General features: G+C 33.0%; 4 protein-coding genes across 5 annotated transcripts; 1 reads left to right on the top strand and 3 right to left on the bottom strand.

Moving 5' to 3' along the window:
* Window positions 1–13,012: 13,012 nt before the first annotated feature.
* LOC132749512 (uncharacterized) lies at window positions 13,013–18,390 on the bottom strand. The gene is made up of 2 exons (XM_060739309.1): window positions 18,248–18,390; window positions 13,013–16,199 (listed from the first exon to the last, which is right to left on the bottom strand). The coding sequence occupies exon 2, from the start codon at window positions 16,166–16,168 to the stop codon at window positions 14,042–14,044; it is 2,127 nt and encodes a 708-aa protein (XP_060595292.1). The 5' UTR covers window positions 16,169–16,199; window positions 18,248–18,390; the 3' UTR covers window positions 13,013–14,041.
* A 3,408-nt stretch (window positions 18,391–21,798) lies between these two features.
* Window positions 21,799–29,170, bottom strand: LOC132749520 (phospholipid scramblase 2-like). Its single transcript, XM_060739320.1, has 10 exons — window positions 28,795–29,170; window positions 27,925–28,038; window positions 27,438–27,578; window positions 26,857–26,934; window positions 26,168–26,244; window positions 25,222–25,352; window positions 24,701–24,815; window positions 23,698–23,800; window positions 23,459–23,517; window positions 21,799–22,651 (listed from the first exon to the last, which is right to left on the bottom strand). The coding sequence occupies exons 1-10, from the start codon at window positions 28,880–28,882 to the stop codon at window positions 22,589–22,591; spliced, it is 969 nt and encodes a 322-aa protein (XP_060595303.1). The 5' UTR covers window positions 28,883–29,170; the 3' UTR covers window positions 21,799–22,588.
* Window positions 29,171–37,224: 8,054 nt separating this feature from the next.
* LOC132749499 (uncharacterized) lies at window positions 37,225–69,563 on the bottom strand. Of its 2 annotated transcripts, none has more exons than XM_060739297.1 (2): window positions 69,430–69,563; window positions 37,225–39,777 (listed from the first exon to the last, which is right to left on the bottom strand). In XM_060739297.1, the coding sequence occupies exon 2, from the start codon at window positions 39,734–39,736 to the stop codon at window positions 37,595–37,597; it is 2,142 nt and encodes a 713-aa protein (XP_060595280.1). In that variant the 5' UTR covers window positions 39,737–39,777; window positions 69,430–69,563; the 3' UTR covers window positions 37,225–37,594. The 2 variants fall into 2 exon arrangements, with proteins under 2 accessions (XP_060595280.1, XP_060595272.1); XM_060739289.1 differs by lacking the exon at window positions 69,430–69,563 and adding an exon at window positions 41,147–41,363.
* LOC132749498 (uncharacterized) lies at window positions 53,340–65,177 on the top strand. Its single transcript, XM_060739273.1, has 6 exons — window positions 53,340–53,531; window positions 54,128–54,254; window positions 57,147–57,619; window positions 58,599–58,810; window positions 64,390–64,553; window positions 65,087–65,177. Coding segments are annotated over exons 1-6 (990 nt in total). The 5' UTR covers window positions 53,340–53,518; the 3' UTR covers window positions 65,088–65,177.
* Window positions 69,564–72,089: the final 2,526 nt, after the last annotated feature.

Genomic DNA, 72,089 nt, shown 5'->3' with positions numbered 1-72,089 from the left:
GGATATCACGATAACAAGATAGATGTGTTTTACAACATTAAAACACCTGATCTCACTATGTCCACCAGCGGAATCAGTTGGTTATAGTAGAATATGCTGACCAGTTAAACTTATAGTAGAATCTGCTGTTTAGTTAAACTTATGGTGAAAATTGCTGACCACTTATGTTAGATATATAGTAAACATTATGTATTGACGTAAATTTCTCCTTATATTTTTACAATATTAATAATATAATAAATGTTATATCTTACAAAACAATAAACCCACTGATGACCAATTACATTTTAATAGATATTACTAAAGTAATTTTAGCAGTATGTTTATTGTGACCAGTGCTGACCAGTTTGATTTATTAATCATAAACTTTATGTTTTACCGACTGATTAAATATAAGGAATATTTTTATTTTGTATTTTATACACTCGTCAGACTGTTCAAATCTTCATTAGTATCATTATTATTTTGTCATAACATAATTTTACTTTTGTACATATTTTTGTAATATGATCTATGAATATAATTTGTTTGTCTTTTTTATAAGTAATACACAATAATATTTTTATTTTATTTTTATTTCTTTTTTCATCTTTTAAAGGTCAGCATAACATCAGTTTCATTAGAAATACATGTTCTACTGTATTTAAGTTTCACACAATTTATTACATTTTCTGTATATGTATAACTCTTAAAGTATTTTTCCTATCTTTGGAAATAAAATGTTACTTATTTTTAATTTATAATTCCATTTAGACGTTTATTATATATAGAAAAGAAACAAACAAAAAATGATAACAAAAGGGAAAAGAAAAAAAAGTCAAGAAGAAAAAAAAGTTATTGACAAATGTATTTTTTCCCCATATTCTATACCGTCAGCTTATTCGTCAGCAGTGTAGAACCGCCCACTGGAAGGCGATAGTCGACAATGCGATATCGCGATGGCGACAGTGCGATAATGCAATAGTACGACAGGGCGGTGACGACAATACGATAGTGCGATGCGAAATGTGATGGTGACAGTGCGACAATATTATCGCATTGTCGCCTTTGCACTGTCGCGTTTTCGCCATCGCACTATCGCATTGTCGCCTTCTATATTTTAACGTATAACCCCGATGGCCCTTACGGTATTCTGTAATAACCTACCCGTCGTACTCAGTACTTTTATAATCTTTGTTATCACTTGGTCATCTGTCATAACTGGAGCCGGTAAGACGGTGTGCACCGCTTTTGTTAAAGCTATGGCCAGAGTCAAATTTGAATAATTTAATACTTTTGTATCTCGATCATGACTTATTTAACCTCGAATGAATATTAGATCATTGCGTTTAATATATCGTTGTGCATAAAGTTAACGCGGCATTGAAATTAAATAAAAACATAATTATTGATTTATCCCCATCAATAGGTTTCGAATTAAAAAAAAGATATAAGAAATAAATAAAAATGAATAATAATTGTACAAAACTTACCTCTATCTTTAACACGAAACTTTTTTCCTTTTAGCATAGTGTTTTCCTTTGTTGATGAGGTGAATTATTTTACATATTGCAAAAAAGCAAATAACTATATGGTGTCAGAATGGATGTATTTACCACTAGTATCTCATTTTAGTTTATAAACTCTATGTGTGTATAAAAAAACTTTCTTATTGGTTAAACAACTTTCGAACGAACAATATGCACACTTTACAGTGATGAAGCTTTAAAAATATGTGAGTCAAAGCGGATTGGTAAATTTCGCGCAGGACATATTTACTATCATTTGATCTACATTTTCAACTCTTCATATTTAGTGTTCAACATCATATGCCAACCAATGAAATAGCTTAAATTTTCAAACATTGCATTACTTATTCGTCTAGACAGGCAAATTTTGTCACGAACATTTAATTATTAAGAGTTTGGAACGAAGTGCGCATGTGTTAGCTGAATGTTATGACCCCGCCTTATCATTAGGACGACGTTACATTGGTAGCATATTTTAAACATTCTTTTACTACCGTTTTTGTATGTCATGAAGAAAAATTAGAAGAAGAACACATTTTGTCATTTTGAAATAACTTGTATAGATGATTGTCTTTTAAAATGCATACAGGCACTTGCTCAAAGCACAGGAACCAGAAATTTAATCCAAAATAAAAAATAACGATTTAGAAATAATCTCATAAATATTGTACAGTATATATATATGGATAGAGTTTCGGGTTCCTGTGCTCAAAGGGCAAAGTTTCACTTCTCTTCGCACATTGTTTCGGGGTTATTTCAGTATTTTTTTACTTCGTATGGAAGTGTCCTCAAACTCTCAGCGACAAAATTACACAGAGAAGGTCTAAGGTTGATGTCACGAATATCATTCACATCCAATATTTTTCAGAAAATAGAAACATTGAAGAAATTTAGCGGTACACGATGCAAAGATGTGCACTCTGTCTCCAGACATACCTTTGTTATTTATATATAGAATGACGTAAATGATAGATTAAACATGATCCTTAAACTCCACACAGAACGACTTTCTACAGGCTGGAGGCGTTCAAGTGGGGTCAAATGAGGTTAAACACTTAATAAGTTAGCATTTAAGAACCCACGGTCGCTCCCCACGGTCGCTTCCTTTCGGGTTCTTAATTGTTAAAATGTCAGTTTATAAACATTAACATAAACATACAGCGTGATATAAATTACAAAAGGTGCTTATGTTAGCAAAAATTGAATGAGTACATGTGATAACATTAGTTTTACATAGCAAATCCGCAAAACATAGCATAAATCAAGGGTCAAAAATGGAATTGAAAGATTTTCTAATCTTTTTGTTAATATCCATGTCAGTAAAAGTGTACTAGTGTCCCACTGGTGCATATCAATACTTAATCCACACATATCAATACTTAATCCACATTTCACACATACTGTATATAAATATTTATTTTCAGAATAATATATGTATCATTTATATTAATCTTAGGAAAATCTCAGTTTGAGAAGGTAAGAGAGATTACAAATGAGATAAAATTTCTAAAATTTAGGCCAATTATAAACATATTAATTCTTTAATGTATCAAAGGCTATTAATGCTTAAAATCATTACCTTTAAAAAAAACAATAAGTTAAGATCAAAAATAACTAATTGGTATAATTTGACACCCCCCCCCCCCCCCCCAAAAAAAAAAGATGACTGAATGCTGTTTAATTAGCAGTTCAATGTTTCATATTTCATAACCAGATTATAATAAGGTTGAATCATATTAAATATCAATTAATTTTGTTTAATTATGCACTTATTTACATTAAAGTTATAATTATCTATATTTATATTTCCTTATTCTTACAATTTTTTTAAAGTTTGAACCCTTTACCTCATAATAATATTACATACGCAAAACAACGTTCTTTCGACCCCCCCCCCCCCTTTTAGGCCTCAAATAGTGAAAAAAATATCCTATTTTGACCCCAACACATGTTTTCGTTTGAGAAATGTTGCTAAAAAGTGAGCACTTTTTCGGCGCTGCCCCACATCCAAAAGATACATCAGGGGGTTGCCAGAAGGGGGATGTGTCCCCTTCTGTTTGGAGGGTTTGAAGGTGGCGGTAGTCCCCCGTCATCGCAAAGACAATTTTGGACTTGTGAGAGGCTAAAAATGACCCCAGGTCGATCATTAGGTAAAGTGTAACCAAAGCTGAAAAGCCTTTGACTCTATCTCAATCCATTAAGAAGTTGCAGCATTTTGAAATCAATTTTGATGGAAAAAATCAAGGCAAAATAGTGATTTTTGGCATCAATGAGATGTCCCCTCGTTGCCATGGTAACTGGAAATTTAAGACTGAGCATGTCGTTACAAAGGCAATGGTCCAGTCAACATTTGTGCCAAGTTTGATTAGTATTGAAGCATTTTTCATAGTTTCATAGCAGTTTGAACTTGTAACAGGAGGCTTTTAAATGAAAACGGGCATTTTTCACATAATCTAATGAGGGAAAGGGTTAAAGTACAAAATCAGTAAAATTAAGGACTTTGAAAAATTATTGTTCTAATATTTTACGAAATCCAATATTCACAACTTCAAATTTATTATGAAACACTATTAAACAGATATCTATATTTATCTTTCTTTTTGTAAAAGTCAAATTGCTATTCATGGAAATAAAAGGTAAATGCTTAATACATATAATAGGTCTGGTGCACTACAAAGTGCACTAATGAAGTGTACTACTAGTGCACTTTGTGTTACCTTTAGTGTGAACTCAACTGTATTCTAAACTAATTACTTTCTTTTCAATACTTGCAAGGGATTTCCCCTTTTTCTTATTCCAGGACTAAGTTTATATTCATATCGGACTTATTTCATGTTGATATCGAACTTAGTTTATTGTGATATCAGACTTTTTATGTTGATCTCGAACTTAGTTTATGTTGATTTAAGACTTAATTTATATTGAAACTGAACTAAGTTGTGTTGATATCGAACTAAGTTTATGTTGATATCGGACTAAGTTTATGGTGATATCGAACTTAGTTTAATATGTTGATATTAGACTTATTTTTATTGAAACTGAATATATTTTTGTTAATATCGAACTTAGTTTTTGTTGCTATCGGACTTAGTTTATGTTGATATTGGACTGAGTTTATGTTGATATCGGAGTTAGTTTATTTTGATATATATCGGGGCTATTTGACTTAGTTGATATCGGATTAAGTTAATGTTGACATCAGACTAATTTTATGTTGATATCGGACTTGTAAATGTTGATGTCGGACTTAGTATATTTTGATATCGGCTCGATTGGACTTAGTTCATGTTGATATCGGACTAAGTTTATGTTGATTTTGGACTTAGTTTCTGTTGATATTGAACTTAGTTTATGTTGATATCGAACTTATTTTATGTTGATATCGGACTTAGTTTTTGTTACTATCGTACTTAGTTTATGTTGAATTCTGACTAAGTTTATGTCAATATTTGGCTTAATTAACGTTCATATCAAGCTAAATCATGTTGATACCGGGCTCAGTTTAAATAATTACATGTATGTTGAATTTCGGCTCAGTTCATGTTGATATCAGGCTTCGTGTAGGTTGATATTTGGCTTAGATTCTTTTGATATCGAGCCGCAAAATAGACAACACCTGTCATCAATTATAACATCTTCTGCTGTTGAATTATCCTCCAAATAAGCTTTTTGTTATGTTTCAGATGCATTGTGTCAAATTAAATGTAAAAAAAACATTCGATGCGAAGTTTTCGAGATCGGGAATTATGGTCAGAAAGAACAAACCGTCATTCTTACATAAGAAACAAGTCACATTAACATACTTTGGAAACATTTATTTTATAAAAAATCTCAAACTTATGATTCAGCTGAATGCAAATGAAAAAAGGATAAAATTGTCGATAATTATCTGACATATTTTGAAGGAGTGGTGAATTGAATCTTCTTTACAACTTAAACCAAGAATAGCTTCATCTATACTGTTATCATGCCATTACATTGATTTCTGTTGATAAAGTGCATGCCTGATAAACCTAGCTTTATCAGTCACCCCAAGCTTTATCAGACACCTCATCAAAAATATGCAAAATTTGCGAAATGAAATAAAAAAGAATGGAATATATTTTCCTGCTACTGGGTTGGAAATATTTAACTGATAAACTTTGAATCGAATAGAAATTTTGAATATGAACGCGTCACTTACAATTAACTAAAACATTCGGGACTATTTCTTTTTGATTTGGCATTTCACATATTATTGCGCGCCGTCTGAACACGAGAGGTTCTGGATAGGGTTTTGCTTCAATTAAAATAAAAAAATCAAACAACAATTGAAATTGAAAACATGATAAATAGAATACCAAACAAGTGTCTAATATTATAAAATTTATCAGGCTCGGCACGAAAAAAAATGAAGAACTCGGCACAGCCTCGCCCTTCATTTTTTTTTCTTAGCCTTGCCTGATAAATTTTATGATATCAGACACTAGCATGGTATTCTCTATTTATCAGTTCATTATTGCTTTGCCGAATCATAACATATCATTATTAAATAGATGACTTAATTCATGGAATATATGTGATTTAAGACGGTTCTAGCATCGTACGGCATGTTGCACTTGTCCAGTTTTCCTCATGAACAAACTCAACCAGACTGCATCTGCATTTTTTCATGTAATTTTGTTGTTTAATTACTTCCTATGCATTATTCCTTTGCCTGATTTTTCCCGTATTTTTTACAAATGACAACCGCTAAATGTTCCTCAGCATTATTAAGACATTACCTTCCGTCGCTTCCTGACCGTTCAATGGCTCAGTGGGCCGTCACAAAATGGCGTTCTGGTCAGCATTCTATGACGTTTGAGGAAACGTTGGTAGTCGCCCATGGTTGCTGGGATAGCGTCAGAAGAACGTTGTGTGAACGTCAGTGAACGTCATTGAACGTCGGTAATCGGCGGAGAACGCTGGTCCGGAAAAAGGTTTTGACTAGCGTTCTTCAACGTTTAAATTTCAAACGCAGAAGAACGTTAAAAGAACGTTCATGGAACGTTTTATTAACTTTCGCAGAGCGTTGCGCACGTTCGGCTATCGTTAGTCAGCTTTTACTCAATCGCTACTTGGTTGTTGATACTCGTTTGCTTTTCAGTGAACGACTCACTGGTGATCTGTCAACGACCGTTGAACGGTCCTCTAGCGCACTAAAGTGTAACGAACGTCCTTTTGGCGTCCATTTACTATCATTTGAGCGTCATGAGACCGTCTCACGAACATCTATGTATGTAATAAGCAAGGTTCATTTGTTTTATGAGGGTACCAAAAACTGTGCGTTAAATAAGTTTTCAACTATGTCATGTAATTATATTTGATATATTTATTTAGAGAGAATATTCGTCTTGCTAATATTTATCTATTTATTTATTGCAATTATGTAAAAAACAGCAGGGGTCACGCTTGATTTTTTTCTTATTTCTAAAGTAAAATACATCGAAGGAAGATTATTATAGTAAAGACTTCTCCTAAATAACATCATTATTTTTGTAACAAATAAATTTCATTTTTTTGCCTTGACGGTCAAGGTCAATTAAAAAATATCAGAATAACATATTCATATCAGAATAATTCAACATGTTGGTTTTGTCATGTGTTCTTTAGTCGAAGTATGAATCTAATAATTATGTGAGTAAATAACAAAGTTAGGACAATCAATAACTTGACCCCGACAGTCAAGGCCACTTCAAGGCCATGGTCATATAAATGTTCCTACAGCAATAAAGACAGTTATTACCGGCAGTCAAATACAGGAATCGTATTTGAGCCTGCTGCGATAAATACAGGAACTATATCCTGCAGGCAGATACAGGAAACAAAATTTATCTTGCAACGTTTAATAAGATTTTGTATTGGATACAGGAAATATATGTCTTCATGTTGCATTAATTACTGGAAATGTTTGTTATCTTGCAGCGTTCAATACAGTAATTTTATTAAAACCCTGCAGTCAGATACTGGAAATATTTGTGATCTTGCAGCCTTATCTACTGGAATTATATTAGATATTACAGTCAGATATAGGAAATGTTTGTGATTTTGCAGCGTTCAATACAAGAATTATATTGTCTCCTGCAGACAGATACTAAAAATGTTTGCGACCGATCAGTAAGATACAGGACACGTATTGGATCCTGCTGCGATTAATAAAGGAATTGTATTGTATCCTGCAACTCAGATACAAGGAAACGTATTAGATACTGCTGCGTCAAACAGGAGTATCAATAATTACCAGAGAATGATGAAAAATATAACGCATATATTCTATAGATTTATCGTATATATAACTTATGTTTTAAAATGATTGTACATAGCATAAACTAGGCTATGTTTAGAAATATGGAGGCAAACTATAAGCTGATCAACATGAAAGTATGATTGAAAACATATCCGGTTACAATTATTCAGACATTTTAATTATCATTTTATGAATCATAGATGTTTCAGTTCGTGACACTTATCAAACAATGTAATGAGGATAATAGTTTTTCCGGTCCCCGCCTTTATCTAGCTGAACATAATGAAACTATTGAAGTATATATATCTTTGATCATATATACACAGATAGTGACTGTTTCGGTCGCATTTTATCTGAGTAAATATCATATCTTTCTAGGTATAACAAAAACAATAGAGTTTGAAGGAAGAAAATACTTAACTAACATCCTGATCGCCATTTAACTGAAGATAAAAGTTTCAATTTTAAAGTAATTTATAATCATCAGAGTGTTTTCATTTATATACACATGTACATATTATATATATATCGTGTATACTAGTATGTAGTGACTAAAGCAACTTAACATGTATGTATCCAGATGAGCCAAAATATTTCAAGAAAATCAAACTTGAGAGAAATATACTAAACTTCGAATTTCGAGTTTCAAGTAATAATTAACATTTTATGTGCTATAGATGACTGAAATTGCAGAATCTAATACGATTTTTCTACTGCGTGACTAACGGAGTAAGGGCTGTTTTGTATATGTTTGACCTCTTGTTGGCAGTTTACATGAATTGTAAGTGCCGCATAAAATATTTAATTAACTGTCTTTGTTTGTTTCACAGAATTTGACTTTTATATACATTTTAAAAATTGTCATGAAAATAGCATAAATCTGGAGGCATGCTGCTTTAAAGGACGAAATTAGAACCTTATTCCCCGCAATAAGCACAATGACAGAGTTTATGTATAATGCAGCTAAATTGATTTATAACCCTCTTTAATGCTTAAATTATATAACCGCATGTATTAAACAATGAATTATGACAACTACAATTCTTAGAAATGCTCAAACTTAAAATATTTGCGTCTAGTGTTGTGATCTTTATGCGATATTTTTATTTAAAGCCATACTCTAAGCAACAATGGAAATTAAGCTAGTATATTTTCAGCATTAACAGACAGACTAAACAACAATCTGTTTCGGATATTCACAAAAGAAGCGGTTGTTAAGGGGGGGGGGGGGTAGACAGTAGTTTCTGTCCATAAACAGACTCAATCAAACCGAGCCTGGACCATTAATAATTTGTTCCGCTATAATAGCGTCAACGCACGTTTATTTCGTGCTATAAAGTCTGCAGAGTCCCTCGGAACTGTTGGAGCCCTCGCCCTATCGGGCTCGGGCACCAACCGTTCCTCGGGACTCTGCAGACGTTATAACACGGAAAAACGTGCGTTAACCCTATAGTTAAATTATATTTTTCTGCATTAAAATTGATTCTTTACCCTATATCCCGAACCTGTAAGTCGTATAATTCATATAATGATCGGTCATAAGTAGTAGATGACTCTTATTGATTTGGGGGTCACTAGACCAAAGGTCAAGGTCACGGGGGTCTTAAATGTCAGAATCGTTTCCGCTTATTATCTTGAAAACTATTTATTACAAAGTCCTTATATTTGACATATTTATTTGTCATAACTAGTAAATACCCCCTAATGAGTTTGGGGTAACTATTTCAAAGGTCAATGTCACAAGGGCCTTAAATGTCAGAATGGTTTCTCTCATTATCATGAAAACTATCTATCACAAAGTCTTCATATTTCACATATTGAATAGCCTATGTATTGGCTATATCCCAATTGATTTTGGGATCACTAGTGCAAAGGTCAAGGTCATAGGGGCATTTAATGTACATATAAATTCCGCTTATTACCTTGAAAACTTTTTTATCACATAGCCTTCATTTTTTCATTGCTATTTTTATTTTTTGTTACATTTTCGCTGTTCTGTTGCAACTTCCACAAAAAATTGGTCATTTTCATGAGTTTCTGTTGTATTACTGTCTGCAATTCGTACACTTATTGTGTTTTTAGTTTACGCTTATTGATTATTAACTAAATTCCTTCAGGCAAAGACGCTATATGTACAGTTACTTAAATTTGAGCAATGTTTTATTTTATTTATACAGGTCTTATCTTTTCAATGATGCGAAATAATTTTATCCAGATTATGATTTTACAGGTTAAGAATCTACTGCTATTCAGTCTAATTTTTATGGTTTTAAGGGTTTTCACTGTAAAGCAATTTTACCAGAAATTCTTTAAGTCTTTTAGAACTAGATTAGCAATTGTTTCTTATTTTAGCAATATTAAGTTGTAATATGCATATGAATATGGAATGAGAAGAGAGGTAACTCTGTAAGTTATATTTGAAATTTTTGCAGAGTTGCCTCCCTTCCATTGTCTCTTGCAAATGGCCGTACATAACCAACTTTTATTCTGTAAAATTGTGTTATTGAATTGTTTTATGTTGTTATTTATGGATGAGACTCAAATAAACCAATTTTGAGATCCACCCATGCAGAACATTTTGATAAATATCGTATGTGTCATTATATTGTAGGTTGCATTATTTTGAAAACACAGAATCACTATCGTCACATGGTAATTTAAGATTTATATATATAACACTTTATCAAAGTATGCTATATTAATCAGCTATCAAAGTAAGTAATTATTGTTATTTTAATACAGAATAATTGTTGCCATGACCGTGTCACATTGAAGGTATCATTATAACTGCCGCGAATGTTTCTAAATTCAAAAGTTCATCATTTTCGTGTTTAAATGTCGAATTCGCTTAAGCCAATTCTAGGGGGCGTGGACGGTACCATGATCTTCCCGGTAACGTTCATGAATAGGCCGAATCAAAACGAGTCCTCTACATTTTCAATTTAGTCGTTGTGGCGTTCTTCAGGGGATTTTATCTGTTTTCCCTGTTTAAACCTTTACAGCGTTTTAGTATAAATAAGTGAGCTTATAGGTGATTTAATATGAGGAAACATAAATTAGAACGGATTTACATTCTTTAAAGTTTAATAGAAGATTTTTAAAAATCCGTTATAGAAAAGAATGGATATATTCTGGCGTAAAAATTTATTAAACAACAAAAAATATTAAATAACATCAGGCACAAAAACTAATACATTACCATGTGATAAAATGAGAAGACAGAAGTACTTGTTACAGCGTCCTCGACTTTTCACAGTGCTTGATAGTTACAATTGCCAGAATAATGTGAAAATAAATTACAAAGATAATAAGTGAAATTTCTCACAAATACAGTTAACCGTATACAAGTGAAATCAAACAAAGATTTTAAAATAGTTCTTTTACATAAATACCCTAATTTAATTTACAATGAATGAGAAATTTGGTACTTGATTCAAAATTAAGATTTTTTATAATGATACCTAGTAGAATAAGACGTCTTGTTTTGTATTGCGAATGCGCAAGCGAGGTAACTCGTGAAGGCTTATTTGTACGGTTTGGTTCGGACGACAGACTTTAGTCATAAGATTCTTACAGAGTTGTCGCTCTTTCAACTTTATGCCATACGATATGAAAATGAAAAGAAAATCAAGTCTTATAAAATGCTATTCATACACCCTTGTTATCTGAACAATATGAAATCATTAGATTATTTTGTGTAATAAAAGTGTATATAACTGATAGTGTCATAGTCAGTCTCTTGTTCCTCACGCTTCTTTCTTCCTCCATCAAACAGTTAAAAAAAGGATTCATGCTCGTGACAAATTCTGCAAATGCTCTTTTTGTTACAATGGGTGTGTGTTTTATTCTGTTTTGATTTGGTCTTTTAACGTCATTTATTCCTTCTTTATATCTTTTATTCTGGTTATCTTTTATTCTAAATGAGTTACGTCTTTTAACGTATATTTTTTAGTTTAACATTTAAAAAAATGTTATCTTTCCTTAGCGCCTTTCCAGTTTTCCTGGTAGCGGAAGACATCGGATGCTCCTTTGTGCATTATTGCATGCACTGCAATTACATGACTGATTTTATTAATGCACGTTTGTAAAATCGACGTGGGTGTGTCGGGGGCTGCATCCTTTAAACGTTGCCTTGCCTTGTTGCTCTTCATTCTTGTTTTTTTATCGAGAACTGTGATGTTTATATAAATAATAATACAATTTATATACACGACTGCTGTACATTTAAGAAGTATAGAATTATATATTTGTTTTCCTCAAATAAAGAAATACATGTATTCATGTTACGTAAAAGGTGGAATAAAATGTCCAAAAAAAAGCATTATAAATGATAAATTAATACAATTTCCGATACAAATCAAAGCTCGTGTGATTAATTGTACTCTATTTTCAAGATCAATATTTCGATATTGACTATAATTCAATTAAAATGAAAATTGACACAGGGAGACAGTCGTGTTATTTTTTATTTTGCGCCTTTTTTTCATAGGCTAGTTCTGCTAAAAATATACATTGTACAAAATTTCTTGCCGTAATTTTTACTACTGAAAATTAAGTACAGCTTTTTGATGAAGTTTTTAAAGTAACCGAAATATAGACAGAGTAATTGAAGAAAAATCATGCCCAGCACTTTTTCAGAATATCACTTTTTAAAAGTCCCAAATTTTAAAAAACCCCTTTTTGTGATAAAATCATCTTTGTTTTAAAAATAACAAAAAACAGGTTTTTTTAGTATTTATTCATAAATATTTAAATTTAATTTATTGATACAAAGAAAAAAACAACCCAAAATCGTTTTTCCAAAAAAAAAATCAATCAGCTAAATTTTAAAAATTTTAATTATTTATTTATTTTTAAAATTATAAAATTTGGCATGCATATCATATATCGTAGCAAAATTCAAAACAGTCTTAATTTTGGAAGTCGGCACTAACGGTTTGGGGTGATCTTTCAATAAAATAATTCGAAGGGGAAGGAAGGCGGGTTGTTCAATGAACGCAACCCCCACACGACCCAGCAACAAGTACCAGCTTCCAGGAGCCCAGGAAGACCCCAAAAACATACGTTTTGATATATCAAAAAATAATTAAACAAACGAATTTAAAACAGCTTGTACAAAAGGTAAATAAATTTAATCAATATAATATCTAACCTAAAAGTACTGCGTTTGACATTTTTCTCATGTTCTGTCGTAATTTTGCCGAATGATAAACCTGTCCTATATTATTCTTTAAATACAAAAAAATATAAGCATAATTATATTATAAAATTTCAATTAAAGAAAGTATAATTTACTCAAAATTTACTATCAATAGTGCTGCATGAATCTGTTATCTGTTCTAAATTTATACAATAACAATGGTGCATTTTAGGTTAATGTGAAAACTTCATAAAAATGAAAGATACAAGTAATTTCAATATATAATCATTTTTAAAAGAAAACATGTCAAAAGTAAAGGTTTTACTTACATATCATTATAATTATAAACAAAAGCAAGGTCCATGTGCCAGAAAAGTATGTAATACTGTATATCTAACAAGTTTGTTGATTGCTATACCTAATTTTATGATAAAATCATTCATTTATTATTTTGATAAAATATGTATAAAATAGACAAATATAACTAAATATAATAACATATAAATAATGATAAAATAATACTTGGTTAAATTAATTACTAGAAACAAACACATTTAACATGAAATATTTGTACAAACTACAAAAACTAGGCCTATTACAAAACGTCCATACAGGCTTTCTTCAGTAAAATGTAATAACTTCCTAACAATGTTTCCAATAAGGTTTCTTCAACAGAAAAGGCATTTCAGAAATAACATTCTGACAATATGTCCAATAAGGTTCCTTCAAGAGAGAAGGCATTTCAGAAATAACATTCTAACAATATGTCCAATAAGGTTCCTTCAAGAGAGAAGGCATTCATCAGAAATAACATTCTAACAATGAGTCCAATAAGGTTCCATCAAGAGAGAAGGCATTTCAGAAATAACATTCTTACAATTTGTCGAATAAGGTTCCTTCAAAAAATGAGACATTCAATAATTAATTTCCTGACAATGCTTTCAATTAGGTTCCTTCAAGAGATGTGATATACCAGAAATAACTTTCTGACATTTTTAAAGAGGTTTCTACATATATGTGACATTCCAGTAATACAACTCTGATTAGGTTATGACGATGCTTCCAATGAGGTTTTGATAATGTTTCTAATGGTGTTTCCAAGAGATGTGTCATTCCAGATATAAAGCTCTATTTACTTTTTTTCCTCTTGTGACCTTCTTGTTTATGTACTTCACCAGCATTCATTTCTTGTGGTCTTTTTAATACCTTAAACTTATCAGTTAATGAACTTTGCCGTATTGCTTTGATCCTGGTATCCTTCTTTACTTCTCCTTCATCTTTTTGTTCGTGAGTAAGAGATCCATATTTAGGTTCATTTGCGCCTTCATCTATTTCCGTTACCAATAACGGAGTGGCTCCATTGATGTTTGTATTTATATTGCAGAATGCGCCTTTCTGTCGTTTCAAATGTTTTTCGTTCACTATTTCCTTGTCTAAGCCTCTTTTATTTCCATTTCCTTTGTTCTCCTTTGTCTTTTTAACTTCCTTTTCAATTGTATATTCTTGTTCCTCTGTCCGTGTGCTTGATGGCATGTCAGTTTTATTTTGGTTTTTCTTTGTTGATTTCTTTTTACTTTCTTTCACTTCCTTTATCAAATTTTGAACGCCAACATCAGGACCATCAGCCGATTCACTTCTGTATTCCTCGTCAGCAAACGAAATATACCAAATTAGTGCTTGCTTAGTTTTTATGTCTCGATCAGGGAACTTACCCGTTATTCTTTGAGGTATTTTCAAATTGTTCACTGCTGTTGTTATCTTTTTTCTCGACCTTTGCAGTATATTCAATGGACATTTTCTGAATACGTAGTTTGTATCTAATAAAACATAATCGTTGATGTCGCTAATTGGTACACGCTCCTTTCCTCTAAATTGACTATAAATCATCTCTGCAACTTTTTCGTTGTCATCCATATTTACAAAATTTAGGGATTGTCCCTTACATATCACATCATAATCAGACATAACCATTTTGCCTTCTTTCTGGCTACATCTGTTCATGGATTCCTTCATTGCCTCTATACCTTTTCTATGATTTGTTACATGAACCATGTGAAAAAGTGTTGTGTTTCTTTTATCCTTGAGTTCGAATGTTAATGAAAACTTACATTGGGTTTTCCTTTTCAGAAAAGCTTCATAATTGCTAGTGCATTTTTGTATCTTATTACTAAATTCGAATTCTCTCTCCGGCTGGCAGAAGTGAATTACAAACTTCACAAATTCGACAAGTTCATCTTTGCTATCTTCTAAATCAGACGGATCAATGCCGTAATATTTTGCAACATCAAGGGATATTCCGTACAACTGAGTAACATGTTCAGGACACTTTGATACAAAACGGTTCACGAAACTACTCATAAAGTTGATCAATATTTCATTTCCAGAACCTGGAACAAACTGTTGCACATGAGCCATTGGTGTATCTTTGAAACCATAAGGATCGAGAAATGTTAGACTTCTAACAGATGAATCTCGAAGCATCGGTGGTGCTGTTGTCTTTGCAAACTCTTGATGGAAAACTTTGACTGTTAAATAGAAAGAGCCTCTACATATTTTGAACAATACATTTCCCTCCATTTGGCGAAAACCATATGTGTATTCTGGATAATGTCTCTCTAGAAATTTCATTATCAAAAGTTCTACATTTGCCGCAAGTTTTCTGTACTTTTCTATATCACTCTCAATAAAGTGTAAGGTAATGTTGGCATTTTCTCCAAATACTTTACTTCTTTTATTCCGTTTCTCAAGTTCAATAGGAAGTTCGTCTTCTGGTTCCAATTCTGAAGTTGACCAACCCCATATACTGTCCTCTTTTCTCTGTGTGTTTGTTGGCTGTCCATGTCTTTCATCTTCTCCTGATGTTTCTGTAGATTTGTTGCCAGCTTTTACAGATGTTTTGCTTCTGACTGTTTCCTGATTACTATTTTCCAACAAATCAGTCTCATGTGTATTTGGCATTTTTGGTTTGTCTTTTTTATCTTCCTTCTGTTTTAACATATCATGTCTATAATAAAAACCTAAGGATACCATTAAAGCAATAAGGGGTGATCCATATTTTTCTATTTCACTCGGCCATTCATTGCCATACCGGCCTACGCCGGCAAACCCATCTATATACACAGTTTTTAAATTAAATTTTTCGTTTTGTGTCTTTTCAATATAAGCTTGGAAGTATTTCTTAAACATCAGCCTTTTAACCAAACCATGAGGAGTATCTTCATCGAAAAAGACCTGTTTTCTGTTCTTTTTACCCATTGCTACAATTTCTTACAGTTCTTTGTAAGACCTGAAATAAGAAATATATTATGTTTAGTAATAATAATTGTAAACTTCAGTTAGAAACAGGATAATAATTGTTGGCAAATAATCAACTGCAAAAGAGAACCAGGGCATGAGTCAACACAAACATTGATCTATTTATGAATACAACCTCTTTATACTGCATATCCCTTGTGCTTTAGCGCCATAAGACAGTAAAAAAATTTGGCGCAAATTTACAGCGGGTCGGCAATGTTATTCCCGTGATTAAACAAACATTAGCATTATGTCATATGTAACGCCATAAGTATCATACATGTCAGCATGTGAACTTAAAGATCCTGTCACTCAATTTGTATGGTTTTATATTATACATATAATGCTCAAATGAAAAAGATTTATCAATATTTCAAGTTCCAAAAAGCATTATTTGTAAAGACATTACCGAATTTACATTTCATGATAATAAAGGGAGGTAATTAGAAATGTATTTTCTATAAGTCAAATGTTTCAAAATAAGAAATGAATGCATATACTTTAATGATTACATATAATGTGGAAAAATATTTGCAGTACAAATTTTAAATATACTTCAATGGTTGAAAATTGTTTTAGAAGCATAATTATATACATATATAAAATTTCACTTAAGTGTGGTAACAACCTGAATTACAACATACAGGATCTTTAATAAAACACGTTACTGTAAAAATAACACGTCATACGTGCAGGCCATATTCTTGAACATGGCAAATTCTGGAGGCTTAAGCTTAATCATAAGTGGTCTTTGATGATGTTTTGTTGTTGTTTTTTTTTGTATGGATTTCCAAATTTCGAACAAAATTTTGAAACAATATCGGAAATTCCGAGCTAAATATAGAGAATATAGATTCCCGATACCTTTATCAAATATTGAAATTTAAGAATCAATTTTTTCATTAATAGGTCCATTGACATTTCATTTTTCTTTATTATTTTTACAAATGTTTCTTCCACAAGTACGTTTATGCATTAGTACTTTCGGATAGGGGAGAAAAAATATTAAGCACTTCAGATTTAATACATTGCGTTATGTACATATCATTAGTATTTGTAATTATATTTTGTCCACTAGATATGCGGTATTTTAAATGAATCATAACACATATACTTTGGTAAATTGGCTAAATTTAATCAGCTTAGTAAATCGAAAAAAAAATATTTTCTTCTTGGCACTGAATTTTACTAGCTAGCGGAGTTAATATGTTTACGTTAAATATTGTCTTATGTATAGAGATTTTACTTTAATCTGACACGTCAGTGATAAAACACGTCATGCGTGCGTGCCATTTATTCTTGAACTTGATAACTTTTGGCGGTTTAAGCTTGTATGCCCCCTTCTTAATAGTTTAAAAATGAAAAAAATACTCTCTTAAAATGAAGTACTGTGTATCTTATTTGGAAAACACAACCTATGTAACATGTAACCGGCCGTAAAGTAATTCAGAACTAAAACCGTGCGAAGCTTTAAGTGGAATACCCAGATAAAAATAAAAATGATTTTGGGAAATCAAAAAGATTTTTATATGGATTTCCAAATTTCGAGCAATATTGGAAATTCCGAGCTAAATATAGAAAATATAGATTCCCGATACCTTTATCGAATATTGAAATTTAAGATAATCAACTTTTCCATTAATAAGTCCATTGACATTTTCGTCTATTATTTTTACAAATGTTTCTTCCATAAGTATGTTTATGCATTAGTTCTTTCGGATAGGGGAGATAAATATTAAGCACAAGTTTCATATTTAATACATTGCGTTACATATCATTAGTATTTGTAATTATATTTTGTCCACTAGATATGCGGTATTTTAAATGTATTTTTATATAAAAAAAGATATAATAAATGCAAAATAAGCGCTACTTCAATGTTAACTTAGAGTTTTTGTTTGTGTGTTTGTGTGTGTGTGTGTGTGTGTGTGTGTTTTATGTTGTTGTTGTTGTTGTTTGTACAAAAACAGATTTATTTTTCTTAATCATCAATTTTCATACTCTTCCATTTAAAACTAATAAAAAAGATATCTGACATACCTTAATCTGAAGTATTTGAAGGACACAACCTCTAACTGGTGGTAAAGTGAAGTGAATCAGAACTTAACCGTGCGAGGCTTTAAGTAGGAAAGACTTTAGGAAATCCCGAGATGAAAATAGAAATGACGGTGGGAAATTCAAAAAGATTTTTTCGAGGTTTCCAAATTCCGAGCTAAATTTAGTAACAAAATACGGAAATTCCGAACTAAATATAGATTCCCGATATCTAGAGTTTAACCTTTTTATCAATACTTAAACCGCCAACTTTTCTTTTGTAGTAATAACATGTATGTTCATACGTAATATAAAATTGACCGTTATCTACCCAGTTTCAAATTGACAAAGCAGTGTATTTTGCCTCCCTTGTTATAATACGAGTTACCTTTTCTCATATTTGCTTATCATATTTTATATTCAAACAATTAAAGGATGAAAGCGAGCTAAATTTAGAAACATTTTTCGGAAATTCCAAACTAAATATAGAAAATATAGATTCCCGATATTTCGAGTTTAAGCTTTTTATCAATATTAAGCTTTAAGTAGGAAAGTCTTTGAGGAATCCCAAAATGGAGATATAAATGCCATTGGGAAATTCAAGAAGATCAAAATGTGAATATTAAATTTCCGAGGTAATTTCAGAAACACTTTTCGGCCAGTACCCTTGAATTCTGGTGTGAAGCCTGACATAAGCTCCTTGTCTAAGAGTCGTGCTTGACAGTCGTCAGATGGCGCCTTAAGTCTGGCCTTCAACTTGGGGTTTAAATGGTCAGATTCCTTTAGTATCCGGTTATTTGAAGCCGTAAAACGCAATGTGATTTCAAACTTTTGATATATTTTCCGTGATTTAACGTCATTTTTGTTCTAACTGTATATATATCCTTGTAAAGTTAACTTTTTGAGCCGCTAGAATTTGTTACAAACATGGTATCTTTTCAATAGAACTTGTAATTAAACTTAATATTTGTTCCATTTTTACTGCTCTTTTTATTTGATAGTCAGTGTATAACTCGAAAAACTTACATCAATATTTTCATACTTACTTCAGAAATGACTAGTTTTTTAAATGCTCAAACTGGGCGAACATATTCTACAGTATGGACTTTATAATCGAAAAGAACAGGGATTAACCATAACACAAAGAGACTATATTTCGACACTACGTCGAAATAATTCGCTCATGTGTATTTTTCAACCGTCTGTCTTACTCTACCATCTTTCCATTCTATACTATATGTCCCTTCTTTTAATTGACGTATGATAGCAAGAGCCTTTCGACGAAGAGACATTGACCCAATCATACCTGTTATTAAATCGGATATGTATAACGATATAGCAAATTATATCGACTGTGTCCATCATATTAAGCTGATTTTCAGATTTGTTGATACAGATGGATATGAAAAAATAATCTCGCATGTTATACACGCAGTCATTTTTGCAGTTTTCTTTTTCACATAATGCTTGTAGAATTCGGCTTGATATTACCTTTAAATGTAGAAAATATGCATTTACAAATTATTTTATATTCAAAGTTTAAAGTAAATCTTTGGAAAAAAAACACAAATCTGAATTTGAGTGTCATTGATATACGAGGTGTGTCCCAATTGTTTGCAGTTATAACGATTTTAGATCTATACATTATTAAGTTCAATAGATTTTCACTTTAAATGCAACCTTTGATAAATATTGTGATACCAACGGGTTTACAAAATAAAAACGATGCAGTTCAGTGGTTGCGGCGTAAGTCACAACGTCATTTTGAGGCCTTCCGGAGATGCAGGCTTGATCATTCATCTCATCGTCGGATACCCACGGCCGAACCATTAACATTTATCAGTAACATGTTTATCAATCGTGAGTATCCGACGATGCATTCATCTCGTCCGTGGTAAATAGCCTGGATACCAAGCGTACCTGATCCGTCTGCATTCCAAGAAAATGTCTATGAATATTGTATACGCAAAACTTTTGTTGATCCCTACTCTGTCTGATATGTAACACACTTTCGTCCATCTGTCTCTTTCTAGAACATCCTTAAGTGAAGTCACAATGCCGCTATGTATTAGTGTTGTTTTCCCCTGCAAAAGTCCGTTCCACCTGTCAAACCGTACATATATAGTCATATCATACTTTCTGTTGCCTTTTTTATCAGTTTGGTCGTCTCATTTCATGAGACTTAAAGAGACACGGTGAACGTTAAATTACGCCATGTTTGTTTACCTATTCTTTGCAATTGGTATAGTAAATTATGTACGTTGATGTATGATGTCAAAATTGTTAACGAAAGACGTCAAATACACCCGTCAATGTTTCGCGCAAAATCATGTCAGGTTATTATTGGTCGTACATTAAAAATAGAATACGTATTATAGTCAATGATCATCAAAACATGTGCACGTGCACCGGCTGGTAAAATTTCGTGTGTTTTTTAATAGAAGTTTAAAATATAGTAATGACGTATTTCTCGTAAAAAAATGCCGTTACGTTAAAATTAGATAGTTATTAATATAAATGTTTTCTCAAAAAAATACATGTAGTGCGTTATATTTTTCATGAGGACAATCCTCGTTTAACTTAACACATGTAGTGGAGTAGACGTGACATTTATTTCAGAAATTATTTCACGAAACGTATATATTAGTAGCCTTTCTTTATCTTTAATGTAAATTTGGTTTTTGTACAAGTCAAATATGCTGGTATTGGTTTAAAGAAAAGAAACTCTTTAGCCCAGAGGGTATTTTCAAATACTGTCATTTCAATCAAGCTCAAATATATATGTTTAAACCAAATCATACTGATATATTCGTTAAGTAGAACTTCCAGATTCAGAATCGCAACTTTTCGGCCCTTCCCGTCAGTCTCCGGATAAGGACCTTGAACACAATAGTATAAATTCACAGAACAAATAGTGTATTTCGGGTGGTTGGTCGGTCAGCCAGCCTGCATAGCTCAATCGGTTAGAGCGCGAGACTTGTAATGTCGACATTGTGGGTTCGATTCCTGGGCTAGCGATGGGACTTTGAATCGATGTCCCGTGTATGAATGCTTAAACACTTGGCATGTTAAAGAACCAGACGTTTCTGAAATTCGGGCATATTTCTGTATCTGTCTTGCACTATCCATGACTAATACTGTTCTGGAAGACAAGTCCATATGAGCAACCTATGGCGAGTATATTGTCTAAGCTGCGCTACAAAATCTAAATATGTAAAAAGTAAGTAAATACTGGGAGTTCCGATAAATCAACTGGGGCAAAAAAAGGGGGAAAAATAAAGATATTCAGACTTGTATTGATGTGCGTGTGCGTGTGTGTGTGATTCCTTATTTCAATCTCTATCATGTTGACTAAGTAGAGTCTCTTTATGTTAATTAATAGAATGCGAGATACTAAAACATTTTCCCCCAATTACCTGACAGGGAATTTCCTTTTCTTCTCAGCCTAACTTCTTTCCCAATATTCAAATTATTGATTACTAGTATGTAACAGACAATATGTTTAATTTTCAGGTGAAGTCATTCAAAATGAATATCAAAAATAATAAACTTATTCATAAATTAAAATATTTAATTTATTATTTCTCATGTATAATTATGTAAAGTTTAATGTCTATAACAGAAACAATCAAGTGATTCGTAATAAATACATTACAACTAAGCATAGATTATACTGTCAATATACCAGCTCAATATTCAAGCAGTCAATCTCCATTTTTTTCTCAAGCAATTAAATTCGGGGAGAGGTTGACTACACGCCTATCATAGTACATTATAGTCATGCTCTGCCAGGCACTGTCCCTCTCTGTCTGGTAGCCACTGTCCCATTGACGTGGTAGCCACTGATCCTATCGGTCTGGTAGCCACTGTCCCTATCAGTCTGGTAGCCACATTACCTATCGGTCTGGTAGCCACATTACCTATCGGTCTGGTAGCCACTGTCCTTATCAATCTGGTAGCCACTGTCCCAGTTGGTCTGGTAGCCATATTTCCTTTCTGCCTGGTAGCCACTTTCCCTATCGGCATAGTAGCCACTGTCCCTGTGATTAAATATATTGTCAAACCCTCGAAGAAAGTCTGATTTATGTTCGTAGAAGACCTCTTTGCTATTTGTCAAAGGGTATCCCTTGATTTTCTTCAGGCCTTTATAACGAAGTAGGAAGTAGATAAAACAGATAGAAATGATCATCATATGAATATATCGGAAACTAGCCATATGTTTTATGCATCGATACAGATGCATCAGGTAAAATATGCATTTTCGTTTTGAATCCTTTGTTTCCGGTTTCGGTGCAGATTACATTTTTGTTTCCGGTTCCTGTCTACATTTCGTAAGGCAGATTTCTGTTACATGGATCCCCTATTGTTACTGCTACTGCTGTTTTGACTTTTCTCATAATACATGAAGTCCTAATAAAAAAACAAATATATCAAAATATTACATGCTTGTCACTTGAAATTTAACAATATTGATGAAGCATTTCAGTTATTCTTCTTAAACTTTATAAAGGAATAATAAAACTAACAACATTGAAATACATATTACTAAGGCCCAAAACAATGAGCTACAGAACTATTCAAAGTACCATTTTCTCGGAATAAATCCATTGATAAGAACAACCGAGATACAGCTTTAACCAATACCCGGCTAGGGTCGAAAGTGATTAACCTTAGCCATCAGTTAAGGGCAATATCAACATGGACCACGTGCTTGCAGTGTAATCAGGCTCTTTAAAGCGGCCTTGAAATTTCCTCAATGTTAAGTATGTTACTTTTAGATAAATAGTTTCATACCATTGTGAATTTGTGATATCAAAATAATTAAAATAAAAAATGAACTTTGCAGACGATAAAATACATAAACAATAAGGAATCATAACTCTAATCTCTCAGTATATAAATTAGACGTACTAAAAACGGGGTCTTCTATTTTTAGAAACGAACGTCATTGACGCCCTATAAATAGCTCTCAGACGCTGTTTTACAGTTTTCAAAAGTTAAATTACTGAAATTCTTAGTTTTAAACAGCACAGAATTGTTTTTCAAACAGAATGTAAAATCTGAAGTCCGCTTTAATGTTCGTTGACTACTAGTTACTTAAAATGTCCATCAAAATATCCTCAAAAATGATAATGGACAGTTCTAAACATGGTTTTAATTAAGAAAGCAATTTAAATAAATGCCTGAAATACTTACAATTAGGCCGAAAATACTTACAATTAGAAATACGGCTCCCAGCATGACTGCCTTCAACTTAACGTCAAGATTTACTGGAACTGTCAAAGATAAGAAAACTAATCTGTGTAATTTTGTCAACAATCTTTGAGAGGCAGCTTAAAACATCTTATGTATGATATGAAATATTCAAATACATGTAGTTCCAAGTTATTTCTTAATAAATAAGTTAAGATATTTGTACAGTTTTTATTCAATTCATTTCAACTGAATTCACTTACATGATATTCCAAAATTATCAGCGTCTGTAAACATTTCCTTCAATAATCCGCTCCACTGTTTACTAACTTTGCCAACTTGTGTATGGCCATCATTTGCATTAACCTAAAATAAAATTTAAGCATTGTGACAATCAACAATATCTCACCTTTCATTACCAACATACATAACAATACATATTCAGTAATCTAACGAACAAATGTAAAGTAAAGAATCTTAGCTTATCAGCGGTCACTATAAATATGCAAACACATATGTTTTGTTGGGGGGGGGGGAGGGGTTGGCAAGAGGGAGTGGCTTGGTTCGTCGCTCCTGTCATGAACCACCGCCAATAAGTTCTCAAGCTAGACAGCTCCCTCACAAATACAAATCCAGAGTCACTAGCGGGCTTTGAACCTACAGTAAGTGGGTTGAAGTCAACGACGTTTTAACTTCTTGACCAAGGAAGCCCCCATGAATACTAGTATGATAAATGAGCCGCGTCATGACAAAACCAACATAATGGGTTAGCGACCAGCATGGATCCAGACCAGCCTGCGCATCCGCGCAGTCTGATCAAGATCCATGCCGTTCGCTATCAGTTTATCTACTTGTAATATGGTTGGTAAGCGAACAGAATGGATCCTGATCAGACTGCGCGGATGCTCAGTCTGGTCTGGATCCATGCTGGTAGCAAACGCACTATGTTGGTTTCGTCGTGACGCGGCTCAAATGAAGTAATATGTAAGAGAATGCAAGGACACATGATTTTACATGTAACAACATATTGTAAAATTTATTTAAAAATATAATAATATCTTATCCTGGACGTTTGTATGAAATATTTAAATTTAAAAGGGGGGACACTATTTGTCAAATGAGGTATATTGTAAGAATGACTTTGGTTATAAACAATTTTGACCTGATAATTCTAGGATATTAGAATCTGATTGGTTATTTTTGAATTTTCTCATATTTAAACAGACCAAGTGAACAACTTTTTTCAACTTTAAAAAGAATACCTACCACAAAATCTTGATCCCATGTACATCCATGATAACAACATGGTGGCCCAGTCATGGAAAATACTTCCTGATGTTCTGCATCAGTGATAATGTAATATGGTCGAAAGCAGCTTTGTCTGATAAACAGGGAAAAAAACATATATTACAGTGCATTTGCATTGATGAAAACATATTTAACTTCTAGATACTGGCTAAGTGTTTATGTCCGAAAATAAAAGTGTCTAAACTCTACATGAATAAAAGATTACTTGAAACTGCTATAAATTATACGCACTAATAGTTGAATACAAAAAAAGTGTTTTAGATAAACCTATGTAATTAGAAGATTTTAGAAGCTCCACTGAGGACAAAAAAAAAAATATCCTCAGAACTGAATTAAGTATCGATTTTTTTGTACGATTAACATAACCTACTTAAGCATTTCAAACTAAAATATATGTCACACGTACGGTTTTGAAAAATGACTACATTAATTAAGCTGTGTTTTCGGATATAACGTTTTTCGGGATAAGACTCGCTCACCTTTGTTTAACGTATCCTACAATATTTCCAACTGGGGCTTCTACTTGTACAACATGGGCCCAGGAATCATCGCACGCGAAACATGGGCAACCAGCACCACATTTAAACTCACGTGTTACTCTTATTACTTCCTGTATGAATAAAACACATGTACTATATATGTTAATAGGATTTAGTAAAATAATAACGTAAAATGTAACACAAAATCTTACAGTGTCAGACAAGTAAATATCATATACATGTATCAACTTTTATAATTTACGGATAATCTGCGAAAGTCAAAGACTAATAAAAGTACAAAACAACTGTAAGATATTTCACACCTTATTGGTATCTCTAATAAACAGAGTCAATCAAAAACAGTCTGCAATTTTCAACTTTTTATCTTTTTTCACTGCTGTTGGGTGATCTCCCCTGGTCCACATTTTTTCAACAAATGATTAAATAAATGTTTCAAAAGTCAGCATTTCTAGCAACTGTTCGGACAAGTGTAAGATATAGACATTACCTGTATTACAGGTTTTTCAAACTTGCTTCGATTTTAAGATTCACAATCTGACAAACATGTACAGTACTGTAAATGTGCATGACCCAATCTCAACAATTCCATATAGCAATCAAATACTGGCACATGAATTTCTTGATCATTTAAAAATCATCATAAGAGGTGTTTACTTTTTGCTTTTCTCTATCCCTCAAAAAATATAGTTTAGATAAACAGCTCATGTTTTAACCCTTTGTTTATTGGTTAGAATCTTGGATATACTTGAGGAGAAAGTTATTTTTTCATTTCTTGGGGAGAGAAAATAACTTAGTTTAAGTCTGAAAAGTCTCATAAATGTATGATACAGAAGCAGATATAAAACAAGATGTTAAAGGCCTGCAGGATTGAATTGAAGTTAGTAAAAAAGAATATGTCAGTATTTCTGAAAACGTCGGTACATACCTGGCCAGTGTTGTCTGTAATATGAATTATAAATCCCCTTGATGCTCCACAACATTGTCTTGCACAGGTATCTGATTCTGTAATTATAAGACATACATAGTAACATAAAGCGCTCGAGGTTGTCGATGTGATAATCATTCGTCTGTAATTAATACAAAATGAATTAATTATATAATTCATTATTTGTTGTCAAATGAAAAATGTACTTCATTATATGTTGTCAAATTAAATATGTGTTTCATTATTTGTCGTCAAATGAAATATGTGTTTTATTATTTGTGGTCAAATGAAATATGTGTTTCATTGTTGTCAAATGAAATATGTGTTTTATTATTTGTTGTCATGTTGTCAAATGAAATATATGTTTAATTATTTGTTGTCAAATGAAATATATGTTTAATTATTTGTTGTCAAATGAAATATTTGTTTAATTATTTGTTGTCAAATGAAATATTTGTTTAATTATTTGTTGTCAAATGAAATATGTGTTTAATTATTTGTTGTCAAATGAAATATATGTTTCATTATTTGTTGTCAGATTTATCTGAACTTGAATTGACATAAGAATAACTCCCATTGGCCAGGGGGAAATTAACATTTCAAAATAGTGTGCGGTAATAATATATGATAAAATATTTTTACAAGTTCATCATTTACTCTTTGGAATACGTGTACAAGTTTATCCTTACCTTCTGAAGCGTAGTACACTTGCTGTCCAAGGCTGTTCTGTACTTTATATCGGTTTGCTGTTTCCCAACCAGTGATAACTGAAAAACATGCAAATACTTGAAGTATAAATTAAATCTATACGAGGGTTGTCCAACAAAGTCTTGGACAATGGCTGCGAAACAAAAATATTACGCAAAAGCCTAAAATTCGTATAAATTCGACATAGGTATTTCAATATAGGCATTATGCGTTCTTTTTGGTCAACACAGCTAATGGCGCCACTGGGTACCCATACTGCATCTCTCAATCAAGTTAGAGCGCAACTCTTTGAACACAATACTTGATCATCGGGCCATTACTTGCAAAAAGGCCATACTCAGAACATGTGAGAGTTTGCTATTCACTAAAGCCTATACATTCAATATTGCAAGTATTATACTCGTATGTTGAAGAAAGATTTTTGATGAGGTGATTTTTATATGTTGGAAAACTGTTATTATAAAAAAATCTTCCTTTCTTCACTTAAATTATCAAAATAACTTTAAAAATGTTTGATATACGGTAGTAAGTTTGAAAAGCTATAATAATTATTTTAACATACTTTCGAAAATCTCCACTTGTTGTTTTACTAGAAGTTGGTCAATATAGCAGAGATATTCTAATCCAGGTGGACAAACTGGTATTCCTTGTGGTCGGGCCATCCATTGGTCTCCCGCAGCATCATAGCCCGGCATAGGCATACCTGTAAAGATCATAATTATTACATATTGGATGTGATACAAACGAATGCTTGGGCCGCTTTTCGTACTAAAAGTACTAGACCATAAATATATACATTTACACAGTTAACCGCACATTTTTCGATATAAGAACTAATAATCTACAAAATCTCAATCTGTTTAAACTTCGACTTTACAGCCAATTATCACAAGCTATTTATCGACGAATTCGACTTAAATGTTTATTTTAAATTAGATATACATGTATATGCAACAATAGAGAATAAAACAACATACCTATATGCAGAGCATTTTTTATTGTTTATTGCAGATGAAATATAACAAAAATAAGATCATATTGTTAAAAACCTTGAGGGCCGTCGTACGGAGGGGGTGGTCCATACCCTGGGGGCGGGGGTTCTCCATTTTCAACCCCATGTCCCTGTGCATGTTGATCATATGGAGGGGGGTATTGAGGGGCGCCTGAAATAAAGTAAATATAGAAAGGCTCTAATTTTAAAATGTTTGATAATGTGTAATGTACATCTATACTGTATTATTTCAGTACTAATTTCACAACAAAGTCAGAAAGAATTATTTTTGTAAAGATGTCAATAACAAATTGAAATATTATTGTTTCATATCATTCGTATTGTACAATTATTAACTAGTGAACCATTGAATATGATGTGATATTCAACATAAGAATGACATATTGACCGAGAAACTTTATAATAGTTATGCGAAATTCTAAAATGACCGCTTGGAAGTGATTTCTCTCTTCCAAGTATCAAAACAGTGTATTTGTCCTAATTTTTGTTGGATTTCCCCTACGTTTAATGCCATCAAGGCCAACGGTTTCTTAGTTACTATACGAGATGCTTTTATCATATTTGCGTTATCATATTTTATATTCAAGCGGTCATAGATAAACTGGATAATTTTGCGTCGTTTAATAAATAACACAGACCTACTTTCGATTTAACTTTGAGTAGATTTACACTAATTAACTCTGTTTTTTAGTCACTATAAATCGGTGTAAACTATTCTCCAAAATTCTAACATGCAGATACGTTATATTTTTTCAGTTACTTAATTATTTTAATGTTAGCGGTAAAACAGTACTGTACATGTACTCCAAAAATAAATACTCTACAGTAAATAAGTGAGAAAAAAAATTACAGCAACAAAAAAGTAAGACGAAAGACTGTATACAAATGGAAAATAAACTAGACTTACCTCGACGGATTACCCCTTCTCTGTTAAATATCTGGTTGAACATTTGATTTCCTAAATAAGCTACCAATCTAAATATCTGTAATCGCATCGAGATAAACAAATATAGCCCGATGATAGTGTGTAGTTATTGATTGATAAACACTGCTCGTGCAATTTATATTTAAGTTCCTTAAAACATATACGTGGCCTTCGCTACAGGAAATAATGGAAATAATAATAGAAAGTTATTTATAGATTTGACTAACAGGTACAATGTCTCGTGAAATGGGTGAAATGGTTGAATGCACCTACGTATTAACTAAATACCTGACGTGCTAGTTTTAATTTGACTATACAAATCTTGAATGCTTTAAACTTTATATAAACATTTAAAGGCTTGTTTAAATAAATTGGTCCTTCTGTAATAAAATAACCAAAACATTTCAAGTACATTTGTATAGGGGGACATGATAAATACTATTACTATGCAGTGTTCCTGGAAGAGAATGGGCGCTTAATAACAGCATAATTATATAGAAAGAATATATTCCACCGGTTTTTTTTTCATTCAAAACATTGCCTTTATAGTAAAGAACTGGGACCCCCTTTAAGATGCCGATTTACCACTGACCTTCCCGTGCGCTTTAAAAACTAAATAGCATGATGAAAGTAAAGACAAGAAAAGCATTGATGCAAAGCATCAAAGGGCGACGCCAAAAGAATTTGATCCAGATTTGCACCTAAATACTTAACAAAAGATGTGTACTTTATAGCAGTACCATTACATGTGACCTGGAGGCTAGGGCCAGTTTAAGTTGAAACTTAAACCCAAAAATAATAGACTCTGTCTTGCCAAGATGCAAAGACAATTTATAGTCAATTCAGCAATCTTATAAGAATCATGCTATATTTAGAAAGAATTTCTTCAGATTTATTTTACGAGACACAAGGATTCCTGAGTCATCAGCATATAATCACAGGCACGAGTATCGGACCTGGGAAGAAAAAATATGACCAGATGACCAGATTGATAAAAAAAACTGTGTTTATAAAAACCAGAAAAAAAAAATGTAAATAATGATCCCCTTTAAAAATATACTATCAACTTGAAGTATATTTTTAAAGGGGGTCATTATTTACATTTTATTTTGGTTGTTGACACTTTTAAGATGAACACAGGTTTTTTTATCAATCTGGCCATATTTTTTCTTCCCAGGTCTGAATTACTTGTGCCTGTGCATTATAATAAAAGCTTATTGCTTAGGGTTGAAGACATGTCATTGACATATATTAGACATAAAAGAGGACCTTAAATGAACATCAGGGGGACACCATAGGTACTCAGAGCAGTACTAGAATGAGTACCAGCCACATCCACCAGCTGCGGTCTATCAGAGATAAGACTTAAACCATGTAAGAATGTCATTATATATGGCAGATGCTTGAAGTTTCATGAAGAAGAAGAAAAACAACTTCTTCATGTGCAGTATAGTGTGTTCAACTGTATCAAATGCCTTTTGTAGATCTAAAAGTATCATGCAATTGCAATACTGCCTTTGTCAATTTCAAATAATGCAATCTGTTAAATGAATCAAACATGTGTCGATTGAAAAACCACTTCTAAACCCTGACTGAAACTGCCTGACCATGACTCGAACCCATGACTTTCAGAAGACCAACTGAGCTATCCGGCTGGCTACACATTTTCTTTTTAATAATGAAACAGTTCTAAACCACAACATATTTCCCCACTATATCGATTTGTGTCCGTGAATTTCTTATGTTACAGAGCATAGGAAATTGAACTCATGCTTATATGCAGTCACAGATTGAGAAAAACTTTGAGCTTGACCAGAACTCAAACCTGTGACCAACATAAATTTTATGAAGGCTGATTTGTATTTTGCATCAAGGGCACCGGGCAAAAACATGAAAATGCAACAAACAAACCACTTTGTGGTAGATTGTATTTTCATGTTTTCATCTGGCGCCCGGTTACTTTTTGTACTATGTTGGTTTTCATGTGGCACAAATTACCCACTATAAATTTAGTGCACAAATTTATTCAAGGGCAAGTAACAATCTACTCTATGTACAGTCTGTTGTCGGGTTGACTCAGGAGACCTGGAGGTTGAGACCGGTGTCCCTTCATTACAAATAGATAAGACAGAAGCTGTCCTTTTCAAACTATGCACATGTTAGAAAAAAAATAGAATATGAATAGAATATTCAGAATATGATTTTTTGAGACTTTATTAATTATATTGCTTGATCCAAGTTTAAGGACATTTTCAATCAATACATGTTTTATCATTTATAACTTTAAATGAAAGTCTCATCCCTTTAATAATAATGACATAACTGTATCTCTTTAAATGCAGAAAAATTATAAGTCTCAACACATGCTCAACATATCAATATACTACAGTCTAAGATATACATGTATGCACATAACATTAATAATTCCCAGTTTATATTAAATAAATATGAAATCCTAACATTAACATTAACATGCTTTTGATGACCTTACAACTGGTGAATTATATACAACAAAAATAGTATTATAAGTAATACCTAAGATAGACAGAAAACAACAAATAATTTAGTAAACATGAGTTACTTCCCTTTAAAATAGAGAAAACCTGAAACCCAAAAGAACACCCTAAACAGCAAAATTATGAAATGCTGCATGCTCAGTTTTATTAAGCCATGCAAATTAATGGTAAAGTAGTCATAAAAAATAGATGGCCATGTGACAGCAGTAATTGCAGAAAATCGGATAGCTTTCAACATCCGGATACTGGTACACTTTGTAAAAACAACCATTCTGCGCAACAGATAAATGTAATAAGGATAAAATCAATAGGATAATCGTTTACAACAGTTCATTACCTATCCTTATACTCAATTGCAGGTGAACTTTCTTCTTGTAGGAAAATTTTGAAAATGTATAAATCATTAAATGAATGAATGAACTGATACGGCCTCAATCTAGACCACAACGATATTCGAAATCCGGGTTTTAGTATTGTCAATAAAACTAAGGGACAAGCTGTTAAACTTAACCTGCAATTTCGTGAAAATAATATCACAATGCACATGCTTTTTACATAAAGTTATTAAATACAAATATAACAACACATTTGTTTACTTGATTTTTACGAATCAAAATAAAACTAATTAACACAACATGAAATTAACTGCTAATAATAACAGCTCCTTCCATAGGCAAAAATAAAAAGCGTTCCATAATAGACGACGCCGCTCACCGGCGTCGCCAAAAACATTACGAGAATGACTCAGATTCATATGTTATAACTGTGATTGTCACTGTACGGTATTCAGTACAAGGTTAACAAATAATGATCGGATTTTATATGTATATTTGCCTGCCATACATTATACCCCCGTTAATCTGATCAATTAATCGATACGGCTGGCGGCACTGAATTTATTTGGGTCTTCAAAATTAGCAACAGTTACTAATTTCATATTATACTTTTCACATCCACTAGAACTTTAAATCTTAAAGTAAAACGGGAAAGATGAACTGGTAAACATATTTTATCCACCGCCACTGCTTACCACTTCTGCGAAGGCTATGGCCAGTGTGGTGCAGTTATTACTAACTAGTACATCACAAGAATAAGAGAAGAACTGGAGCCCGTGCACATATAGCAAACATTTGGGGGTCAAACATTGTCCGAAGGCTTGACTCCCTCTAAACTGTCAATAAAAATAAATTAACATTTAAAGACAAATTTGGCATCTGTCTTAATCATTAAACTTGTTTCTAAAAGTATTAAAAATCCCATATACCGTCACTTGTCAAAAAAGTAAAGATTGCAGACTCCAAAATGTAAAAACACAATTATTCCAAACACATATAAACTTTCAAATTTAGTTGATTTCCCGGTGTCTGTCAATAGTTTATCAAATTCCCTTTCAGGTGCTATTATTATGGTGGCCGACTTGTGCCATGTCGTATTTTTCTTCCGTGGGGCGCCATAGAAAGCACGAAAACACGACAAATGACCACTTTGTCGTAGTATTCTTTTACTGACACGACAAAGTGGTAGCTGTGCCGTATTTTCGTGAAAAGTAATCATTTTTTTGCATTTTCGCTCGGCGGGGCGCCAGACGAAAACACAAAAATAAGGCACAATAACCACTTGGTCATACTTTCGCTCCGCAGGGCACCATGTAAAAACTTGACACACGTTGAACGAAAATACATGGCACAAATCAAATGCCATAAAGAATCATCAACCTTTATAAATCACTTTAATATATCAAAAACACCATTTTATTAATTTGAAGGTTAATTATGCATCCGATCCAGACAGAGTCTTCATTTGTACTAAAGTGTTTAAAGTCTTTTATTGACAGTTAACAGAGGCAGAACAGTCTGACCCCCAAGTGTATGTGGCACAAACTGACAAATTCGTGGGCCAGGTCATCTATAACATAGCCCGGAAACTGTAAACAGAAGTTAAACATAAAAATTTTCGACAGATGCACATCGGAATTTTAACACAAGGAGAATATTAATTATATTTGAGCCGTGTCACGACAAAACCAACATAGTGGGTTTGCAACCAGCATGGATCCAGACCAGCCTGCGCATCCGCGCAGTCTGATCAGGATCCATGCTGTTCGCTTTCCAAATTTATTACAAGTAGAGAAACTGATAGCGAACAGCAATGATCCTGATCAGACTGCGCGGATGCGCAGGCTGGTCTGGATCCATGCTGGTCGCAAATGCATTACGTTGGTTTTGTCATGACGCGGCTCATTTATTTACTACAAGACGGGTTTTTTTTCGTTATTATAATGGCCATTTCAAGATTTAAATAAGCTGCTGTTTTAATAATCATTAAAAAATACAGCTGTCCATGGCTTTTAGAAATAGTCTCTAATAATATTGTTCAGATTTATAATCTTTATGTATTCTTTTTTATAGTCTCATATACTCTGTAAATAGAAAAACAAGAGCCGGTTGATGCTCCCCGACTAGCTTATGTACCCAGAAAAGTATATCTTTTGTAGTTTCAGAGTTATGTCCCAGACAAAGTTCAAAATGTGATAATTCCAAACTTAGGCAAGGCAGAGTTACTGTTCTTTGCACTGCACTTCTACTCAATGAGATCTATCTACCGACTTGCGTGCGACACGTCGTCTTAATATGTTGATCATTTCTGTAAAATAGTTGTAAACTCCGACTTCAAATAACAAAGTTATGGGCCAGAAACGATTTTGCTGCAAGGTTATGCTGTGACCTTGACCTTCAAGGTAGCGACCCAAATGTTGCGCGCGACATGTCGTTTCAATATGGTGATTATTTCTGTGAAATAGTTGTAAAATCAGACTTCAAATTACGAAGTTATGGGCCGGACACGATTTTGTTGCAAGGTCATACTTTGACCCTGATGTTCAAGGTAGCGACCCAAATGTTGCGCGTGACACGTCGTCTCTATATGGTGATCATTTCTGGGAAATAGTTGTAAAATCAGACTTCAAATAACGAAGTTATGGGCCAGAAACGGTTTTGCTTCAAGGTCATGCTGTGACCTTGACCTTCAAGGTAGCGACCCAAATTTGCGCGCGACACGTCATTTGAATATGGTGATCATTCCTGTGAAATAGTTGTAAAATCAGACTTCAAATAATAAAGTTAGGGATCGGACACGATTTGCTTCAAATAACGAAGTTATGGGCCAGAAACGGTTTTGCTTCAAGGTCATGCTGTGACCTTGACCTTCAAGGTAGCGACCCAACTGTTGCGTGCGACACGTCGTCTCAATATGGTGATCATTTCTGGGAAATAGTTGTAAAATCCGACTTCAAATAACAAAGTTATGGGCCGGACACGAATTCGGGAGGTACGTACGCACGGACAACCCGGCGACTATATGCTCCCCCGAAATTTTTTGGGGAGCATAATAAGCTTACACTGATTTACAAGGGGGAGAGCTCCATTATCATTTTCGGCCCATTGTTTTCACGCTTTCAATTACTTTGGGAGGCACGGAAGTGACACATTTAAGGTTTTAATGATAACCGCCGTATGAACACATTTGCGGATGTTTCTAAATTCAAAATTTTACCATTTTATGAAAAATGTTGAATTCTGCTAAAAACGGTGCTAGGGGGCGTGAACAGGAGCCTGCAACATTTTCAATTTTGCCGTTTTGGGTTTTCTTTAGGGATTCTTATATTCTCTATTTTACTGTCTATACACATTGTAGACTTACCTCCCTTATTGGCAAATACAAATTAAGGCTTTATATAATTCTGCATACATGTTTTTCAGTTTATTCAATTAGAATTAAATTTATTTTAAGATTTAACTTCAATATATACAAAAGTCCCACAACGACGAGAAACATAAGCAAACTTGTAACATACATAAATACATATTTTCAAAGAATCACATAACATTGGTATTTCCAAGACCAGACCTAAAAAAATCATATTCATTTAAGCTATAAATTACACATAACAAATTTAAGCTGTATGTCTACATGTAAGTCAAAAATTAATGACCAAAAACCAACCTATTTTTAGACAATAAATAAATCTATCAGCTATACAATTAATCAATTAATTAATTAATTAATTAATCAACCAATTATTTCTATAGCTGTTTTAATTCATTTAAAAAATACATATACACAAGTCAATTCAATTCTTTTATTAATTGAAAACACATTTTCATGGGAATATAAACAGCTGACAAAACAAAAACTTCATCAAATATAGGTAATAAACAATTACAAGATTGACACAACTTCAGCACTTATAATGAATAATGCTATATGCAATTGTTGTTATACCATTGTAAAATAGAAAATAACAAAATAAGAGAATGACAAGTTACCAAAAAAGATCTCATTTAAAAACTAATGGGATTTTCTTACAAAGTAAAGCTAATTTTTTAATTTAACATGATCTTTACTGTTCATTAGTTCATTCAATTTATAAGCATTTGAGTGACAATAATAATATTTCCTCAACATTTTTGTTCTGATTTATTTAAAACTAACACCATCAAGAAAATAATGAATTTCAGTACCAATTATGTTTTTATGACAATGAGTACAGGTTCTTTCAATGTCAAGATGGCGACCCTTTACTATAGGGAGATGGTGATTTGTAGTTCTAAATTTGCAAAGATATTTGATAAGATCCACAGGTAGTTCGTCTAACTATTCTTCAAACTTGCATTCCTTTTAAAACGTATTACTTAGGATATGAATCTACTGTGTAACTGTTGTACCACTCATTTACAAACAAATCATTTAATTTGGTTTTAACAACTTTTTTGAACTTTTACAAATTACTAACATTCTGATTTATAAGATACTCAGAAAGTCCCAAATCATCAAAAGTGTTCTTGACAAAGTTTATACATGGAAACTTACATATATTGTTATGTTAGAATGTAATGCTTGAGCGGTACTGTAGACTATTTTACATATTTTGTCACTTCTAAATGAAAGAAGTTTTGACCAGTAGCAAAGCACTCTTGAGTGAATTTGTATAGAAATAGGCTTTATCCATAATTCACTATAAATCATACAGTTCGGTGTAGATTGTTTCAGACTTAGAATTAGTTTGTAATATTTAAGTTGAACCCAAAATAGACTTTCACTGATTTACATAGGGGACATTATATTCATCTATAATTTATTTTTTTATTTCAAGATCTTATTTCAATATATACAAAAGTCCCACAACGGCGGGAAACATTAGCAAACGTGTAACACATTAATACGTACTTTCAAAGAATAACATAACATATAATGGAAAACGGCTATTGGGATTTCCAAAACCAGAACAAAAACAAAGAACATTCATATTCATTTAAGCAATAAATTACGCATATAATTTTTAGCAGTATATCTACATAATATTATCTACATATATGTGAAAAAATAATTTTAAAATGCCGAACCAAAAATTAGCATATTTGTAGATAATCAATAAATTTATAAGCTATACAATCAATTAATAAATTAAATAGATCAATCAATTATTCAACCAGTTAATTATATTGTATTTTTAGCTATAATGGCACAATCTTATCAAAATGATAAATTGATAGCAAACAGTATTTCAGTAGTTCAACTTCCTGTGAGGAAAAACATAAAATTTGAAAAACTTACATTTGATTAAGTTAAGCACTTAAACTACAAAAACAATCGAAAAGTAATACAATTTGAAATTAATTGATTAAGAAAAGAACTTAAACTACAAAAAAATCGAAAAATAATAAAGAAATATGCTGAGAATCAAAATAAACAATAAAAATTATTATTGTAGAAAAAACAGCGTAAAGGAATTATCTAAAATTTGCACCAAGGGTATATGCTCAGACCTACACAAATCTTTGAGAAATATTTCCAATCTCATCACGTTAAAATAGAATTCTGTGGAGTCCCTTATATCAAATCTACAATGTCTGTTAAATGCATTAAACTTTTCTGGATTGAATGGTTTTTTTTTAGATAAACATGTTGGACCTCAACGGTTCAATAACATTCTGAAAGTGAAAGAGGAAATTTTGCATACATGCTATAATAAGTTTTATCAAACATTTTCTTTGTAAAAATATGTATCTGAATTAGTAAATTAAGTTGTGACATGACTCATTTTGGCTTATTTTTTCCTTATATTTTTAGAGAGAAAAAAACAGCACATTCAGCATAAAACAGTTCTAATTTCTTAACAAGTTGAGCAAACATACTCGCAAACAAATTGCATTGGAGTGTCTCTTCGATATTAGCCCCCAAGCAATGATTTCAATGCGAATCTTTTTCTAGCTTTTTAAAAAACGATCCAAGGTTCCATATGAAGGGCTCAATTTTCTTTTCCTCCTTTTCTTATCCTGTTGTTTGCTTGATTTCTCTGTATATGTCTCTTCTTTTCCTTTTACTATTTGGAGCGTTTCAGTTAATGTACATTGGCGCAATTTTCTAACACTATTTTCTTTCTCTCCTTGTCTTTCATTTGTTTGTTCGTGTGTTGGAGTTCCAAATATATGTCCATTTGCGTCTTTAGCGAGTTCCCCTACCAATGAAGATGAAGCTCCATTGTTATTTACATTTACATGATTATCTCCAAGTTCAACATGACTTAGCTTCTTTCGTTTCTTAGCTTTTTTATTATTGACATTTTTAGAGCCTCTTCTTTTTCTATTTCCTTCGCTTTTCTCTGTCATGTAAGTCTCTTCTTGTTCATCTGTCCGTGTGCTTGATCGCCTTCCCTTTTCGTTTCCCTTTTTCTTTTCTTTGTTCTCCCTCTTTTTTTTAACATCCTTTTCCAGTTTTTGTTTTTCGACATCTGGACCGTCAACCGATTCACTTCTGTATTCCTCGTCAGCAAATGAAACATACCATGTTAGTTGTTCTTTTGTCTTTGTATCATCTGGGAATGTGTATTTTCTTTGTGGAGGTCTATCAAATTTGTCCACAACTTTTGTAATCTTTGCTGACTTTTGGAGTAGTTTCAATGGATTTTTTCTGTATACATAATTTGTTTTCAGTAGAATATATCTATTGATGTCCCCTATCGGTACGCTTTTCTTTCCTCTGAATTCTTTGAAGATAATCTCTGCAACTTTTTCGTCGTCATCCATATTTACAAAATTTAGTTTTTGTCCCTTAAATATCACATCATAATCAGACATAACCATTTCGCCTTCTTTCTGGCTACATCTGTTCATCGATTCCTTCATTGCCTCTATACCGCGAACATGATTTGTTACATGCACCATGTGAAATAGTGTTGTATTCTGCTTATCCTTGAGCTCAAATAGCGATGAATATTTACAGTTTATTTTCTTTTTAAGAAAGGCTTCATAATTGCGCGCACATTTGTTTATGTTGTTACTAAATTCACATTCCTTCTGTGGCTGGCTGAAGTGAATTACACGCTTCACAAATTCGACAAGTTTATCCTCATTTTCTTCCCCATCTGACTGATCAATGCCATAATACTTTGCAACCTCAAGGGGTATTCCGTACAGCTGCAGAACATGCTCATGAGACTTTGAAACAAACCGGTTTACAAAACTACTCATGAAGTTGATCAATATTTCATTTCCAGGACCTGGAGCAAACTGTTGAACATGAGCCATTGGTGTATCTTTGAAACCAAATGGATCGAGAAATGTAAGGCTTCTTACAGATGGATCCCGAAGCATCTTTGGAGCTGATATATCTGCAAACGCTTGGTTACTAACTTCGACTCTTACGGAGAAGTAACCTGTATTTATATCAAACAATGTGCTCGTCTCCTCTTGAGAAAATCCATATTCGTATTCTGGATAGTGTCTTCCAAAAAAATTAATAATCAACAGTTCTACATTTGCAGCAAGTTTCATGTATTTTGCAGTGTCTTTCTCAATAAATTGCAAAGTTATGTTTGCAGATTTTTTCAAAATATCTCGTCTCTGACTCCGTGTCTCTAGTTTAGTCGCAAGTTCTTCTTCCGCTTCTAATTGTGAAGTTGTCCAACCCCATATGCCACCCTTTTCCAGGTCTGATTTTTCTTTCGACACATAGTCGAGCATTTCAGCTGCCTCACTATTACCAGTTTCCTGATCTTTATCTTCCAACACTTTAGTCCCACTATTTGGCACTTTTGGTTCGTCTTTATTTTCTCCTTCTTGCTTTTTCATATCTCGATTATAGTAAAATTCTAAAACTACCATCAACGCAATTAGGGGCGATCCATATTTTTCTATTTCAGTCGGCCAGTCACTACCATAGCGACCTTCTCCGGCAAATGCATCTATATAGATAGTTTTCAGGTTAAATTGTTCGTCTTGTGTCTTTGCGATATACGCTTGAGTCTTTGCAATATACGCTTGGAGGTATTTCTTCAACATAACTCTTTTTATTAAACCATGAGGAGTATCTTCATCGAAGAAAAACTGTTTTCGTTTCTTTTTACCCATTGCAACAATTACTTGTACGTTACACTTGGCTTATTTATGACCTGAAAATAGAAACGAATTATTTTATAAACTATAATTTTAAACACGTATTATACGTCAATATATTTTGTCTAGTCAATATCCACCTTCTGGTTAAAGATATATACAGAAATTTCGGAACACTACAACCGCACATTGCCATCACAGCACGTGAGAGCTAAAATAATCTTATTTCAACTTTTTGATAAACTTATCTTTTTCAAGTGGGTAGTACTAGCTTAAAAATCATATTTTATTTCCTTTTCAAATCGCATTTTTATTTTGTTGTGTTTTACAAGGTCAAGTGTATCATGTGATACTGTATGTACATCATACATGTACTATGAATTTTAAGATTAAAGAAAATAAAGTACAAGAAGACCTGGTGAAATATATTATTTACCTCTTAACATTAATTTCACCAGTTAACTTTGTAAGCAAAGCCTCCAGATGAGCCAAAAATGTTTATCAAGAAAATCAACCCTTAGAAAAAATAACTAAAATTTGAAGAAAAGTAAAAATATTTACAATTCAAGTAATGATTACATGTTACATGCAATGAATGACTGAATTTTAAGTATCTAGACTGACGCTGTCAATCGCAACTACTCTGCCCTTTCCGTCAGTCTTCGGACACAATAGTATGAATACACAGAACGGGCGTACGGTATTTTGGTATCTAGACATGTAAACAAATGGTAATTTAATGCTGCGAGTTGTTGACAAGTTTATTTCCAATATATCAATTCAATGTCCACCTAAAATAAGTGAATCATAGATACAAAAGCAAACAATACATTATTTGTATATTTATTATTATGGTTGTGGAAACCGAAAGTACAAAATGCTAACCTATTGACATTGAGTCGCATTTGCTTTAAATTGTACATCAATGGGCATTTTTAAATTAAAAATGGTTTTCAGATATATTTTCAATCATGATTGTTCCGAAACAGAATTATTTTCTTTTGGATGTCAATTATATGCACATTCGTTTTTCATTATCGAAGATAACATTTACATCTGAAACCACGTAATATATTTTAGGATAGGCCGGGGAAACAAACATTGTTTCATTTTAAACCTTATTTACCGTTTATGACATTTTACCATATGTTTTTCACACAAGCGTTTCGGAAGTAGGCCTATATACATGTAATATGATTCATTTGAATTCCAACACCAGTTATATAGCTTTATAAAAGTTGTACATAGCCTAGTTGTAGAATGATTATCTCCTAATGGTGGAAAGGAAGACGGCGTTACATTTATTTACTTACTCCTATGTTCAAATTTATTTAAATTCCAACTGATGAATATTCATACTCTTCATTTTAAAACCTAGAAAAAAATCTTTTTAATTTCGTTTATCGTGAAATATTGTTGACATACCTTAAATTAAAGAATATCTGTCTTATTCCAATACAGCCTCTGTAGTTCGTAATCGGCAGCCTAGTAAACCGAAATAAAATCGCGCTGAAGCTTAAGTAGGTAAAATTTTGGAGAATTCCGAGATAAAAATAGAATGACGCTGTATGTTCGAGAACATTCTATTCGGGATTTCCAGATCCCGAGCTAATTTTAGAAACAGTACTCGGAAATTCCAAGCTAAATATAGAAAATATACATGTACATAGCCGAAATAAAATCGCGCTGAAGCTTAAGTAGGCCAAATTTTGGGAATTCCGAGATAAAAATAGAATGACGCTGTATGTTCGAGAACATTCTAATCGGGATTTCTAGATCCCGAGCTAATTTTAGAAACAGTACTCGGAAATTCCAAGCTAAATATAGAAAATATACATGTACAATTTATGCTTACGATTTATATACGTACGTGTAAACGATAAACTTAAGAAATTTTAAACGGCCCCAGACATTTAGCTTTAACCTTTAAATAGATTAACAAAAATATTGATGTTAAAGATAATATTTTCGCCTGTCTTCAAAATTTTAATTTTCGTAAAAATTTAATGTAGATTTAATCATTTCCATAATCATTCTCTTTGTAATCATCATCGCTTTTATCATGATCAATTTAAATTGACTTCAATAATCGTATATTATATTTAGTTTACATTATCAACCCTTTTCTACCATCCTCATTTCTTCGGTATTATTTATAATAACTTAAGTTTTTATATTCTGCTCGAGGCTAGCTCAATTTAGGGGAGCGTTAGATTTTTATCAAGTACAAACTCATTGGATCTGAGGGACTACATTAAATTTAAGTTTTAGTGTTTGTAATATTGTCTGAATGACCTATGGTCAGTACACTACATGCAGTTCAGATTTAATTAAAAATATATAGATTCTATCTACTGCACGTGTAACAGTAAAAACCAATACAAAATGTCATATTTGTTTATTACATCTACTAATGTAGAAAAAGGTTTTAATTAATTTGTAACTTAGAGGAAATTCATGTTTCTTTTTTTTCGATAGACAGAAAGTGAAAGTAGACATTATGTTTTTTGGAAAATACATCACAGACACTTCGGGTGTGGAGCTCAAAACGCCTTATAAATCCAAATAAAATGTATATTTGTCAATCCCAGCACATGTACTGATCATATACTGTATATATACATAAAAAAAATTATTTATAAGCCGTTTTGAAAAAATTTCATATTTCAACGTCTACGGTCTATAATAATACAATTTACCTTGTGTACATCATATCAGATATAAGCTACTGAGTACCAATTGTCCATCTCATCAAAATGTTTTCCGAAAATAAATGTTTCAATATCAAGCAAATGAAAACTCACATCAGCCATAAATTATGCTGTACTGAAATGCAAGGGTACAACCGGTACATGCGTCTTCGCGCCCAAAGTGACGAAAATTATGCATATTTCTATGCATATCACCATTCAGGTAATTGTTTAATAAAGCGGATAGATAGTGACGTAATAAAGTGAATATTAATAAGGACACTAAATATGTTAGTATTCATCCGTAGCTGTTCTACAGAAATTAGAAATCGCTTCCGTCGAAGTTTCTAATTTCTGTAGAACAGCACGGATGAACACTAACATAATTATACACAGTGGAAAATGTCAAATTGACAATTTTAATTACTGTTTCAAACAGTGAAATATCACTTTTATAGTTCACTGATTTATATTTCTATGTAATAAAAAGGACAAGAAAAGCATTGATGCAAAGCATCAAAGGGCGTCCAAGCAAGAAATGCAGCAAGTGAAGATGAACTAGTACACATATGATGACAAGATATTCTTATAAACTACCAGAAATGTATACCACTTATGAATGAGCGGACGAAAGACATTGTTCATTATGAACTTTGATTGGCATGCTAGAGATTAGAATATTACTTGTTATTTCTTTATGATCGTGGTTATTAATAGCAACGGATATACATGTATGCAATCATTTATAATCCATATGTGTAACGCATGATCAACACGTACCACACATTTGTCCCTTATTATGTACATGTTATCGCTATTAGTGAAGACCCCCTTAAGGTATCTGTTCACACTTTAAGTTAGTAAAAATATGACACTGGTTATATTACCATGTTGATCATGTTGAGCATAATTGTTTATTATACAATAATTGTAATATCTATTAATTTTAATTTAAAAAAAATACAAATTTTATGAATATTGTTTTCTTTTATTCTTTTTTGTGTTTTATGTGCTATTTTGATACTGAGTTTTTACTACTCTTTTTTATTAAAATTGTAAAATAAATTTTAAGAATTCAATTGTCATATTAACCGACGATTATAAGTAAAAGCTTAACTGGAAAAAGTCAGTAAATTATGGTTTATCTTTCAATATATAATATTGTTTATTCTTAAACCATGTACATGTACATTGTATTTTTCTTTATCATTTTTTAAATTATCGATCAATTGAATAATTCATAAAATCTAATTTGTAACTTTGAATAATTCCTCGGCATCTTTACTAAACACGGATAACAAATTGAATAATTAAATAAAATGTTTCAAAGTTGATAATGTCATTTTAATACCATAAAAAATGTACCTTTTTCTCAATTATTGTACATATCACGGATTTATATTACATATTAATCCGTGTACATATTTATTGTTTTTATCTCATATAGATAAAATGAAACATGCTATTGTTGTTTTTTACCAATTGTAACGATATCAAACATCTACTCCAAAATCGGGAGAGACCGGACAATAAACGTGTGGTACTATTCGCCGGTCACTAGTAAATCCTGGTCAAAATAGACCGGGAGAGACCGGCATTTACCGATAGGAGTGATAAAAAGATATATCTATAAATAGGTTTTTGGAATATTTAGGTCATCAACTGATCATTCTAGGATACATGTACAACAATAACATACCATGACATGATAACCGACTGTGTACTACAAAATGATAAATAAAAAACCCCGAAGAGCGCGATTTATTGACGGAAAAGGTTATTTCATTTGTAAATGTTTGCATTGCGAAAATTCATTGTAACATATCGCGACATTTCATTCTTATTTAATAATCAAGCACCCTCATACCGATCGGAATTTTCGGCTTTTATTATGACCGACTAAAAGGCTCGAGAAGTTGCTGTCGCCCTTTCACAAAATCTGATCTCATTCCATAAGAGCGCCGCGCTTCGGCGCGGACGCCAATAAATACCCCCCCCCCCCCTCCCCACCACACACACACATGTACATGTATACACTTTATACTGACATTTTCTGCCGACCACAGAACTGACATATACTTTTTTAAAATGCAAATATCCAAGTAATAAATTATTTCTAGGGACAATGTATTGTTATACAAAATGTTTTTATTTTTTTCCATTCACCATGTCTCATTGAATGCCAATCAAATACAAACCTTTTCTCTTGTAGGACTATACAGTACGTGTCTACGACTTGAATTTGAAAGACTTCCCTCTTATTTTATGTTTTGACTGAATTTAGAAGAAAGCAGCCCGAAAAATCACCAGTTAAAATAGGGAAAGTTTGTTTCACAGCAGTTTTACAGTGAAAATACGAAAAATGAACAAAACATGCATCTTTTATTTCATCAATATTTCATTAATATGTAGATCTATATAATATTTCACAATCAAAATAATATGTTCTGTATTTAATTTTATGTAGATCTAATGATCGGGGGATATAACTCAATTTTAATCTCAATAGAATACCTACCTTCCTTTGAATTATTTCTATTTATATAATCATAATCTTTGATGATCATCATCCTCTAATTAATCATTTCCATCATCACCATTTCTATCTTTATCAGTTCTTTTGATATCATTTTAATGATCATCATTTACATCATTTCCATTTCTTTCATTTCTATCGTTTTGTTACCATCATGTGTCTTACTTTCATCATTAACATTATCATCCACATTATCATCATTAACATTAATGATTATCATCATCATTATCTAATATCATCATTAACTTTTTCATCAAATTTTAACATTATCATTAATTATCATGATATCATCATAAACATTATCACTAGATCTATTAAACATTATACTGTCAGTGATTTTCCTACTTATATAACAGACTCCGAAAAAAGGTCTCTTCCAAATTGAAATTTTCTTTAAAATCATGCAGTTTTCCCAAAATCTGAACTTAAACCAGCTTTTTTACTTCCCAAATCAGCAGTTTTAACGATAATTTTTCCCAAAATCAAGAGGCTAAGGCCTCTTCCCATTTAAGTGAGAAAAATCACTGACTGTATATCATTAATTAACATCCCAGCCAGCATAACTAAATCGGATAGATATCGGTAATAGAGCGGCATATCGGCATTACGGTCCGATGTCTATCCGTTATATATCCGTTATATCATCATACGGCCATTTTTGGTAAAAATAGTAAGAATATTAATTATTCAGTGGTAAAATTCTTCAGGAACTTGTTATAAAATCCTATTTTCGATGTCTCTTTGTTTCAATATTAAAAACTATAAACGCTGTCGGCCCGCTCACGGGCCGATATCATGGTAAAATTATTTCGTTTAAAGAGGGAATTTCGTTTGCGATTTCGTTCGATTAAAATTATTGTTTTTGGACAACCCGGATCTGATTCCGTCTGGCGCGAAAGCAAAAAGTGGGAACGCGCCAACAGTTTAAATTTATTTTGGATAAGATTTATTTTATCTTAGGTTAAATCTACTGTAAACAGGTAAAGACACAGCGTTTCTCAAATAATTTATGTTTCCTTGTTGCAGAATTCAGATAACTGCAGGCACATGATATCTTTTACCTTTTGTGTTTCGTAATAAGTTTTCGCGACAAACATCAGCGTTCATTTGATCAACATTCTCTGAGTGCAGTTTTGAGGATTATAATTAATTTATACAACTAAGTTGATATTTAATCAGCATGTAGTTTTTTTCATTTTTTTTAATTTGAGATAAACATCGGTATTGGCCATTTTTATGATTTTATTTCATTGTGAAAATAAACCAGGGCAGGGAGCAATTTAGATTCTATAATACGTGTATAAACGAAATCACTGTATGGTTTATATAGCAGCCCTTTACAGGGCCTTTTTACCTTCTATAACAGGGGCCGGTATAGGGCTGCTTCCCCAAAGAAAATTTCTTTAAAATCATGCAGTTTTCCCAAAAAATTGAATTTACATTAAGTTTTTTCTTCCCCTTTTGCAAATATACCATGTAATTCTTCCCCAAAATTAAGGGCTGGGCTGCTTCCCCAAACTGTGAAAAAAAGCCCTGCTTTATAAAACAATGTGTATCATTTATTGTGATAACTACTTCCGCTGATTTCAATCAACTGTATCATTTATTTCAATCAGTCATCAACTCATTTTTCTATATATTTCAATACTGTATGGTTTAAAGTGAGTACCGGATATTGGCTCGTTTATTTACATTTACATATTTTTAAAGGGAAATTTAAAAAATAAGCGTGCATTTTTTTTAGCCTTCTGTTGTTTTCCAGTGCGTAACTTGGTTTCTTGGTTTTTTAAAAGGGGGTTCCCACAGTTGGTTTGGGAAACTTTCCTGTTTTTGGGAAAAGAACAGATTCTATAAAAGTTGTTGGGGTATTTAAACAGGGCCCTTGTAAAGTTTAAAATATCCGGTTTTTTTTAAATTTTTTGCATTAAGTTAATGTCCTCTTGTTTAGGGTTAAATTTTTAGGGTTTTTTTATTCATTTTAAAATGAAAAAACTTTTGTGATAAAATGAAAAAATCCTTGAAAAAATTTGTAGGTTTAAAAAAAGTTTTAAAACACCTCTTAAATGCCTTTCTTGGGAAAATATCAAATTCAACCCCGGTTTTAAACGTTTTCCCCTTTATTGTAAAAATTTCTTCAATTCAGGTACTTTAAAAGGGACTTTAAAAACAGGTTTTATTTAAAAGGGGGATTAAATTTGTCTCACAAAATCATTTATTTATAAAATTCCTAAATTTGGGCAAAACGAAGGGAAAATTTTTTTCCTCAGTAAAAAACAACATATAAGGGGCCTTTTTACATAATTTTGGATTTAAAGGGGGGGAAGAAACCCCCAATTTAAAAATTCAAACCGGGCAAGTCTTTGAAGGACCGTTTTTCAACTTTCCCTTTGAACCCCAAATGTAGGTTTTTAGTACAGACTTGGGCAAAGATACTGGAAAGAAAATAGGCCTTTCCCCTGAAAGAAAATGTTAGCCGAAAAGGGCGGTTTTTGAAAAATTTATTTTCTTATAGCTTCTGAAAAAGAATTTTTTTTCCCGGGCAGTTCAAGAAAAGGATGAATTAATTTTTAGTGAGGGCTTTAAATTTGGGTACCCTTTTAGTAAATTTTTTGGGTTTTAAAGGGAAAAATATTAGCCATTCTGCATTAAATGATTTTCCCTTTTAAATTTTTTCGACAGTACCATAGTACTTGCCAAAAAAATGCCCAGAACTTTGTTAAAAACCCACTAACTATCAAGTGTTAAATACTGCTGTTTGGTAGCTATTACCATTTTGGAATAGAAACTTGGGTCCTGTTCAAAGGGTTAATGGGTATTACAATAGTGAATGGGTTTCTCTAGCAATTAAATATTGATGGGACTACCTTTTGTTCAAAAGTTTCTGGTCCTCAATTGTGGCCCAATATTGGGGGGACTTGTAAAACCCTTCAATTTCCCAAGGCCATTTGTTATTGGCTCTTTTATTCAGGAGCACCAAAAACCTACTAGTTAAGCGAGTTACCTTTGACCTTTTTGTTCGTGATTTGGAAAATTTACTTCAGAATGGGGTTCGGGTTCTCTGAAGAATCAAACAACAGAGTTCGTTTCATGCTTTCTTGTGTAATTTGTGATGCACCTGCAAAGGCTTTTGTAAAGCAAATAAAAGGTCATAGTGGATATTACGGTTTGTGATAAATGTGTGCAACGTGGAGAATGGCAGGGTAAAATGACATTTCCTGCAACTGATTCCCCGCTTAGAACTGATGCTTCATTTGATGAAATTGCAATTTGAAAGAACATCACATTGGTCAGTCACCATTTCATAATTTACCAATAGGGATGGTTTCGCAGTTTACAGTAGATGCTATGCCCTTGGTTTATCTTGGAGTTGTTAAACGCATGATTCTACTCTGATGAAGGGTCCACTTGAAAATGGGTGCCGCATTGGTACAGGTGCTATCAAGAGAATTTCTGACAATTTATCTGATTTAAAGGTTTTTTCTTCCAAAAGAATTCAATCGCCAAAGCCCAGAATCACTTTGAATCGTGCCTCTCCAAGGTGGAAAGCAGAGCCAAGTTTCGACAGTTCCCCTTGCGTCATTTGAATTCTGAGCCAGTTGTTCTTATTAAGGAAAACACCTTCCAGCTGATTTGTTACAAGCATTTTAACTGTTAATGTTTTATAGGTGTGTTCTGCTTGTCTTGTTCTTTTTTTGTATACTTACAGGATTATGTCAATGCCTACTTTTGCAAGTTTTTTAATTCAGTTTGGTGAAGCTTTATGGCAGGAATCATGCTTTTTTTACAATGTACATGGTTTTGACACACTTGGATCAGATTGTAATGAACTTTTTGGCCCCCCACTAGGGAAAATTTCTCTGCATTTGCGTTTTAAAGCTTTCTTTGGGAAACTGAAGCATTCTTGTCGAAAACCCACATTTCCATTGCAAACAAGTGATTGTAGAAAATTTATGAAAGTAAAGGAAATCTGTTAAATTCTGCCTCCTAAGATTTCAAACAAAGAAGGCATTTTGAAGAAAAATCATGTAAATGGACCGTTGCCATTAAGATTTAACCATTTGGTGGTTTCACAGTTTAAAGAAATCCATTTTCCGGATTGCTTTTTCTCAACATCGAGAGGCAACTACTGCTTTCTTATAAATGATGAAGTTGGTATTATCAGGAATATAGTACTGAACGATAACACTGAAAAAATCTTTGTTTGTGAACAATTTTTAAATGTTGCAGATTTTTTCAAGATTTTTTACCATCTTCAGACCTTAGAATAAAACGTGTTGCAGACCTCAGTGGCATTTTGTGCGTTGCTGATATTAGAGACATTATTTGTAAATGTGTACTTCTTCCTATTGATGATGGTTTTGTATGTATACCACTGATACATGACTTGGAGTCTAAGTGATTGGAGATGACTGTCTAGAACTTCACAAACAGATACCGTACTTTCTTTAATGATTTAAGGTGTTACAAGGCAGTGTTTTTTTTTTTCACCAAAATATTAGGCGAAATTTGGCCCCATTCCCCCCTCAAAATAGTATGGTTTTTTCCCCCTCTCAAAGCCGAAATTTCCCCCCATATGGCAGCCAAAATTTGCCTGCAATGAATACCATTTTTTTGCATAAAACTGCCGAAAAATGTTTTATTTTAAGCCTGTAAGACTTACTGTTAAGCAAAGTTGTTTACAAATTGTTCCAGGGTATGTAAGGGGAGCTACTCACTGCTTCCAGGGCATTAGACAACTTTTGGGGACAGGTACCCATACCCTCAGGAAGGGGAATTTTGCGTCATTTTAAGACAAAAAGGGGAATTTTAAGCCATATATGAGTTCTTTAAGTTTAGGTTTTACACTAACTCTTGGCACAATTTCCTACCATTACTTACAATAGCTAGTATATTTATTACTATAGACCTAACAAGTAAAACATATAACATGAAGTTTTTCTTGAGATAGGCTATCTCATTGTTTTCTTTATTGCTTTCTTATTGCACTTGACTGACTCAGACATCAATCAGAGCTCCAGATATATGTTTTTGGCCAAGGGTTTTATACCCCTCAAATTCTAAAGTGAGGGGTAAAATGCAAATTCTGAAAAACGTTAGGGTAATTTTAAAATCTATAACAAGCATAATGCATTGTTGTTTATGATAAAAAAATTAAAACTGACAGTTGTTTTTGTTGTTGTTGATTTAAAAAAAAAACTTGTACAACAAAAATTGAATCAGTGCAACAAGCTCTGGAAAGGCAGACTTTCCTAGGCAAGGGTATGTTGTACCCAAGTTATGGAAACACAGGAAAATTATTTCCTATTATAGTCATTAATTGTTTCTTTATTTTTAAAGTTAAAAATGTATCACACTATTTTGCAATCTGCACTGGTCAGTTCTTAATCTATTTTCTACATATTTCTGCCTGTTCTTTAGATTGAAACAATTATAACAATGAGAACTGAAATAAAAATTAAATAAAAATAAACAAGAAAGTTTTATGCCTTTTCTAAAAAAGGTTTTGGTTTCAGAGAAAATTGTCTGTAACTGTAAAACTGGGTACGAAAATATTTGAGTACAAAACTGCAAGAGAAAATACGTTTTTTCCAACAACAACTGACAGAAATTAAAATAGTTTTTGTTTATTTACTAGCAGAATATGACAATGTATGTCTATTCTCTAAACAAATTGAATATAAGGTAAACTCCTACGATGATTATCTGCCACATTAATTTGTCAATAATTTTACGAGAGTTACCTCCTTGTACATTTCTCACTTCCTGCTACTTTCGGTTTTAACATACAGCGTTGTTGACAACTGTAATTTAGTTTTCAATCCATTGAAAGTTAAACAGAAATATATTTTATTTTTATGAAATCAAAACATCACTTTTTTTGTTAAATATCAAACATTTATACTATAATTTTTTTTAGGGGAATTTTCTGCTGAAATAGGGGAAAAAAGCATATGATTTTGAGAGGGGAATGGGGCCGATATTCGGCCCCAAAAATGGCCAAACGAGTGCCCTGGCTTCCCAACAAGTTAAACATGCGACGCTTAAAATTCTGCTGTCAATATTTTAGATCCGTATATTAAGAAAGAGCGACGTATTTTAAACTTGTGTTGCAAGAGTTGCTCCCCTTTTCTACTCACCGGAAAGAAAACAATGTCAAACAAAAGTAAATCTTACAGTCATTGTATACACACCGGTCTCTTAAATATCGGTGTACACAATGATATTACAGTGTTAAGTGGTGTATTAAAATATGCATTGGATTCGTTTCTGTTTCTCCTCATTTATGAAGAAATAAAATTCCCCCTCCTATTGCATTTTTCCCCCTCCAAACGGCACCGACCCCCTTCCCCCAAAAGTGAAAAAAAAAACACTGCAAGGAAACTGTTTTGTCTTTTTTGTCTTTATTGTCTCAGTTCATGTTAAATGACTGCTGAATGGTTCGCTCATAACACCTTAATACATTTGATATCTTTTGTCTGTGTTTTAATGCAACCAAAATTGCACTCAGTCAGATGTTTTGATATATATGAAACTTTTGGTACTTTGAATCGCGATTTTTAAGAGAAATTTGTGTTTTAGTATGTGTTTCAAAATTGCATATGATATATGTTTCTAAAATTTTATAATTTAAATAAATATTTTCTTATCAAATTCCAGAATTTTTTTTCAACAGAACTTTGCCTGCAGTTCTTTTACAAAAATTGTATGATGCTTACTCTTTGCTTTCGTTTTACCAGACAATGTCTGATGCCTACTCTTTGCTTTCGTTTTACCAGACAATGACTAAGTATCTGGTGGTTGGGCCACTCTTAAAAAATTATCTGTTTGCTATTGCCGGTCGACCAAGCGAAAATGCCCCGACTCAAAAGTTTTTTTCAGCTTAAAAAAATCAGATTTATTTTTATTTCCGCCAAATCAGCAAGGGCATTCCATCTAAAAAATTCCCTCGAAAACAAAAATAAAATTGGAGGAAAATCACACATTTAATATGTAAAGTAACGAGTGATCATTCATGAGGGCATTCTGTGCGTTACTATTTAAAGTATTTACAGAAATAGCAACCAACCAGGGAAGGATATTTTCCTTACGTCACGCAGTACTGCATGCGCGCGGCATTAAGTCGATTAACTAATAATAAGAACGTATCAAATTAAGGTGTGGAAACGGGATTAAAAATAATGTTTGTTCAGTTAATGAATATTTGTGAAGCATTTATATGGTCACTAGTTTACCATGTGGTAATTTTAATGTGCTTTGGAGTACATGTTTGTTTGTTTATGACTGCCGACACAGATTAAATACTTAGCCCATGCAATAAAACATTTCTGGTAGCAGCGGGGATTCTGTCATAAAATTTACCGAAAAAATAATTATTTGGAAGCTGTGGTCATTTTATATGCATTATTGTTTTGATAGCAGACACAATTATTGCAAAATATCTTCAAGATCATAAAAATGTAAATAAAATATCACAATCAAATCACAGATTTACATACGTCTAATTAAACTCCATGTCAAAATGCACTTTACGATTAATAATATGTCAATAATTGACACGATAAATATCCAACATTTTTTACTTGAGCAATAATTAAACATGTGTAATCATTCCTTGACAAAAAGAAATGACAGTTTTTTTTTCTGATATATAAAAAAGAGTGGAAGTCGATTGAGCCTCGGCATTTTTTTGATGATTCGGCAACAACTACAGGTGTGTAAACATCAAAGATTCACAGATTCTTCAGAAGAGCCGACCAGTCATTTGTCAGAGGTCATTTCGTGTGTAAATTTTGTATTTATATTTAACAATGGAAACATTATATTCCTTTTATCTATGGATGCTACTTTTTGCGCGAGTGTTTTTGTGTCTTTTAGCGCTATGGAATTTCAACAATCTGCGATAATTTTCGGGAACTAACAATGAAATATTTTAACGATCCGCCATTCAGAAATTATAGGAGACAAATCTTGCGTGTGTTATTTTTTACAGACCTGTAATAAATTGAGTAATGATCATGCATCCATGAGAACGAAATGTCCTGGTGATCCACTATAATTTTTCCAGTTCGTACGGGAATTTAAAGCAGGATTAGTTTATCACATCGGTAATTTGACCATGCTTGAATTTATGTCTACATAGTCATTTTTTTTATTTCATGTTATGATTACTAGTGAACATGTTTTTTATTGTTTTGACTGTGTTTAACATGTTAGTTTTGCGGATGATGATAGTGTAGCCCAAATTTCCACAATCTGTTACAACGTACTAAGCGTATTAACTTATGTTCAGTAAAAATTATATAAAAAAAAAAAAAGCCTACCTACCGACCCACTCCTTATAACTCTGGGTCGGCAATAGCAAACATATATATTATTAAGGATGGCCTTGAATTCGATACCAATGAAATAGCCGTCGTATCTGAAAAATGGCTTGTCAAGGAAAGTGGCACAGACAGTTCCGATGATACCGTTCTTTGGCCCCCTGTCAAAACATCAGTCAAACTAGGTTTGGCATTAAAACAACATGCCGAGCCAGACAACACCTGGGTGTCCTGTAGAATTATAAGGACAATGTACACTACTGGTAAATATAAACATAATTTTGTACATGTACCTAATTGAATAAATATAAATAATTAAAAGATATAAATAGATTATTCTAGAGAGAAAGACCTTCACCAAAAAACCCCAATCTGTTCCCTTCCTTTGAGGGTTTATGTATAGATGTGATATTTCTATTTTTAAAAATTATGTTATCTTGTCAGAACTCTGATAGGAGATTCCTTTTTTAAGTTATTAGCGGTAGCTGCCAATGAGGCAGATCAATTATTTTTGATAAGGCGTAAAATAAAAATATTTTTGTTTGGGGTAACCTAACCCTACCTAGCAAAAGGTGCCGACCCTAACAGTTTTTTCACATCTCTTTGGAAAAATAGTCATTGGCAATTTAGACCCATTCATGTAACAAAAGTTAGGTTAAAAAAAACAAAAACACCTACCTACCCTACCTAGTTATTTTGGAGATGTTACCCTAAACAAACATAATTTTTATGTGGCCTAAAGCATTGGTGGAAAGTTGGAAACCATGGACTTATTGCATTAGGAGGGTATTGCTTAGTGAAAGCACTACTTTACCAATTGATTGAATTTGATACAAATTGACTTATACAAATGATTCAGATTTGTTGCAAAAAGCGCTAAGGAAGGCAAAGGAGGCAGAGGATGAGTCTGACATTCTTACTGATATATGCACAGATAGTACTCTAACCACTTCAACACCAAAAAAGGGGAATAAAAGGAAGCATAGGTATTTGAGTTTAATGATACATTTATGTCTGTAGAAAGAAAAATAGGGGGAAATCTGTTAAAATCGTGAATGTTTTAAAAATGTGTCTTTGTAGTCATATCATGTTTACCACAACTTGAAAACCCTTCTTTCATGATTATAAATAATGGTTTCAGTGTCTATTCTAGGAATTGAAAAATAGGGGTGATTTTCCCCCCTCTATTTCAAAAAAGGGGGCGATTTTCAAAATCAAGGGGTGCCAATATAAACTGCCAATGTTAAGTCATCTGCATTAAGTTTACACTGAGGCGTTCAACCGATGAAATAATTAAACAATAATATTTATTTAAGGCAGCAGAAGTTGTCCCCCCTTAATTTTTAAACGAAAACATATTATTACAGAACTGCCGCGATTGATTATAAAGGGAATGGCAATACAAATAATCAGCCTATCTTTCACGTCTAGATCGTAGCCAAGCTAGGAATTGCCTCATTTTTCTTGATTATTTACTACACTAAAATGGCGCCCAACTGTCAGACCTAGCACACCAGTTCTGGTCGATACGGAACATTCCGTTAATTTCCGTCAACTCGCGTAACCAATACCATACGGTACTTAATTATTATAATTAGCTTACAGTTACCTCCCTTCGGTTTTCGGTGTAAATGTAAACAAAACAACCAAATATAATGTGGGATGGAAGTTTTACGGTTTTTAACCAGGTTTTCAATTTTGAAAATCCTGGTTATTAGATTGGGGTATGGCGGGCGGATGGGCGGATGGGCGGGCGTCAAACGAAATTGTGTCCGCTCTGTAACTCTTCAACCCTTTGAAGAATTTTGATGAAACTTCAGACAAATGTTTACCACATCAAGATGACGTGCAGAACGCATGTTCCGCATGGCTGGCTCCAAGGTCAAGGTCACAGTGACATTAACATTGAAAATCCTGTCCGCTCTGTAACTCTTCAACCCTTTGAAGAATTTTGATGAAACTTCAGACAAATGTTTACCACATCAAGATGACGTGCAGAACGCATGTTCCGCATGGCTGGCTCCAAGGTCAAGGTCACAGTGACATAAACATTGAAAATCCTGTCCGCTCTGTAACTCTTCAACCCTTTGAAGAATTTTGATGAAACTTCAGACAAATGTTTACCACATCAAGATGACGTGCAGAACGCATGTTCCGCATGGCTGGCTCCAAGGTCAAGGTCACAGTGACATTAACATTTGAAAATCCTGTCCGCTCTGTAACTCTTCAACCCTTTGAAGAATTTTGATGAAACTTCAGACAAATGTTTACCACATCAAGATGACGTGCAGAACGCATGTTCCGCATGGCTGGCTCCAAGGTCAAGGTCACAGTGACATTAACATTGAAAATCCTGTCCGCTCTGTAAACTCTTCAACCTTTGAAGAATTTTGATGAAACTTCAGACAAATGTTTACCACATCAAGATGACGTGCAGAACGCATGTTCCGCATGGCTGGCTCCAAGGTCAAGGTCACAGTGACATTAACATTGAAAATCCTGTTTACATGATTTTAACTTGATTTGGCAGTCAAAGGTCATATCATCTTTGGAGGTAATTTAAAAAAGATATGATATATTATTTCATGTCTACTTTGTAACTTGTTTTTCATTATACAGAATTATCAATATAATTATAGTGAACAAATTCTTCTGTGCTGAACTCGTCCTACATTTCTCAACGGATTTTGTTCAAACTTTCACATAAGCTTTGTCATCAAGCACCCTGGCACATATTGTCGGGGTTTTGTGATTGGATAGTTTTTGACCTAATTATGGCCCTTTGTTTTTTTCCTTATACATAATATTATAGTGAACACTTCTTCAGTGGCAATTCCTCCTACATTATTCATGTTTTACATTGCACATAGTTACATTGTTTGTTGCTTGTATTTGTATTTCAAATACAACATATTTATCTACAATGGTGATAATTGAAAACCTGGTTTCATGGCATTGCCATGTTTCTTGTTTTTACTTTTTTTATAGATGCGCGATTTTCACATACATGATTTTGAATTGTGCGCGATCTCTGAAATACTAGCGTGAATCGCGCAATCGCGCGTCCTAGAATAGACACTGTGGTTTATACAAAGAGTAGGGGTGTAACAATACAGCAAAAACCGTATTGCAATATATTGCCATTTTGCTGAAGCGTATTGCAATATATTGCAATACGTATTGTCTTGTATATGTTTTTATGTAAAGATGGAGTAACATTTATATATTATTATTATATGTATATATTTTTAGTAGAAACTTAATAAAAATGTAAGGAATAAATAGAAAGTAAAGTGTCACACAATTTGATAAACAAAACTAGTTGCGTGTGACCTTTCACATCTGGGCCGCTTATGTAAATTATGCGGCCGCTTATTGACTTTTAAGTGTACTAGTTGTCGGATACTTTTATCTTACGTTGACGCCAACAAAATTGGCCAATTAAAGATTTTATGTGAAATTTGTACAAAATTAGAAGGCAATTAATTGAAAATTATGATTTTTTATAAAATACCGGTTTTCCAAAAATCGTACCGCGGTACGAAATTTATTTTTTCATATTGCAATATATCGGTATACCGGTAAACCGTTACACCCTTAACAAAGAGTATAGCATATATTTAAATATTTGTGAACTTAATTGAAAATAAGATGTTTCATTAATTTAAACAGCATATTTTTCAATTTCTCCTGACATAAAACAAAGTATACATGTTAATAACAGTTTATTGATTTACCTTTTTTCATATGATATTTCAAACATTAAGACCTATAACTTAAAGTTAAATGTTTATTTTATCATCTTAAGTACATGTGTAGTTGAATTTGACATTGAAATTATATATATATATATGTTACCCTTTTTGTTAAAACTGAAGGCCAAACCCACGATTCATGGATTCAGAATCAGAGAAAGAGAGTGAAGGTGATTACCCAACTCCGCCAAAAAAAATTCCTGAAGCTCGAAAAGTTACACCACAATTTCGGGCTTCATTAAGGCCACAACCTAAAGTGTCTCTAAGTTCACAACCTCCAAAGTCTGCAAGTCCTCACCCTCAGGAGTCTTCAAGGCCACAACCTCAGGCTACACCAAGACTGCAACCTCATGAGTCTTCAAGGCTGCAAACTCCGGTGTGTACAACGACGCAACCTCAGGAGTCACGAAAGCCTCACCAGGTGTCACTAGGGCCACAACCTCAGGCGTCACGAAAGCCTCATCAGGTGTCACTAGGGCCACAACCTCAGGCGTCACGAAAGCCTCATCAGGTGTCACTAGGTCCACAACCTCAGGCGTCTCCAAAATCATCATCATCGACATCTAGCTCAGACCAAGCTCAGAATATTCTCTCGGGTAGAAATTTTTTGTTCTTTAATCAGTAAAAGTTGCTAATTTAATTTGAAAACATGCTTTTAAATTAAATATAAATCATAAAATGTATATCACATTTAAGGCCCCCACGATTACACGTTTAAACGGAGTCGTTTGATTTTCATTCATAAACGTTTACTATATTGTTTACCGTTTAATCAAAATGACTATATTGTCTTACAAAATTTCTTAATAATTGCCTGTAATCATGAATTTTATCACATCTAGTGGTTTATTCCAAAGTAAACAAACGGAAAATGGGTGTTTACAACCCTTTACACATCATTATGGGGTTACAATGCAAAAAATGTGTGCTGACTCAATCGTGATGAGCCCTGTACATTCTTTATTAGTACATGTATTAAAAATAGAAAGAAAGACATCATTTGGCGACTCAAATACATGGTGTGTATAGTACATAAAGGTACCACCGTTTAAACGGTATCGTTTCAGTTCTTAGCAATCGTGTAAACGTTTACAAAAAATTGTAAACGTGGGAGCCTTAATCACATTTTCTTTATTTAAAAGTATTTACAGTCAGGACTCGATACAACAACACTGTAAATGTATTATTGCATTAGAGAACAATAAATGTATAAAATAGTAAAAAGTAATCTTGAATACTTAAGTGCCCCTTAAAGTTTGTTTACACTTAAAGTAATATATCTGTATTTTTACTGGAAAATATGGAATTAGTTATCACAGAAATACAGAATTAAATTCTGTGTTTCAATGTTTAATATTATAACTGGTTTAATTACATCAATACCTTTAATCTACTAATTAGTAATAAATCAGTGTTGTTTAACTTTAAGCACTAATTCAGAATGATCGTTAAACAAGTCATGTAAAAAAAATTTAAGCCAGACATTATTTGTCTAAAATCCTATTTGATTAATCATTATAATGGTTGTTGTCTCCCTTGATTGCTTTTTATTTTCAATTCTATTTGGTGTTTCAGGTCGTGATGTAGTAATACTCAGAACCCTGGAAGACATAAAACAGGGTCAACGCGAAATGATGGCAATGATTTCTGGGCTGGTGAAACGACTTGATGGTTGTGGGGAGAAAAACACAGATGTTCCAGATGGAGTTTATCTTCCAATATCAACAGAGGAACAACTCAACCATACGGAAGAAATCCTTAATGAGCCAGGCTCCATGAAAATGATGGTATAAACAAATTTTTATCTAGTTTAGAAAGCATGAAGCCTAAATGAAATTTTCTGAGGTCATTTAACCCTTTCACTGCCATAGGGACGGCTTAAGCCGTTCCTGTTATTTTCGGCATATTTGCCATATAGACGGCTTTAGCCGTTTCTTTATTAATAATAGTAATAATTATAAATCAATAATAATAATAATAATAATAAATATAAAGAAAATTATACCATCGACAATAATTATTATTATACTAACGGATTTGGAAACATATAATTATTATAATACTAATTTCAAATAATGATAATTATATTAATTAATAATAAAGTAATTTCTTAGAAAACCCTCTGGCAAATAGGTGATCAATAAAACAATAACCCTCTGGCAGCGAAAGGGTTAAGGTAGAATACCTGCCATGCAACCATGTTGGTTTGTTGCCAGGAACAAATGCGGCTAATTGCATAAACAAATATGATGTTGCAAGGACCAACTAACAATGTCGTTATTAAGACATGGTCACCATGTCACAATTTTGGCAAACCAGCAGAATGTTTGGCCCAGTTGTTCAAAACTAACATTAAGGATTTAACGCTTACTATCAGCGTTAACTACTTGCGCTTAGGCGTTAAAATCAACGTTAGTTAACGACAATTTGTAACGTTGGTCAGACCAGCATTAAGTTGACATTAACTTTTTGTTAGCTCACCTGTCACAAAGTGACAGGGTGAGCTTTTGTGATCGCTTTTCGTCCGGCGTCCGTCCGTCCGTCGTCCTTCCGTCTGTCCGTCCGTCCGTAAACTTTTGCTTTAAATGACATCTCCTCATAAACCACTGAGCCAATTTCATCCAAACTTCACAGGAATGTTCCTTTGGTGGTCACCTTTAAAAATTGTTCAAAGAATTTAATTCCATGCAGAACTCTGGTTGCCATGGCAACCAAAAGAAAAAACTTTAAATATCTTCTTTTAAAAAACCATAAGAGCTAGAGCTTAGATATTTGGCATGAAACATCTTCTAGTGAGTGTCTACCAAGTTTGTTCAAATAAAAGCCCTGGGGTCAAAATTGGCCCCGCCCCAGGGGGTCATTGATTTTCCCTATATGCATATAGTAAAAACTTAAAAAATCTTCTTTTAAAGAACCGTAAGAGCTAGAGCTTAGATATTTGGCATGAAACATCTTCTAGTGAATGTCTACCAAGTTTGTTCAAATAAAAGCCCTGGGGTCAAAATTGGCCCCGACCCAGGGGGTCATTGATTTTCCCTATATGCATATAGTAAAAACTTAAAAAATCTTCTTTTAAAGAACCGTAAGAGCTAGAGCTAAGATATTAAGCATGAAACATCTTCTAGTGAGTGTCTACCAAGTTTGTTCAAATTAAAGCCCTGGGGTCAAAATTGGCCCAGCCCCGGGGGTCATTGATTTTCCCTATATGCATATAGTAAAAACTTAAAAAATCTTCTTTTAAAGAACCATAAGAGCTAGAGCTTAGATTTTTGGCATGAAACATCTTCTAGTGAATGTCTACCAAGTTTGTTCAAATAAAAGCCCTGGGGTCAAAATTGACCCTGCCCCAGGGGGTCATAGATTTTCCCTATATGCATATAGTAAAAACTTAAAAAATCTTCTTTTAAAGAACCCAAAGAGCTAGAGCTAAGATATTTAGCATGAAACATCTTCTAATGAGTGTCTACCAAGTTTGTTCAAATAAAAGCTCTGGGGTCAAAACTGGCCCTGCCCCAGGGGGTCATTGATTTTCCCCTTTATGCATATAGTAAAAACTTAAAAAATCTTCGTTTAAAGAACTCAAAGAGCTAGAGCTAGGATATTTAATATGAAACATGTTCTAATGGGTGTCTACCAAGTTTGTTCAAATAAAAGCCCTGGGGTCAAAACTGGCCCCGCCCGGGGGGGGGGTCATTGATTTTCCCTATATGTGTATAGCAAAAACTTAAAAATCTTCTTTGGAAAAACCCAAATAGCTAGAGTTTAGATATTAAGCATGAAACATCTTTAAGTAAATATCTACAAAGTTTGTTAAAATAAACGCCCGGGGGTCAAAACTGGCCCTGCCCCAGGGGTGACATTGTTTTAAACTAGATGTGTATAGTAAAAACTTTAAAAATCTTCTTTTAAAAAGCCAATGAGCTAGAACTTAGATGTTTAGCATGAAACATCTTCTTATGGGTGTCTACCAAGTCTGTTCAAATAAACAAATAAAAGCCCTTGGGTAAAAATTGGCCCGGGGGTGGGGGGCCTATATACAGGTGAGCGACCTCAGGGCCATCATGGCCCTCTTGTTAACATCAACACTGGTTTTCTAGTTTTTTCTTCAATTTAAATGATAAGCTTACCTTTGTGTCTTTCAAGTCTTTTTTCATTTTCTACCTGATTTTTACATTTGTTGATTTCATTGGCGGCAACAGGGCAACATATGTGATTGTTACCAGTGTTGCAGTCAATATTTGTTATATTTTTTAACATAAAAAATACACAAACATTTGGCAAAAATTACGTTTCATAATTCTAGATCCACCAATACATTTTTACTTTTCAAACAGACCTAAATAGTAACCAGAAAATGAAAAGGACAGGCAATTAAAATAAATTGACAATAAAGGGCATACTGAGTATTCTTGCCTCCAAAGCCTACACAAATGATATTCCTACTTCTGATTTTTAGCTCGACTATACGAAGTATATGGAGAGCTGTCCTACTCGCCCCGGCGTCCGCGTCCAGATTTCAGATTAAAGTTTTGGTGCAGTAAAATATTTTTCACTATAACTTTGTCATTTCTTAAGGTATCAACTTCAAACTTCAAATATATGTTCCTTATCATCAACCACATCTTTATGTGACAAGGTTCATAACTCCAGCACCAATATTTTCAGATTTATCTCAACTTAAATTTTCCTTAAAAAATACTATTTTTTACTGTTACTTCTTTATTTCTAAACGGGATCAACCTCATACTTCAAATATATATGTACCTTATCATCAATCCCCATCTTATGTGACAAGGTTCATAACTTTAGCACCAATATTTTCAGATTTATCTCCCTTGAACTTAGAATTTTCTTTAGAAAAATATTATTTTTTTTACTTTAACTTATTTATTTCTAAAGGGATCAACTTCATACTTCAAATAAATGTACCTTATCATCATCCACATCTTATGTGATAAGGTTTCATAACTCTAGCACCAATATTGCAAGAATTATCTCCCCATCACCTTAGATTAGATTTTTACTAGAAAAATGTTATTTTTTTAACTATATATAACTTTTTTTAGTTTTAAAGATATCTACCTCAAACTTCAAATACTTATTCCTTATAATCCATTATATTTTATGTGACAATGTTCATAACTCTTGAAGTAATTTTTACAGATTTATTTCTCTTTGAACTTAGGGTTTTCTTTAAGAAATATTATAACTTTGTTACTTTTTAAGGTATCTACTTCAAACTTCAAATATATACTTCTTATCATTACATACATGTTGTGTGACAAGGTTCATAACTCTACATAATTGATTTTCTTTCATAGTTTTGTCCTCCTTACTGCGTCCAGTATTTTATTAGTCGAGCTTGGCTGTCTCCTGTGACAGCTCTTGTTTGTTTTGTTTTTTTCATTGTTGACAGCTGCCACAGCCAAGGTCTTTTGTGATTTAGGTAAACTGTATTTCAAGAAAAATGTTTGTCATATCGGTTTACAAGAAACGGTTGTACTAGTAGCATTTATCTGCCCATTTTTGCTGTGCTTGTATGTAGTCTTTTCAGTAAGTTTTTTTTACATTAGATTTATTTGTGGAAGAAAAGTAGGAAGATTCTAATTACTTTTTCTGACTTAGACATGCTTTGGCACAGTCTATCAACTCAACATATTTTTATTTCTCAACATATTTTGACTGCCTGTTGTAGAGGTCTTCTGCTGTAATTAACTTTTTGCTATTTAGGAAGTTAGTTCCTTTTTGGTATTTAGTCAACAACTTTAATTTTGTTTATTTTTCAAGATTGGAAAATCAAAATTTTATAAATATCATGTAATATGGCATATGATGGATGCAAAATAAGAAAAGGCAAAGTTAATTGGCACCTTTTACGATACCAATGCAGTTATTGATTGTTTCTATGCAGGAGCTGTGTAGTGTGTTCATAGATTATTTACTGAGTGAATTTTTTTTAACGTACATAATGTACATTTGTAGATTCTACTAGGCTTTCACTTAAATGAATATTTATTTCACATTGACCTCATGACAGCAAAAGCATTAAAATAATTTTGAATTGTAAAATATGCTTCGTCAAGTTAGCTTACCGTTGATACTAACGCTAACTTTTAAGGGTTACATCAGCGTTAACTAACACTTATGTCGACACAGCTTCCAAAAACCCACTAACGTTGACAGCGTTAGCAAGCGTTGACGCTGATGATTTAACGCTTACACATAAGTGTAACATAAGTAACTAAACGATAGTTTTGAACAACCCAGGGCCAAAAAACTCTTCTTTGTAGAGGCTGAATATAGGCTGCTTCCCCAACCAAACTAGCCTTTTTTTTTCCCCCAGTTTGGTCCTCAAAATTCCCAAGTCTTTTGTAATTTCCCATAGAATTTAGAACAAAATTAAATGATGGTGTTGAATTAAGGTCTTTAACTGCCTTTATTAGTATTTCCCAGTGCTTTATGCTTTCTATTTTGAAGAAGTTGTTAAAAGTTTGTGTTAAATTTGAGACCCCTTTTCCCAAAGTTTTCCTAAATCACGCAAATTTTCCCCAAGAAAAAGGCTGAGGCACCTTCCCCCAAAATGGAGTTTTGGCCCTGCAACCGCTAAGCTAATTTAGATTCACTATGGTACTCATTACAGCAATTCTACTTTAAAAGAGCAAACAACAAACTTTATGCTGTACAGTTGTTAAAACAGCCGTAAAATAACAGTTCTGTTTTTCTGTGACTATATCATTGACTATTTGATAAGCATTCTTATAAGTCTTCACAACATTAAAAATAATTATATTTTAAAGAACTGATTCTATTGCTGCAGTGATGTTTTTGTAAATAAGGGCTGTTACCTGTGTGCCCCAACATTTAGAGAATTTAGGCATGATAAATCACAATCATTGAAAAAATGTGACAGTTTGTTTTTATTCTTTGGTGTGCTATTTCTCCCAAACACTGTAATTTGTTTGTTTAAGTTATTGATTCTTTTTTAATGATATGCTAGATTACTTTTAGAGTTCAATGTAAATTTAATTAGAGAGGGAAAGTTTTTCACACAGTTTTGCCCCCCCCCCCCCACACCCCCCCCCCCACCCCCCCCCCCCCCCCCCCCCCCCCCCCCCCCCCCCCCCCCCCCCCCCCCCCCCCCCCCCCCCCCCCCCCCCCCCCCCCCCCCCCCCCCCCGCCCCCCCCCCCCCCCGCCCCCCCCCCCCCCCCCCCCCCCCCCCCCCCCCCCCCCCCCCCCCCCCCAAAAAAAAAAAAAAAAAAATCGAGCTGCAACCTGTTACCAACAAAATAAAATTTACTTAAGTGCCCCACATAGCACTGTAAAAATCCTATTTTATGAATACATATTGCAATTGCTTTCTTGCAGGTCAGCTATTTCTCTAGTTATTGGGGTGGATCTTCAGTCAAAATGATGACTAAGCGAATCATGAAGGAAGCCCTTCACAACAGCCTTGCTGTGCATTACAATTGGACGGGAGCCAAAGGAAAGATGTCATTATGGGTCACTGAAACTGAGTTCTGCAGTTCTTAGTAAGATATTTTTGTTGTTTACTTAATTTTCAGTTTTCATGCAAACTGATTTGCTCAAAGTCCTTGGACAAGCTAACATGAAAAAGCTGAAAATGTGCATTTACAAAGGAGTACATGCTGTTAAACGCTACTTTCTTAATGCTTCAGCTTCGCCAAAACGTGCTGTAAAAATTGATGTGACCAGTCACACACACTAAAAAGCTTTTTGTTTACAATATAAACTTAAAATGCGGAGAAAACTGCTATATTGTATTTTTGTATAATTTTAAAGAGACAAAATTAATTATTTCAGAAGCATTTTGAATAAACGTTTTTATGGGTTTAACATTTGCTGAGACCCTAGGGGTTATGTAAGCACCCTTGTGCCACATGCTTGGGCGCTAACATACCTTCAGGTATAGCAAATGTCAAAGCCACCCAAAATATGAATTATTCAGTATTCATATGTTTAACAATCCAATTTTGATGGTTAACCTTAAACTTGGCTACACTAACAATTCATATTTTAGAAATTCTCTCTTTATTTTTAATAGGGGCTGTACAGAGAAACTTTCCACAGGCAAATGGACATGATATTTGAGTTCTTTATCAAAGATTGGCTTAGAAATGCATCAGACAGAGATGGGCAGGAAGGATAAGAAGAAACCAAGCTTGGCCACCAAAATGTTGACAATCAGGCATAAACACAACAAAGTTGTAACAGACATTTTAGTGACTTAGAAACCAGAAGATGTAACTGGCATTTGGAGCTGAGCAGCTGGACAATATGACACTGTTTTATTGGATTAACAAAATGAATTGTTGATGTATATGTTTTCAATTTGAAATATTTTTCATAAAATAAGGGGTAAAAAACAAAAGAGTAAGAGAGGCAGAGAGTATTTGTTGGACGATGGGGATTTGAACCGCAACGAGGTGTTATGGTGATTGTAAAAAAAAGCTTGTTACCGACCTGACGCTTATGGAGGAATGTTAGAGGCACTGTGGCCTAAATTAAAACTATATACCACATGAGTTACGCAGTAAAGATGTACTACCTAGTAAAATTTTGAAATGCAAAAAACGGGTTTGAACGACATATTGCATTGAATTTACGTTAACAATATTTTTCATGCCAGTTATCTAATATTAAGCTTACTGAACAGGTGGATGGATAGCAAAAGTATTGGGCTTATTGACACTTTTTTTTTTTTTTTTCTTGTAAATTCTTTAAACGGTGGTTAGTACTTTAAAGGTTTTTATAGATAGAGGCAAATAAATATGTGTTACGCGCTCAAAAGTAAGTCTGTTTAACTGTAACCTCTTCCAACTCTATTTTATCGGTTGAGTGCAATTTATTTTTAACATATAAAACTGGTGTAAGGATAAAAACATCATCAAGTCGTTAAAAATAAAGAACAACATTTCTGATTGCAGTTTTGTTCACCAAAAAGCATTGTTTTACATCTAATGATATGGTTTCCAGGTAAGTTTTCACAGTCAATTAGGATTATATCACTAGAATAATCCTCTACGGACCCATTTTTCTGGCCGATGTTTACAGAAAGAGACATATTTTTTCTGTGGCCCTACTGTGCATTAAGTATAGTTTAGTGTCTAACCATATTGTTTAGGTAACTTATTTCATAAAAATGACCCTTGTTTATCACTTTACCCATAAAACATGAGCTTTTGTTGTTAATAGTAGTGACAAATGTGTATCTGTTAACCACTATTTTAATCATTTTCCTTTCTGTTCAGTAACGGACACAAATTAATTGTTATCAAATAATTGTTATCTGCAATTGACAAAATACGATTGTAAAAAGACTGATAAAACAAGTGTTTCAACTTTTTTCCCTACAAAACATATGCTTACATCATTGGTGCAGATAGGTCTTGGTAGTTGGGTGGCCGTGTGGCAGCGTGGTATAACATTTAATGTTCAAGATTGTGGTTGCCTTATGTTTTTCAACATTTACTATTCTGACTTTATGAAACTTTAAATAAGGATAGGTTTTATAAGTGTGGAAGTACACGACACATTACTTTGTGCTGAATGTTTGCTTTATTCCACTTTCTTGTTTGCCACCTTTTTATTTAGTTATTGCAATTTTCATAGGCTTAGATAGGAGACATTGAAAGTGCTGTGTGTGCAAGAACAATAGGTTTGTTGTTGTTTGGCTTATGTTGAGTATTGATTTGTGTAACTTCCTGTTAAGATACATGTTTATGTGTAAAAGCTTGATGTTAAAAGCTTTGTCTGCAGCTTTTATTTAGTTACTACTGTGAAAGAAATTATTACAATTTCATAGGCTTGATAGGAGACATTGAAAGTGCTGTGTGCAAGAACAATGAGTTTTGTTGTTTGCTATTTGAGCATTGCATTTTTTTGTTAACAGTTTGATGTTGAAAGTTTGCTTTTAATCATATTTTTAACATTTATTGAATTTTAATGAATATTCATGCAATGATAGAAGACCTTAAAATATTGCATGATATTTTAAAAACCCTTTTTTGTACAGTTTTTTTAATTATTGTCCTTTTTAATGTATAACTCTTAACACCATATACTGCCTATGAGTTCATTTTAGCTTCAGCTGATAATGGTTTATATTGCGGGGGAGTGATGATTATTTCTTGCTTATTTTTTTTTTATTAAATTGCCTTGGTTTAATTGTGTATTTGCCTGATATTTTTCAATAGCTATCATCCAAAATTTAAGAAACTTCAAATAAAGATAGTAGTTTATATAAGACTCATTATTCATTCTTGTGCAACTTTTGAAATATTTCCCTTAAATTTTAAATAAATATGTAGCGATGATAACCAGTTGTTCACATTATTTATGACCCGTTAATTACAACAGTTGAAAATATAAACTTGGTTTTCCAGTTTGTGTTAAAAATCTGTATACAATGGGTATACAATGGCCATGTTACTTTGTTTGCACCTTTATTTAGTTATTGCAATTTCATAGGCTTGATAGGAGACATTGAAAGTGCTGTGTGCAAGAACAATAGGTTTTGTTGTTTGCTATTTGAGCATTGCATTTTGTGTAACTTCCTTGTTAAGATACATGTTTATGTTAAAAGCTTTGTCTGCAGCTTTATTTAGTTACTACTTGAAAGAAATTATTACAATTTCATAGGCTTGATAGGAGACATTGAAAGTGCTGTGTGCAAGAACATTGAGTTTTGTTGTTTGCTAGAGTAGAAATGTATTTTGTAAGACCAAACAAAATCTATTTTGCCTTTTTGTACATATGAAACTGTCACTTTTAAAGAAAACTCACATGTATTAAAATTGTCATAGCAAATAAAGTCACCAATATGTTCTCCTTGGTGTCAGTGAAAACATTTAAACTTGTGGTTTATGCAAGATTAAATAAATATGTTGATTATGTATTTCGTTATTTTATTATTCTTCTGATCTATTAGTGTAGATTGAATATTTTGCCAAAGAAATAAATTTTTACTAATATTTGACTGATATATAGGGACCAACGAATACTAAATTAAACGACATCCGACTGTTATTATCCGATGAACAAAATGATAACGGCCCAAGATCGGGGCCGATATAGAATGCATGTCGGATAGATATCGGACCAATATATGAATGCAAAATACAATATCGGGCCCGATATTGGACCGATATTATACGTAAACGATATCGGACCTTTATCATCCGATGGGCAAAACGACAACGGCCCGAGATCGTTTACGATATCGGACCGATATAAAAGGCATGTCGGATAGATATCGGACCGATATTAAAATGCTGGCTGGGATTATCATCATTATTATTATCAAAATTTTCTAATCATCATTTCCATCATCATGATGAACTTTTCTATTTAAATTAGATCTATTTTATTATCACCATATTTGTAATCACCACCCTTAATCATCACCATGTTTATTACTATTTTCATTCTCTTATTTCCATACCCATCATTTGTTTTATCATCATTTTATCATCAGCACTTTGGCAATCATTAATACCATCATCGTCAGTTCTATCATCATCAATTCTTTTGTCAACACTTTTGAAATCATCATTCCCATTTTTTATCAAAATGACCTAGAAGTTCACAAACGGCCATATCCCGCTCAAAATTCACGCCAAGAGAGCTATGGACCTTGGACAGTGACCTCAAATTATTATCCCAAGACATGCAGTCTTCACGAAAAACTTTAAAAAGCACAGGACATTCGGGCCAGTAAAATTCAAATCTTACTGGACCCTTGATTTTAGCCGGACCAAATACATACGATAGGTAATAAATTGATGGGTAAAGGAAAACACTTCATCATGATTCCTTGATAATTTTGAAAAAAAAGCATAATACTTCTTGTATTCTGGGCCATATGTTGACAGCTTTGAAAATTCTAGTATAAGGACCAAATGTTTAGGCAAAATTTACTAGCATTGAACATGAACAACGCAATTTGCTTCAAACAAATCACTTTCACACAAAATATTTACTTAACTCAATAATCACAAAATCATAGCTAAATAATGACCATAATAAACAATGGTTTAATTTCTTATAATATTTTCTCATGGCCAAAAATCTACTGGCGCATCGGACCACCAACCTTGCAATAATCACCGGACTGATGCTAAATTTAGTGGCCTCGGACTGGCGTTAATTTCGAAGACTGGACATGTATTAAGTTTCAATGTAGATCCTTACAAATATGGGTTGATCGTAAGCTCCAATGACATACATAAGCTTGCTTTACTTCAGACAAGTTGTTGTTGTTGTTGTTTGGAGTCAGACCTGGTTTATTTTAATAATAATCCTCAACATTGCTTCTTTTGGTTAAGTGACATCATATTTATGTTCGGAACTTCCACTACTTCAAATAAATCTAACTATACCTTATACCTTGTATTTCCTTGAGTAAACGATTCTCTGAAATATTCAGTTAGAAAATCTACATTTGCACAGTCCACTGTAGGTCATTAAATCATAAACATAAAAAATAAATAATATACGAATTAGATCTACAAGTTTCTCGAAATTCACAATAACAAACTAAACATTGATGACGTCAACGTAAACATCTGACGTCACATTAAGGAGCGGTACATATTGGCGCCACTACACAAATAAGGAGAAAAAACGGTGGTAATCTGCCAATATAAACACTGGCTGGTATATACAAGTATATGCAGCCCTCGATAAGTATGGGTAAGAGTTCGTATTAAGACGACCGTAGGGAGTCTTATCGAACTCTTACCCATATAACTGCAAATCGGCTCTTACAACTCGATATCAGATAAAAAATATAGTTCTAAAGTGTCACCTCTTTAATTAAGCATAACATTATTTTTCCCCAGCAGTCACGTACGAACAAGGATGGGGTCCAATTTCGTAATCTGGCATGTAAAACAATGAGTTTTCAACAATACCTAGGATTGTTAATGCAATTCATTCCGGTCATATGAAACAAAAATAATGATTTGCTTACTTTTTCTAGAAAAAATAAACAGTCAGCAATTAATAATTGACATTTTTCTTACAGTAAAAAGGATATCAAAAAGTTACTGTGTTCTCATTTGTCTCTGCGAGCTCAGCTCCACGTGCATTATCTATGTAATAAATTTGAATGTATCCTCACATTGCTATGAACAGTGTTATCAGCCTTTTTAGAAACACCTGACCTGGCTTATTAAAATATGCCACTCACAATTTTCACTATCAGCACTGGTTTCTTCATGAAAAAGCCGAGTAAGAGCCGATTTGCAGTTATGATAATTAAATACGACAATAACGCACTTTATAGGTATTTTCCGTCCTTAATATTATGTTTTCTTTTCATATGATGCTATTTATAACCTCTCACACTATTTAAAGCTATATATAACTTACTCGGCAGTAATTAGTGTAACCGCTTTTTTATGAAGAAACCAACTGGTGCTGATAGTGAAAATTGTAATTGGCATATTTTAATTAGCCAGGTCAGGTGTTTCTAAAAAAAAAAGGCTGATAACACTGTAGCAATGTGAGGATACATTCAAATTTATTACATAGATAATACACGTGGAGCTCAGCTCGCAGAGACTGTAAACGAGTACACAATAACTTTTTGATATCCTTTTAACTCTAAGAAAAATGTCAATTATTAATTGTTGACTGTTTATACATGTATATTCTAGAAAAAGTACGCAAAACATTATTTTGTTTCATATGACAGGAATGAATTGCATTAACAATCCTAGGTATTGTTGAAAACTCATTGTTTTACATGCCAGATTAAGTAATTGGACCCATCCTTGTTCGTACGTGACTGCTGGGGAAAAATAATGTTATGCTTAATTAAAGAGGTGACACTTTCTATATAATTTTATCTGATATCGAGTTGTAAGAGCCGATTTGCAGTTATATGGGTAAGAGTTCGATAAGACTCCCTACGGTCGTCTTAATACGAACTCTTACCCATACATATTTACTGTCTTTGGCTCCTATATTGACACGAATATTTGAATCGGCTCTCAACTCATCCACTATTCCAGCTCTGGTTTCCCAAAACAAGTCAACATTTTTATCAATCCTTATCAATGATGCAGCATTTCCTGAGCGTGGTAAAGTAGCTAGTTCAGGTTATCTAAATAAATGTACGATTATGTGGCTGCGTTAGAATTGGGCGTTCTCATATACAGTAGATAACTGGTACAACCTACGAAAATATCAACTATTCCCCCTAACATGAGGACTATATTTCCGTGTCGTTTTAATACAATAGATAAGAGTGAATCACTTTGTTACCAGATTTTTACGGGCCGCCCCAGCGCGAATGAAGATGATGTTCTAAAAAAACTTAGTATAAAATATGATTTTCTATTAGAAATTGAAGGAAATAATTATATAAGCATCACTTAAAATAACTCGTAACCTGAATAATGTTGATAACTGTTTAATAGCTTTATGCAAACTATTCTGCAGCATGGAATAAAATTCAAGTTTTTGTAGAGATGTGTCATTACTCCTATCCGAGGCAGGCTCTTTGCTAAGCATGCACTCTTAAGGTCGAGGGTCAAGAAGTCCTAAGAACCAAAGATGATGTGACTAACTCAGCAATGGGAATGTTTATTTAAAAAGAAATGCCTTGAGTGAAGTTTGTCGTCGCATCCTACTACCACAAATGTACGATGGGATGTTCCTGAAAGGCAGCCAGTCAATTTGCCGCCGATGAGTGTACATGTAACACCGGACCAGCAAGTTTGAAGATATAATAAACCTTATTACAAACGGAGATCTATGCGTCATCAATTTGCAGGCTGATTATGTCCATACTTATAGACTGTTTCTTTATAGATAACTCAATGTTACTGTCAAACATCTTTTGCAGATGAAAAATTCCATATACATGTATAAGATTTCCTTACCATACATGTATACCAGACAGTGAAAAAAAGGGAGTGCAGATCGTTGAACAAACATTGCACATCCAAAATAGATAGAATTTTCAGTACAACATTTTATTGTGCTTTGCTTACTTACATATGCCGAAAATTGAAACATTAAAAGCGTGTTTGTACATA

Source organism: Ruditapes philippinarum, unplaced genomic scaffold (assembly GCF_026571515.1).
Source record: "Ruditapes philippinarum isolate M1 unplaced genomic scaffold, ASM2657151v2 ctg3169_1_1_1_1, whole genome shotgun sequence".
Lineage (NCBI taxonomy): Eukaryota > Metazoa > Mollusca > Bivalvia > Venerida > Veneridae > Ruditapes > Ruditapes philippinarum.
Note: the sequence above shows the minus strand (reverse complement) of the source record. Positions and strands in the feature narration are given on the sequence as shown.

Coding starts and splice junctions, on each gene's coding strand:
- LOC132749498 (XM_060739273.1), top strand. Junction 54,255..57,146: donor GGGAATAAAAGGAAGCATAG/GTATTTGAGTTT, acceptor TTAAAACTGAAG/GCCAAACCCACGATTCATGG. Junction 58,811..64,389: donor CAGGCTCCATGAAAATGATG/GTATAAACAAAT, acceptor GCTTTCTTGCAG/GTCAGCTATTTCTCTAGTTA.
- LOC132749512 (XM_060739309.1), bottom strand. CDS start 16,168: ATGGGTAAAAAGAACAGAAAACAGGTCTTTTTCGATGAAGATACTCCT.
- LOC132749520 (XM_060739320.1), bottom strand. CDS start 28,882: ATGCGATTACAGATATTTAGATTGGTAGCTTATTTAGGAAATCAAATG. Junction 23,518..23,697: donor TGATAATTTTGGAATATCAT/GTAAGTGAATTC, acceptor TATCTTTGACAG/TTCCAGTAAATCTTGACGTT. Junction 22,652..23,458: donor TGGGAGCCGTATTTCTAATT/GTAAGTATTTTC, acceptor TTTTTTTATTAG/GACTTCATGTATTATGAGAA.
- LOC132749499 (XM_060739297.1), bottom strand. CDS start 39,736: ATGGGTAAAAAGAAACGAAAACAGTTTTTCTTCGATGAAGATACTCCT.